This window comes from Arachis stenosperma, chromosome 4, assembly GCF_014773155.1.
Source record: "Arachis stenosperma cultivar V10309 chromosome 4, arast.V10309.gnm1.PFL2, whole genome shotgun sequence".
Lineage (NCBI taxonomy): Eukaryota > Viridiplantae > Streptophyta > Magnoliopsida > Fabales > Fabaceae > Arachis > Arachis stenosperma.
The window spans coordinates 147,222,116-147,285,265 of record NC_080380.1 but is presented as its reverse complement, the minus strand read 5'-3'; the positions used below and the strand labels follow the sequence as shown (position 1 = coordinate 147,285,265).

The 63,150-nt window shown below is 29.3% G+C and overlaps 3 protein-coding genes across 3 annotated transcripts; all 3 read right to left on the bottom strand.

Moving 5' to 3' along the window:
• Window positions 1-29,628: 29,628 nt before the first annotated feature.
• On the bottom strand, window positions 29,629-30,804 carry LOC130972920 (uncharacterized). The gene is made up of 2 exons (XM_057897261.1): window positions 30,573-30,804; window positions 29,629-30,459 (listed from the first exon to the last, which is right to left on the bottom strand). The coding sequence occupies exons 1-2, from the start codon at window positions 30,591-30,593 to the stop codon at window positions 29,959-29,961; spliced, it is 522 nt and encodes a 173-aa protein (XP_057753244.1). The 5' UTR covers window positions 30,594-30,804; the 3' UTR covers window positions 29,629-29,958.
• Window positions 30,805-40,455: 9,651 nt separating this feature from the next.
• Window positions 40,456-45,424, bottom strand: LOC130975874 (WAT1-related protein At1g68170-like). The gene is made up of 5 exons (XM_057900595.1): window positions 45,315-45,424; window positions 44,937-45,243; window positions 40,857-40,958; window positions 40,630-40,781; window positions 40,456-40,558 (listed from the first exon to the last, which is right to left on the bottom strand). The coding sequence occupies exons 1-5, from the start codon at window positions 45,404-45,406 to the stop codon at window positions 40,456-40,458; spliced, it is 756 nt and encodes a 251-aa protein (XP_057756578.1). The 5' UTR covers window positions 45,407-45,424.
• Window positions 45,425-45,447: 23 nt separating this feature from the next.
• LOC130975873 (WAT1-related protein At1g68170-like) lies at window positions 45,448-46,248 on the bottom strand. Its single transcript, XM_057900594.1, has 4 exons — window positions 46,039-46,248; window positions 45,885-45,944; window positions 45,735-45,775; window positions 45,448-45,481 (listed from the first exon to the last, which is right to left on the bottom strand). Exons 1-4 carry the CDS (start codon window positions 46,246-46,248, stop codon window positions 45,448-45,450), a joined length of 345 nt encoding a protein of 114 aa, XP_057756577.1.
• Window positions 46,249-63,150: the final 16,902 nt, after the last annotated feature.

Sequence of the window (63,150 nt, the reverse complement as noted above, 5' to 3'; positions counted from 1 at the left end):
TAACGATCTTGAATATTATGGGATAGATAACATTTTATTTATAAAATTAGTGAAGTCGTCGACATGTTGTAAAATGTAATTACATATTTCAAAATATATTTTCATCGGTAAAAGTTTCTCATAAATAATTTTATAAAATGTAATTTTTACTTTTTTTATTTTTTATTTATATGAGAATTTTCATCCCAACCTAGTTATTGGTAAATTCTTTTAACAATATAGTTGTCAAATTATTAATCTCAAGATGAACAATTAGACTTTGTAATTGGAAAGTAAGAAAATAAGGCTACATGTCTATCAAAATATAGACACAAAAATTGATAAATTGTAATTTAAATACACACTAATAAATTGAAAATGTTTGTATATTCAAGATTATATTAACATATCTATTTAAATTGAAAGTAGACATATTTAAAATGTGTAAGTTTAGATATTTTTTATTCATATATCTATTTTTTTACACTTAATTTTTTTCTCTGTATAATGAACATAAGAAATTGTTTTTTTTTTTTATGTGATATGACATAAAAAAGCTTCTTATCATCAGAAATAAATGTGTAAGGGATAATTTAAGTTTTTCATTAAACGAAAATATCTACATATGTTAATTTAATTTAATTAATAGTTGCATTATGTTATATGCATACATTATGTATTTTTTTATTCCCGTATTGAATATTTTTTGTGCAATTAATATATTTTTTGACCGCTGAACATTTTTCGTGCATCGTACATAACAAATTCCTTTTCTTTGGGTATGACACATTTCTTTTTCTAGTGGCCCAGTTTTTTATTCTTTTTAAATACTTTTTTAGCTTGCTTGTTTAAACTATTGTGTTTGTTCCATTATTTGTGACTAGTAAAATGTGAATAATTTATAACTTGTTAATTTTAGGTAGTTTATGTTACTAATATAAAATTTTTGAAATAAATTCATTACGATACTTTTGAATATTTTTAAGTTCTTTTCAAAAAAAATAATTTGATTAGTAATTCAACATGAACTTTAGAAAATAATTTTTTAAAATAACCAATGCTACGGATTTTATGAATTCATTGGTAACTTTTTATGAATATTTATTTTTCTATTTTGATATTATGGGTTATTGATGATAAGAAACTACATTTACATATAGTAAAAAAAACCACATTTAAATATATAAAGTCATATGTATTTTAACTTTTAATATTTATAATAATATATAATTAGTTTATTATCTCTTTAAGCATAACAATATCACCTATAGGGTTTATTAAACTTTTCAAAATATTAAATTATAACTATTTATTTGTTATATTAAGTTATATGTTTTATTTATGATTGTGTTTATATATGTATTTAATTACTCTATTGGTTCTTATAGTTTTATAAAATTTTTAATTAGGTCTCTATACTTTTTTTTCTTTTAATTAAGCACAAACTTTTTCTTAATTGAGTTCTTACACTTTTTTTTATTTAGGTCTCTGTACCAATTTTTTTTATTAGTTGGGTCCCTATAAAATTAAACTAATTACTACTAAAAAGGACCTAATTGAAAAAGAAAAAATTGGTGCAGAGACCCAATTAAAAAGGAAAAAAATATAAGAACTTAATTAAAATTTTCACGAAACTATAGAGACCAATAGAGTAATTAAACCTTATATATATGCTAATTGGAGTTAATGCAACATAATTTCGTAATAGTTTATTATTATTTTAATTCATATTTTAAAAAATATAAGTAAATATTATATATATTGACTCTTTCTAAGGCATATATTAGTTTAGACTACATCATCTTTTAATTAGAATAATATTACTTTACACGTGAGAACAAAATAAATTAAAAATTTATTACAAATATTTCTTAAATTGTATTAGTAAACACTATCACAACTATAATATTATCTTTTGAATTTTTAAACTTAAGAACATCAAAATATGAAAAAGTATCATAATAACTTTATTTCAAAATTTTTATATTTGTAATATCAACCAACTAAAAATAAATTATTCAAATGATATTAGTCACAAATAGTGAAACAAACACAAAAATTTAAGTTTAATTTAAGTAAGTTGTGAAAAATACTAAAAAAAATAAAAGTTGGGCCCAATATAAAAAAGAAATTATGCCATATTCAAAACAAGAGAAATACATTATAGAAAATTAAAATACTGATTACCAATTTATTAAACAAAATAAAATTGAATTCCGACAAAAAAAATAAAATGAGATTGAAATGAAAAAACAATTTAGAAAAGACAAAAAAAACATCACAATAGAGAGCTACGTGTTACTCTCATAAGTTTGATACTGAAATTTAGCATATTATGTTTTTTTTCTGTAAATACTGTAGAATTTTCCTAAAAAAAGAAAAAGTTGGCCCTCACTCCCTTCCTCCCTTCTTTGAAAAAGTTCAAACACCAATATCGATTCTCTTCATCTCTGACCTCTCCTTTTACCGTCGTTCGTCATCTTCTTCCCCCCACCGCCGCGTTCGCCTTTCTCACTAATTTTTCCTTTGGTCCTCTCACTTTCAAGGTCACCACACGGCCACCCCATTGTCCTTTAGCGCATGAGAAACCTGCCGGAGGAGAACCCATCGTCGGCGGATACGAGGTCTCTATTACCCGTCGTGGGGACGGAGATAGATTATGAAGGCGGCGAGAGGCTTTGCTCAACACCCCAAAAAAAAGAAGAAAAAAATCAGTGACATATCATGGTAAATATTTTGTTGTCTCTGGTTACTGTAATGTATCTTGGCTTAGTATTAACTATTAAGAGGTCTTATTTATAATGCATTTATGTTCTTTTTGTCGTTCAGAATAATGGTAGCACAATTAGAATTTATAGAACATGGATGATTTTAGATGTGAAATGTGACTTATTATATTAGAAAGTACTTCTTTCTAATGTCATGTGTGCTCGTCAAGATCATGCCTATAATTTTGTAGCTTATTAAGATCTGTATATATTATTTAGTAATAGCGTGATGGATCAAAATATTAATCTATGAAATCTAAGAAGGAAGTTATAATAAAACCAACAAATCATTCCATTTCAGGACATTCTTTGGTGTCAGCAATGAAAAATCAAAAGTCATCGCCAGATGCTTCTCAAACCAAACACGATGTGAATCGGTAAGCATTTCCTTTCACTTGAGCTTGTAACTGTAATGTTTAATTGTGTTTACCCTCTTCTTGGCTTTCGAAAATATGCCGATGATGTTGTGGCTGTACGTGTATATGAAGCGACGGCTCGGCCATGGAAATGGATACACCTTTAATGGCTGACTTTTTTTTTCTTTTGTTATCTTCTTTGTTGGACCACCATGGAAAGCTCTCAACCACCGAATCAGCTCTGATACCACTTGTTGGGCCACTGTGAAAATTTTTTTACCAACAAATCAGCTCTGATACCACTTGTTGAATAACCATGTGGAGCTCTCGACCACTAAATCGGTTCTGATAGACTTGTTGGGCCACTGTGGGAAACTTTTGACCACTGAATTGGCTATGATACCACTTGTTGGGCCAATGTGGAAAGCTCTCGACCACTGAATCGGACTCTGATACCACTTGTTGGGCCACCGAGCCTCCATTTTTAACCATCATTGCTTGAATATAGGACGACCCTTTTATGGTTAAAAGTTAACTAATTTTTTTAATAGTGTTGAGAGTTAAGGATATTGAATATAAATTTGAGTAATATCCGCCAAGTTTTACTTCTTTTTAGATAATGATAGGTATTTCTCTCTTTAATTAAAATTAGTAGAAAAAAATATAAGGATGATATTTATAAATTTATCAAGTAAATAGATGTTATCTAAATCACTTTGCTCCTTTGTGCTATGGTTGTACAAATAAAAAATATTTGTATTTTTATATATCTTTATATATAATTTCGATAGAAAAATTGGTTGTTGTAAAAGCACATGAGTTAGGGATTGAAAAGGTAAACCACAAGTTTTTGACCACCGAATCGGTTCTGATACCATATGTTGGGCTACTGTGGGAAGCTATCGTCCACCAAATTGACCTCTCGGCTCTGATACCACTTGTGGGGCTACCGTGAGAAGCTCTCGACTACCAAATCGGACTCTCTGCTATCACTTATTGGGCTACCGAATCTCCATTTTAAACATCATTACTTAATTATAGGACGACTTTTTTTTTGGATAGTGTTAGGAGTTGAGGATATTAAATATGAATTTGAATAATATCCATCAAGTTTTACTCATAGTTATTAAAATCGGACCGAATAGGTCGGTTCGAATCCCTCTCCTAAATAAGAGAGTTGTCATTCATCTCCATCAGACTATCATGCTTCTTGTTAATATATATGCAAATTATAATACATATAGATATCTTTCATCAAATAGTTTACTTCTATTTAATTTATTTTAATTTTAGTTATAAACTTACTCATTTTTAAATTAATTATATTTTATTTAGCAATAATTATAAACTCACTTATGTATATAATATCTATTAATATTTTTTTTCAATAAATACTTGTATATAATAGTATAATAGATATAAACTAATTAATAAATTATTAAAATTTGAAAATAATAGTTATTTTAATATAAAAATAAAATAAAAATATTTATGATAGAGTAAAATTAACAAATACTTATTGTTTCTGTTCTATATTGTTTTAAAATAGCTAGATATTTTTAAAATGTTAGTGAAAATATGTATTTTAAAATATGTATTTTTTTTAAAATATTTATATAGAGTAAAATTAATAAAATATTTATTGTTCCTATTCCGTACTGTTTTAAAATAGCTAAATATTCTTAAAATGTTAGTGAAAATATGTATTTTAAATCTTATTTTTAATTTTTTGATTATTTTTTATTTTTTATTTACATAGGACTGGGTCAACCGATTGAACTAGTGACCAAGTGACCCAATAGTCTGACTGATTCGATCACCGATTCGATTCTGACAACTATGGTTTTACTTCTTTTTAGATAGTAATAAGTATATCTCTAATTCTTTTTAGATAGTAATAAGTATATCTCTCTTTAATTGAAAGTAATATATATATATATAGTCTGAGCATTATGCTCTCAACTATCAGAGAGACTTTGGAGAGGATGAGAAGAACCAAATAAGAGAACATAAGATGAAAAGACAATACATCCAACTCAAAACTTTAAGGTGTCAAGTTAATGAGTCTCTCATCTTATAAATTCCTCACTCTTATAAATTATTGTCAATCACAATGCTACATTTCACCAACATTGTTTTCTTATTGCAATTTTTATCATCACATAAAAATCTTATATTTGGCTTAATCTTTTATATCCAGCGAGAACATCCGAATCTTCAATTTTTAATACTTGAAATCTTGCCGCATAAGATATCAGATATCTTAACATCAAAAGGAATTAAGGCTCATACTGTTCATTTTGGTAATTTTAGTCTAACTCTTTATTTGTATCTCTATTACCTCAAATTTATGTCCTTTTCATATCTTTTGTACTGTCAGAATTTCATTTCAATTGTTGGTACATATTAATTATTTATTCACAACTACTATTCTTATGCTGAAAATATAAATTCTTTGATTAAATTCATTTTTCTATATTGATATTTTTTTACAAAACAAACCTCAGTCAGTCACAATTATCAATATATGTGTCATCTATTTTATTCTATTCTTCATATTATCAAAAAATTCTCAAGGATAAAAGAATAATATCAACTTCCTCATCTACCCCTTTTTCTTTACATAAAATGGTTCTACGTATTTTAGAATTTACATATAGTTTTGTAAATCATAATGATGCTCTTCGATTTTTAATACCAACAAAAAAACTAAATACGCGTTAACTTCATCTCATCATACACTGCATTTGTGTTACCCGCACATCGCGTGGGATATTTCTATTAAAGTTATTATTTTTGTCAAATAAAAAAGAAAAACAAAATAATAATATCTCTTGTGATGTGTTCTAATTTTTTTCAAATTCACCAAAAAAAAAAAACATTAAAAACCATCACTTTTATTATTCCCCTGAAAATGAAAGCTCATATATGCTTTAATTTATTTCACAAACACCATTACAAACTGAAAAGTAACACAAAAACATAGATGGAAATTGTGATGGATGATAAAGCTAGCATTATTACTCCTAGCTAGTAACACACATAATCAGGCACGGACCTAAGTGCTAGAGTAGGGGCACTTGCCCCCACTCCCATTTCAATTTAAAAATATATATCTATATATATATAATATTTTTATTTTAAATTTTAAATAATTTTATTATAAATAAATTAAACTTAATTATTTAAAATTTTAAATTTATTTTATCTTTTTATTATTTTAACTATTAGTTAACCTAATTAAATTTAGTATTTTTTCATTCTCAAATTTCAGTCGTCACTATTCTTTTATTCTCTTAAACCGTCTTCTTAATTTGATATTTTTAACCTTCTTTTTTTATTTCTTTTTTAGTGGTCATCTTCTCTTTATCAAAAGATAAATTTTAAATATTTTTTATATAATTCTCTATGACTCTATGTATCTTTTAATTTTATTATTTTTCTTTTTGATATTTTCAATTATAAATTTTAATTCAAATCATTATAGTTTAGGTATTAATCTATTTTTTTTTCTTTTCATAAATTTATATATTTTATTTTATTCTCAATTTAGTGATCCTTATTATTTATTTGTTTATCTTTCGTTCTATTTTATTATATGTAATTATGTTGTATATAAATTTCTAAAGTCAATTGATCAATTTACTCATTTAGAATATATATTCTTTTATTTTTAGAAATAGCAATAAAAAAATATTTTTTGTCTTATTTTATTATATGTAATTTTATTTTTTTGTATTTGAATAATTAATGTGCACTTTAATTTTATATTTTTAAATTTAGATTAATATACCTTTTGATAATAATATATATTATTTTGCCCCCCTAACATAAATTTTTTGGGTTTTGTTCTTCTCTCATCACCTTCACCTGCATATAATAGTGATACATACATTGAATTTGTCATTCACAATTTTTTATTTTGACAAATTTACTTTTAAGATGAAAAAATGACAAATCGTTTCATTATATTTTTATGTCAGTATTGCATATTAGCCAATTAATTAAGGATTTTATCTGATATAATTTAAAAACATTTTATCTTTAACGATATTATTTTTAGAAAAAAATTAAGAATTTTATTAATTTTTTAAAACACAAAAGACTAATTCACTTTATATTCTAAACAAATCAAAGCCTAACTTATCAAAGTTTTTTAAGAAATAATTTATCCATAATAAAAATTAATAAAGAGTAGTCTATCTTACCTTTGATAAGTTGAACCTCCGGAACTGCTAAAGTAGTTGAAGAGAGTAAGGAGGCCATGGAAGCCAAAAGTAAGAATGCAATAAAAATGACCTTCATGATGCTGTGATGAATATATGATGTGATCATATCTCATTGTATCCCAAGCTGCTATGTATTTATATTGCCCTTAAACTGTGTATGACGTGTTTTTCAATTTAATGTTTATTTAGGTGTTATTAATATGTTTAAAAAAAATTATGAAAAAATATTTTTTTAGCGTATTTAATAAATTTTTAGTAGTAAAAATAAAAGTACTAAAAAATAAAAAAAATATTTTTTAGAAGTTATCATTTATATTTTAAATATTTTTTTAAAAAAAGATGTTTTCATGTAATAAATAAACAAAAAAAAAGTATTTTTATACCCAATTATAATTGATAAATAAAAATATATTTTTGTATGAGATATTGAAACATAAAATTACTTTTATTTTTTCATAAGATCTTTTAAAAAATATAACTCGAAAAAAGATATTTTTTTAAAAACTCATCCAAACAAGCCCTTAATTCTTTTAACTCATTAAAGTAAAAAATAATATATTCATAAATAAAAAAATTATTATTAAAAATTGAATATACAGATAAAAAAGTAAATTAAAATTTGCAAAAACTATCTCTAAAATTTATTACATAAATAATAAAAGTCATGTATCTATATAAATTAAATTATATTAAATTGTAAGATATTTTGATATATAATCTAATTAATTAATTAATTAATATAATTAAATTGATTTAATAATTTAAAAAATTAAATTTGCTATAAAGGCCAAAAGATGATTCTTATAACAAAAATATTAGGGCTCATGTAACAAAAAATATATCTATAATAAATTATTTTCATTTATTTTTATAGGGCATATTTTGGGTAAAACAATTTGCATTAATTGAGAAGATAAAAAGCATAGTGGTTACCATAAAAATTGGAAAGAAAAGTATAGAAAGCTAAATATTTATCAGTTAAGAATTAAACAATTCAATTAATATAGATTAATTTTAATTTTTTTAATTCAAAATCTAATTAATTAATATTAATAACATTTTTGAATCAAAACTTACTTTAATCAATCTCACTAAAAAATTAAGAAACGTCTAGCCAACAATAAGCTAACAAATATTTTTAAATTATATTGTATATTAATTAATGACATTAATTGTTATTAATAAGTGGTTATTTAAATTTAATTTTTTAAAAGATACAAAATTAATAATTATTAATTGTCTCTTCCTACTCTAATTCACTTTTTTCTTTGTCAATCCCACTTAAAAATTAAGAGGGGTCTAGCCAACAATAAACCAACAATTATTTTTTAATTATATTCTATATTAATTAATGACATTAATTGTTATTAACTAATGGTTATTTAAATTTTTTATTGAACTCAATTAATAATAATTAATTTTAATTATTTTTTTAAATTCAAAATTTAATTAATTGATATTAATAGCATTTTTGAATAAAAACTTATTTTAATTTGTTTTTCCTTCCACTCACCATTCACCATACAAAACCACAAATCCTAATTCCTCTTTCCAATACCCAACGTTGCCGCGGTTTCATCCTCGCACCGCTAGCGTCGTCGCTGCACCGTCTTCGCGCGCCATCGCTGGTCATCCTTGCTACCTTCTCCGCCACCTCATATGCTGTTCGCGCAGGAAAGACAACCACCTTCGCGCTTTTACTTCACCCTCCTCGCATCCCATCGCGACTCCCCATCACTCGCCCGACGCACTTTCGCCGCTCTCGACTCCCCATCGCTCGCCTCTCGCACCCAATAACTTTCCATCCGTTGCGACGCAGCCACCACCAGGTCCCATTTGCAACGCGCAATCAACTACTCTGATCCATGGCGACTCCTCCACTCGTCGCAATGCGCCACCGCGAGCGCCCTCACTGTCCACTCAACGCCGTCTAAGACTTCGTTACCAGCCACCCTATGGCTCTTCTTCTCCTCTTCCTATTTGGTTTTGAATGATTTTTTTAACTAATTTTTTATATTTATTTTTTCTACATTTTGGATTATTCTTTTTATTAGTTTTGGATGATTTTTTCCATATGTTTTGTATGTTTTTTTTCTTATAATTTAGATGATTCTTTGTCTTATATTTTGGTGTTTTGTTTTTGGACTTTCAAAGTTATTTTTTTTTTTTTGAAAGAAGAATTAGTGTTTGGGTGGTAAATGATAAAAAATGAATTAGAGTAAGAAGAGACAATTAATAATCACTAATTTTGTATCTTTTTAAAAATAATCCCGCTAGAGAACCAAGAAGGGTCTAACTAACAATAAGCCAACAAATATTTTTGAATTATATTCTATATTAATTAATGACATTAATTGTCATTAATTAGTGGTTATTTAAATTTCTTTTTTTAAAAGATACAAAATTAGTGATTATTAATTGTCTCTTCTTACTCTAATTCACCTTTTACCATTTATTACGCAAACATTAATTCTTCTTTCCAAAAAAAAACTTTGAAACTCCAACAAACAAAAACAACAAAACATAAGATAAAGAATCATCTAAATCCTAAAAAAAAAACATACAAAACATAGGAAAAAGAATAATTCAAAACAAATAAAAGGAATCATCCAAATCCTAAAAAAAATATACAAAATATAGAAAAAAGAATCATCCAAAACTAATAAAAAGAATCATCCTAAATGTATAAAAAAAAATATAAAAAACTAGTTAAAAAATCATTCAAAACCAAATAGGAGGAGGAGAAGAAGAGCCATAGGGTGGCCAGCGACGACGTCTTGGACGACGTTGCGTGCACAGTGGGGGCACTCGCGGTGGCGCGTTGCGACGAGTGGAGGAGTCGTCATGGATCGGAGTAGTTGATCGCGCGTTGCGAATGGGGATCTGATGGTGGCTGCGTCGCGACGGATTGAGAGTTGTTGGGTGCGAGTGGCAAGCGATGGGGAGTCGCGAGCGGCGAGGGTGCGTCGGGCGAGTGATAGAGAGTCGCGATGGAATGCGAGGAGGGTGAAGTAAAAGCGCGATGGTGGTTGTCTTTCTTGCGCGAACGACAGATGAGGTGGCGGAGAAGGACGTAAGGACGACCGGCGATCGTGTGCAAAGACGGTGCAGCGACGACGCTAGCGGCGCGAGGATGAAACCGCGGCAGCGTGGGGCAGTTGAAAGAGGGATTAGGATTTGTGGTTTTTTATGGACAAACTTTATGTCATGGTAGATTGTACTTGCACAAATTAATTTTTACACATAATTAACTATATGTAGCACTTTCAAGAGTTAAAAATAAAGAGCGGTTTAAAAATTTTACTCATGAAACACGCAAGAATGTCTACAAATTTAACCATCAATCTTATTTATAAAATAATTTTAAAAAGATAGAATCATAATATAAATATTTTAATTTTATTTTAAATTATGTATTGAAATTAATGAATAATTATTTTATTTCCAAAGAGTATAAAATAATAATTATTCACTATTCTCAAGTTAAACTTTATTTTTAATAATAATTTTGTAAAATTTTTGGGATAGTAATTTTTTTTAAAATATTTAAAAATATAAATATTTTTTCTATTTTTATGAATTTTTTCGTGTAGAAGACGGGTTCATAAATAAAAATCTTTAATAAAAATCTTGATCATTTTGATCCATTTTCCCCGATTGGTCTGGTCGATCTCAATTTTTTTATAAAAAAATTATTTCAAAATCATAAATATACTCTAAAATTAATTATTGTCTCTTTCTCTAATTTTTAAGAATATTAATTACTCCCTCTCTATTTTCAAACACATTAATTTCACACATTTTCTTTCTAATCTTTGTAGTTTAGTTTTAACTATTTATTTAGATTTAATGGTTATAACTTATAATTAAATATATTAGTGTTTAATCATTTTTTTTATCAATTATAATTAATTCATTATATGGACTATTTAATTTGATTAGTCCAAGTATTACACTTTTTAATTTAATTTATTTGGTCCTAATATGTAATTTAATAAAGTAAATAATAAATAAGTCAGATAAAAATTAGTAAATAAAACAATAAAATCATAGAAGGCTAATATAATTAGTTTTACTAAATTAGTGTATTTACATGAACGTAATTATATACATATATAAATCATATAAATGTGCATATTGCAGCTAATTTATTTAGCATTAAAATTTTAATTTTATATATCATATTACAATTATATTATATTTGTAGATATCAATTATTTTCTATTTGTGTTATTATTTTTATTTTATATTGTCTGCTATCCAAAAAAATGAATCAATTCGTAAATCTATAAATTGTTATGTTATAATTAAATTGAATTAATTAAAATATTTTTCTTTTTGTTGTTTGTTTTTTTTTTTTAGAAAAATATTTGAATAATTATTTTTTTATTGATAGTGTATCTTTACAGCTTTAAAAAAATAATAAAAGATTAGTTGTTCTATTTTGATGATCACTTTTTGATAAGATTTTATACTTACTTCATATTACAGTAGATAATAACTCTATGTTATAGTGATTTCTATAAATGTCATTTAGATATTTTTTTTGTAGAGTTAGTGTCATCTAACTTATTATGGATGAAATTGAAAATAGATTCGTTATTGGTATTAATTATTGAAACATATTGTACAAAATAGCTCCAGTTTAACTTAAAATAATAATATTAAGGAGAAGGGGGATAAGGAAGAAGAAGAAATATACATTTCTGTTTTGTAAAGCTAACATCAATAGAGTAATCACTTATGTTTCTTAGTTTCAACATGACATTGAAACATAAATAATTACAAAAATATTCTGTACATACTAAAATTTAATTACATAAAGTACAGAAAAATGAGAAAAAAAATAATTCGATTAAAAAGATGGCTAAGAATGAGAAAAAATGTGAGGTTCTTTATTCAATATGGATAATAATGTAAATAGTTGTGTTAAGTTATGAACTCTTTTAACAAGAGTTATTAAAAAGAAACTTTTTTTTTGTCAAATATAAGCAATAATATTGTTATTCTATTACAAAAAATATAACTAATTCAACTCAAATAAACATAAAAATTAGCCATCAATCAGTTATTGTATATAGAAAAACATATTTAGTATTTCATGAAAAAATATTATATTGTAATTTTTTAATGTATTTTCTCTATAATTTATTTATATTCAAGCTTAAAAAAAATTAAATAATTCCTTTTAATTTTTTTCTAGATGAAAGCTATAAGTTGTTAGATTTTTTTTTTTTTACATTTACTTTTATTTTTTAATTGAAAAAAAGAAAAAAAAAATGACAATACGTTTCTTGTAATATCTAGCTCAAGGTCAAGTTGAAGTTACTGGTTGACCCGGTTTAATGAAATTGTTGTTAGACTTGGAGAAACTTTGAGTGGTTAGAAGATCTTATAAAGAAATCAACTAAAAAATATAAACTAATAAATTAAAACACATGTTATTTAAGATCAAAAGAGAAAAATGAGTGTCATGGGCTCATGGCTATTGCTATGGTGGAAACCATACTAATCCAGTATACGTATTGCTTGCAATCAGATAAGATCAGAAGATTTTTTTCTGCACTTGTTAGAGAGTGTAGTGTTTCTCTATCTACAATTACTCAATTAGGGTTAAATCCATGCGATGCACAAATTTTTTTTTAATTTGACATATTAAATCGAAAAAATATTTTATAATTATAAATTTTTAAAATTTAGTATAATATTATTATTGTTATTATATAATAAAGTACTGAATATGCTATTTTATCTTTAATCAAAGTAAAATGCAAATAAAACAGTTTGAAATCTATAATATTTTTAAAGTATAAGAAAAGAGACTTAAAAAAATAAGAATATATATAACTGTAATAATACTATATTAGTTTTACACTAAATTTTATATAAAAAAATTAATGAAAATTTATCGACAACCTAATATTTTACTAATCTCGTTAACAAAGCAATTAGCATATGATGTTGTGCTTCCTATAACACATTTCATTTCAAATATGAAAATAGAATTATAGATAAATTAGTTATATCTACAATAAATATTTGTACAAAAGTGTAATCATAACATGTTATTAAAATGAAAATACTATTTTTCTTACCTAAATATTATTAAAAACTTCTTTGAACACGACCTTTGTTGTTAATGACTTTGAATTGTCGTTTTCGTCCATAATTAAAACTTTGAGGCCACTGCGACTTTTAACTCATGACAAAGCAACGTAAATTTGTTCATGAGTAAACACTGATTTTGGTAAGTAAAGTTTTATATGTGATAATGATTGACCATGACTCTTGTTCACGATCATTGCAAAGCACATTGTTAATAGAAATTGTCTCTGATAGAACTTAAATGGCGATTAACAGCAATATGGAAAGCGGATTGATTGTTACAGTACATAACAATAGGACAAGAGAGAGAGGTATTCTAAAGTCTTTCAACAAGTAAGAGATGCATCAGTTGTGAACAGTATTCACTAACATTCTAGAATCTGATTCAATGAGATGCATCATTTGTCTCTCTTGGTGAAGAAGTAGAAAAATTAAAAAACAGTATTCATATAACATAATATGGAAGCGCACACTAGCATATTGGTCATTTAAACCTCTAAGAAAATAAATCATATAAATCATATATTTATATGACACCAAGAAGAAGGTGATACTGAAAAACAAAATATCGGGGAAATCATTTTTAAATGGACCAATAAAACTCTATTCAAACATGTAGAATTAAGGGCGAGTTTGGCTAAACTTCTTAAATAAGTTCTTTTGAAAAAGGAGTTTAAAATATAAGGACTTTTATTAATAATAACTTTTAAATAAGTTATTTTGAGTTTGGATAGTTATTACAAAAGTCCTTATTTTAAAGTTGTGCATTAAATAAGAGTGATAAAATAACTTTTGAAAATAGGAGAAGTCACATTTTTTAACTTCTTCAAAATCTCTTAAATAACTTTTTAAAAAGTTAAAAGTTTATCTAAAAAATTGTACCAAACACATTAATATAACTTTCTATAAATCATAAGTTGAAAAAGTAACTTTTTGGTGTTTTCCAAACGGACCCTAAATGATAAAATAGTGGAGTAAATACTATATGAAAAGGAGGTTCTAAAAAGAGAAAAAAAAATAATGGAGAAATAAATAATTTTATTATTTTTGTCATTACTATTATTCATATATATACAAAAATATTAGGTACCTTAACCTTAATAAATATATTCTATCTAATCATTTATATATATGAGAGTACCTCAAAAGTACTTAATTAATAAAATAAAATATTATTTAATATATAACTTTAATTGCATAAATAGTAGAATTAGCAGAGGTTATACTTACTGAGATTTATCAGCAATTAAAACATGATCGACTAGAGCTTGAAGAAGGATCTTCTTCTGCTGCTGTTGCTTTCAAAAAAATCACTCTTGACCAATATTTGCAAAACCTCAATGAAAGAAGCAAACCATTTGAATTGACGTGTTCCGCTAAGATCTGGATAAGAGCTATTTATGCGGGATTTCAGCTTTCAAAGGTGCTAGCTCAATACCTCTTCATGTTGTGATGCTACTATAAAAAAAGGTAGTGACGAAGTAAGTTGAGTAAATTGGTAGAGATTTATTTTTAAAAGTTGAAGACAAAAATAATATTTTATTCATAAAAAATATAACATCTTTAAATAAAATATATTTATTTTATTTTTAAATTTTATTTTATTAAAAAATTTAAGTAATAAATTTTGTACAAAATACTATGTTAAATTAAAGACATCCTTCTCACATTTTATTTTAACTCAATAATCTTTTTTGAATAAAATAGTTATATAATTCCAAATTTTCTACGTCAAGTACAAACTAATTTGATAGAGAATGAGAGTACATAGGAGTACATATAGAACTTGAAAAAAGTGTTTGAAGAGACGAAAAATTTTAATAAAAAAATATATAATAGTATTTATATTAAAATAAAATTTATAAATATGATTATTTTATTTTTAAATTTATTATTAATATGTAAAAATATATATGGTTAAGATTAACAACAAAATAAATATGAGTTTGATTAATAAAAAATTGTTTAGGTTAATAAGCTAAATTAATTTTAAATAAAATATCAGTTTTAAAAAAGAATCCGATTTTACATGATAAAAATTAGTTTTTGTACATAAAAATCTATTTTTACTTAGAAAACTAATTTTTTATTTAAAAACTTATTTTTCTTTAAATTATATAAAATCAATTACAACTTATAAATTATTTTTTAGTATTTTAAAAGATCAATTTTACTTTTGATAATATTTATCTTTCAAAAGTTTTAAGACTAATTATTTTTTATATTATTTTTATTACAAATAAAATAATATAATACAAAGTTTTTTTTGGTGACTTAATACAAGGTTAAAATGGTATTGATGTAAGGAATTATACAGTCCAATAAAAAATTCTACAAAAAAAGAGAGAATATCTGAAAAAAGAGAGAAGGAGAATGCAAAAATAGAGAAAGAGAGAGCAAGGAGAAGAAATTACGTCTGAGAACAACGTAATAGAAAAAATAAGAAGGGTAACAGTGGAATAATAAAAAATATTTATGGACAAAAAGAAAAACAAAATTTATAAAAAAGTCCGTGTCCATTCTTCTAAATTCTGTATCCATCATTATTCTTCGTACTGCTTCCAACCACCTTTAAACATGTATTGTCTATGTCTCTGTGTTTTAAACCACAGTGTAGTTAACATCCTGAAATTATAATTAATTATTACCAATAACAAAAAAATTAAAAAATTAATTGATTTTTAATAAAATTTACAATTGTAACTACACCTATCATTTAAATAGGGTGAGCCTCTCTAAATTTATTTATGAAGTAACAATCTAAGCAAATAATAATTTATAATTTATAAATAAAATTTAAAAAATTCAAAAGAGTATATGCAAATAAATTAAAACTAAAAAGAAACAAGCTAAGCAAATAATTTAAACATTAAAAAATAACACAACCTAAACAAATAATAATTTACAATTTTAAAAAATTTCTAGTGACGACACCTAAACAAATAATTAGTTAACACTCTTTAAAAACTAAATACCTAACAACTTAAGAAAGCGTATTTAAAAATTTAAAAAGTAACAATCTAAACAAATAATAAATTATAATTTATAAATAAAAATTTTAAAATTTCTAATGACGACATGTAAGCAAATAAGCTCCCAAACTTAATATATGAGCGTCATGTCAACAAAAAGTCTTCCATTTGTATTATTATAAAGATTATAAAAATAAAGATAAAGATAAAGATTTTTGCAAATGAATTTTTCAAGTATTTGTATTAAATACTTTGATATTTATCTGAATCAAATCAAATAAATAAATAATGAATTAATTAACACATTTAAATGAATCAAATAAAATAAATCAAACAATACATTTAATTTTATTCATTAAAAATATTATTTATATATTAAAAATTTTAAATTAATCATTATATATTTGTGTAGAAATACATGTGATGTTTAACTTATTTTTAATACAATAGTATTAATAAACACAAATCAGAGCTCCATTATTAGTTGAGTTATTCATACATTCATAGTCCCTATTATGCTATTCCCATTGAAGTTTTGTTCTTTGAAAATTCAATCCTCTGCTTGATACAGCCTGGAAAAAAACCATCACAGGAATGCCATCAAACACGAAATCGGGGCCAGTTCAATGACACCTAAAGTAAAGAACCATATCATGAGCCTCTTATTTGAACTCAATTCTACAGTAATGCCAACTGCTCCCACTAACTCGATGAAATAATGCAGAAGCATGTTTATAGAAAAAGTAGTACAGGACTTTAATTAGATCGTGGGATAAAGTTGCAATAGTAGGATCAAGTTTAAAATGAAGCTCAAAGATTATAGCTATATACAATATAGCAGATACATGACTTAATTAAATTAGTCTAGTTTTCATTACACTATTCTAAATTTTTTTTATTCACAATATTCTTCGGTCTGACAGCCTAAAAACTATAAATTTTAGTTGTTTTCTATGTTGTCGTTATACTACTCATACGCCCACACACCCACATTTTGAGGTCTTTTAAACCTCATTCTAGTTGTTCATCATGAGATTAATTTAACAAGTGACAACTATTTAAAGGACAAATCCATTTTTGGGGGTAAGATTGTCATTAAGATTTAGGACTGATCCATCTTGGATATAAAGTAAGTCTTGGAGCATAAGTATAGTTCATTTTTAAACTATGTCTAATAATTTGAACAAACACGTACTTAGTCCAATTTAAAGTTGGGCTTAAACAAGTAGTTAATCCAGAAATAATTGAGAGGAAGCAGCTGCTGGGAGAAGCGTCGTCTCTCATGTGCAAGGAGTGACGATCCTGGGTGCTTTTTGGGTCGGATTGGGCAGAGAGAGTTGCTGTTTAGGATTTGGGTTAGATAATTGGCTTGGATTCTCAACAAAATTAAAAAAATCCAAAAAAATATAAAAATATAAATTATTAAAATCAAGATTGTCAAATTGCATGCATTATTAATTAAGAAAAAATTAGAAAACTTCATGTATTTGTTACAACAGAAAATTACTAACAAAATTAATCTATGAAACTAATAAAAATCCTGAGTAGACTTAAAATTGAAAAAAGATAAAGTAAGAGTAAAATTATCATTAAATTAAATTTGTAATTTTTATCACATTTAATTATTATTTTAATTTAAGGATTAATAAATTTTTACTTGTTCATCTTATCGATTTCTTTATTTTAGAGAGACTGAATATTATGTAACCTAGAGCTAATAATTGATTTCTTAATAGTTGGACTCATAATATTTAATACCCTTATCATTGTCGAATTAAATTATTGGTGCATAAATCTACATAAAGCTCTTGGTTCACCAATTTAAAAATAAATTTTTTGAACAAATCTTAAGTAATTTTGAGCTAATATTATTGTAGATTAATTAAACAGAAAAAGCCAACGTGTTTCGTTTGGCTCTTGTGATGTGTTCTAATTTTTTTTTTCAAATTCACCAAAAAAAAACATTAAAAACAATCACTTTTATTATTCCCCTGAAAATGAAAGCTCATATATATATGCTTTAATTTATTTCACAAACACCATTACAAACTGAAAAGTAAGACGCTTACAGTACTAGCTAGCTAGTAACCACAAAAACATAGATGGAAATTGTGATGGATGATATAGTAGCTACTAGCTAGCGTTATTACTCTAGCTAGTAACACACATAATAATATAAGCATTACATACTACTCTCTATTTAGAGATGAGAAGGAGGACGACGAGGTGGAGGTGGAGGTCGAGTTTTTATATATCTTTGCGGATCACTTCCAACATGTTCTCCTTTTGTTCCTCTATATCCTCTCTCATCACTTTCACCTGTATATAATAGAGATACATACATTATTCAGCTTGTCGTTCATAATTTTTTATTTTGACACATTTATTTTTAGATTATGTTATGTGTATACCAAAGTCAGCTACTAATATAAAATATGTGTTAAAATATACATACACTTTAAAAATAAATTAAACCACACATATATTTATACACAAATATATTGGTGACAAATTTTATTGATTGATTTTGGCGTATAAATATTAGGAAAAAAGATGACAAATTATTTCATTATATTTTTATGTCAGTACTACATATTAGCCAATTAATTAGGGATTTTATCTTTTATAATTTAAAAAAATGATCTTCAGCGATATTATTTTTAAAAAAAATTAAGGATTTATTAATTTTTTAAAACACAAAAAAACTAATTCATTTTATATTCTAAACGAATCAAAGCCTAACTTATCAAATTTTTTTAAGAACTAATGTATCATAATAAAAATTAACAAAGAGTACTCTATCTCACCTTTGATGAGTTGAACCTCTGGAACTGCTAGAGTAGTTGAAGAGAGTAGGGAGGCCATGGAAGCCAAAAGTAAGAATGCAATAAAAATGACCTTCATGCTGTGATCATATATCATTGTATCCCAAGCTGCTGTGCATTTATATTGTCCTTAAACAGTGTATGACGTATTTTTCAATTTAATGCTTTTTGGTCTCACTAAGTTGTTTAAAAAATATATTTTTCAATGAAAAAAGATTTTTTCTTTAAATTATTTTGTAATGTGTTTAATAAATTTTTAGTAGTAAAAATAAAAGTACTTAAAAAAATATTTTTAAAAGAAGTTACAATTTACATCTTTTTCTAAAAGATTTTTTTAAAAAATTCATATAATAAATAAACAAAAAAAGTATTTTTATATTGTTATACACAAATATAATTGTTAAATAAAAAAATCTTTTTGCATGAGATATCCAAACATAAAATTACTTTTATTTTTATTTTTAAATAAAAAAGATTTTTTAGCGTATTTAGTAAATTTCTGGTAATACAAATAAAAGTATTAGAAAAATAAAAAAATACTTCTTTTTTGAGAAATTACAATTTATATTTTTTTATAAAAAAAGATATTTTTTATATAATAATTAAAAAAAATACTTTTATATTATTATACTTAAATATAATTGATAAATAAAAAAATATTTTTGTATTCAATATGCAAATATAAAATTACTTTTACTTTTCCATAAAATCTTTTAAAAAAAAGATAACTCGAAAAACATCCTTATAATTATATAAAAATTAGCATTTAATAAATAATTATACTACTTATTAATTATTTTAATTATCAATTATTCCAAATATACTAATTATCAACCATTATAATTGACAATAATCATAATATAATTGTCATCATACATAATTAGTATTTAAATAATATTTACGTTAATAGCTTTAATAACTAATTATTATAATTATATAAAAATTAGTATTTAATAAATAATTATATTAATTATCAATTATTTTGATTATCAATAATGAAAATATAATTATTAATCATACATAATCAGTATTTATATGATGTAGAAAAAAATGTAAAATATGATGTAAAAAAAAATAAAGCGACATAACTTTTTTATTAAAAAAATATATTTTTTGTTTATCTTTTTAGACATCTGTTTATTTCTTTTAAGTCATAAATTTTCATTGATATAAACTAATGTCAGTTAAATGTACCAAAAAAATAATAACAATCAATAAAAAAATAAAATTTAAGTAGGAAAAATATGATCTGAAAATTTGAAATAATATAATGACCTCCAATTATGATCATTAAACATAATCATATATATTTATTTTAAGATTTATACTTCAAAAATTTGGAGTATCAATATTTTGCATTTTCAATATTCTCAATTTTAGATTATCACAAATATTAGTTATTCTCCAATAATGATATTTCTTTTAAAAAAATAAACATAATTAAATGATCTTAAAAATATATAATAATTAAAAAAAATACAATTACGTAAAATATAATATTTGCATAGTAATTAAAATTTAATTGCCAAAATAAAAATTATATTTAATATCATATCGTAATCAAATAACTATTTAATCAAAGAATTTAATATTTATATAATATAAAATAAACTAAAATTTGAGCTTAACCAAAATAAGTTCTCAAGTTTAAATTTTTTAAATCAAATTTTATTATTTTTTATCAAAGTAAATTATGCAATAAAAAAATTCATAAGGGCAATATTGAGAACAAGAGAAATAAGATCATATTAATTATATTTATACAATAATCTAAAATTATAAAGTAAAATATTCATCATATATATTAAAGTAAAAAAAAATTATTTATAAATAAAAAAATTATTATTAAATATTAAATACACAGACAAAAAAATAAATTATAACTTACAAAAATTATCTCTAAAATTTATTATATAAATAATAAAAGTCATGTATCTATGTAAATTAAATTATATTAAACTGTAAGATATTTAAATATCTAATAAATTAATTAATTAATATAATTGATTTGATTTAATAATTTAAAAAATTAAATTTGGTATATACAAGACCAAAAGATGATTCTTATAACAAAAAATATTAGGGCTCATATAACAAAAAATATATCTATAATAAATTATTTTCATTCCTTTTTATAGTGCATATTTTGGGTCAAATAAATGGCATGAATTGAGAAGATAAAAAGTATAGTAATTACCATAAAAATTGGAATGAAATGCGGGAGTATTTTGTGAAGCATGACCTACAAGTGCAGAAAATACCAAATGCCTTACCATCACAGTCTTCAATGCTTATTTGTTTTTTTGTCTTTTCCCCATACATTAAGGAATTCACACACAACCACCTATAAATGTGTCTTGCGTCTGCATCTTTGTAATTATTTGTTTGTGATGTGTCTGCCTCTTTGTAATTATGAAAATTCAATGGTGCTGTGCTGGTTGTGAAAATCACCATGTCATGCTCTCAATAGAGTTGCATTTGTTTTTAAGAACAGATAAGATAAGATATTAATAGATAGAAATATAAAATTTTATGTTTTTGTATTTTGTTTAGTGACAAATTAGAACAAATTATAAAAATTTAATTTATTTTTATTTTTTTTATTTAAAAAATTTGAGATGAAAAATATAATAATTAAAAATATAATTATAAAAAATTAACAAAAATAATGAAGAAAAATAAAAAATAAGTTGTGTTCCTTGTTAGTGTTTTCGTATCCTTCCTGTTAGATAAACACAAAATACACTAATTCAGTATCTTTTGACACATTGTTTCTGTCCATATCTTCTCTGTCAAACACGATTTTGTGTCTCTATGTCTGTCTCTGTAAACAAATGCAGCCTAAGTGTCGTAGCATGAGGCTGCCGCGTGTGGAGGAAGTGGAACTTACGTCATTATGACAGATGATGTATTAATGTATTTCAACGTTTATCTTTTCTCCAATTTAGTTATTTACATTTGTTTAATAAATTCCGTAATGAAAAATAATTGGGCCGCACAAATAGATGTAGAAGTTGGGCTTTTTCCTTTCTTGGTGGTAGAGGTGCAATGTGTTGGGTTTTTTCTCTCCTTTGTGAGGCCCAAGCCCAACATTTTGGGGGTGTATTCTTGCACCCTAGTGTCACAACCCTAATTCAGTTTTTGAGGTCTTTTGAGAGAAAGAGAGAATAGCCACCAAGTGAGAGAGAAGAGAAAAAAAAAAACAGAATTCCCGTTTTTGACCAAAGCAGTAAATTTCAAATGACAGTTTCTCAGTTGTTCACCATTGGATCGGCTTGAAATTTAAACTGCGTGTTCTTATCATCTTGTTCTTCATTCTGATCGGTGGAGATGTTGATTGAAGATTTGCAGTAGGAGAAATTGGTTTCGCAAGAGAGAAATTAGGTTTCCCGTTTTTACACAGAGCAGAAATTTTGGAATGGCAGTTTCTCATTCTTTCACCGTTGGATCGATGTGAAATTTGAACTGTAGATTCTTCACATCTTGTTCTTCATTCTGAACGGTGGAGATTTTAATTGGTGGTCTGCAGAGGGAGAAATTGGCTTCGACATCAGCTCTGTTTTTTGGGTATATTTCATCTTCTTGCCTATTATTTGTGAGCTTTGGTGCATTGATATTTTGACTGGTTATTTGCACATTTTTGTGCTTTGTTTGAGACTCTCTTGTACCTCATTTGATTATAGTGGAGCTATTTCATTGGTCTGGACGACCCGTGGTTTTTACCTCTTACATTGAGGGGGTTTTCCACGTTAAAATCTTGGTGTGTTCTTGTTATTGTTTTACTTGCTATATTTGCTTGTTATAGTTGCTGCCATATTGTGTTGTGAGTGCTTCCATATTGTTCTTGTATTGGACATTTGTGTCGTTTCCGCTGCTAGGCTCTTTCATACTGGCATCAGAGCTTGTTGGTATTTTTCTGGGCTTGTGATTCTGTGAACAATGGAAGCTAATACTAATACTAGTAGGATGATCACTCTTAATGGTCCTAATTATGATTTGTGGAAGTCAAAGATGGAAGATTTGCTTTATGTCAAAAATTTTCATCAACCAGTTTTTGGTACAGAGAAGCCTAATGATAAATCTGATGATGATTGGACTTTGTTGCATAGACAAGTCTGTGGATATATTAGGCAGTGGGTTGACGATAATGTGTTGAACCATATTATTGGAGAGACACATGCTCGGACCCTTTGGATTAAACTTGAACAGTTGTATGCTCGAAAAACTGGGAATAACAAGATGTTTTTGATCAAGCAGTTGTTGGCTTTGAAGTATACAGATGGGACATCAATGACAGATCACTTGAATAATTTCCAAGGAATTATGAATCAGTTATCTTCCATGGGCATCAAGTTTGATGAAGAGGTTCAAGGATTGTTACTTCTTGGCCTTACCAGACTCGTGGGAAATTCTCAGAATGTCATTGTCCAATTCTGCTCCTGATGGTGTAATCTCTATGGATCTTGCCAAGAGCAGTGTTTTGAATGAAGAGATGAGAAGAAAGTCACAAGGTACATCGACTACACATTCAGATGCTTTCTGAGTCTAGGGGGAGAAGCAAAAGTCGAGGTCCTAAAGGTAGAGATCAAAGCAGAAGCAAGTCTCGAGGAAAGTATAAGAATATTGAGTGTCATCATTGTGGTCAAAAGGGACATGTGAAGAGATTTTGTTGGCAGCTAAAGAAGGAGAAAGCCAAGGCAAGTAAAGACAAGAGCACAAATAAAGATGATGGTAGCAAGGAAGACAAGGTTAATGTAACTCATGATGATTTTCTTGTTGTTGAGGAGTTTGAATCTGTTAACCTTGTTGATAATAGCACTAGTTGGGTGATTGATAGCGGTGCTTCTATTCATGTTACATCTAGGAGGGATTTGTTTACGTCCTATACTCCTGGTGATTTTGGTGATGTGAAAATGGCTCATCAAGGTGTTGCAAAATGTGCTGGTGTTGGACAGGTTTGTTTAGAAACCTCCAACGGTACCAAGTTGACTTTGAAGCGTGTGAAGCATGTTCCAGATATTCGGTTGAACTTACTTTCTGTTGGTAAGTTGTGTGATGAAGACTTGAATAGCTCATTTTCTCGTGATAGCTGGAAGCTCACCAAGGGTTCCATGGTTGTTGCTAGAGGTACAAGACACTCTACTCTTTATTTAACTCAAGCAAAGATTATGAAAGATGTTGTTAATGCTGCTGAGTTTGTTGATGAAACTGATTTATGGCATAAGAGATTATGTCATATGAGTGAGAAGGGTATGAATATGTTATCCAAGAGGAATCTTTTATCTGGTTGTAAGGTTGCTTTGCAAAAGTGCAATCATTGTTTTGCTGGAAAACAAAACAGGGTCTCTTTTAAGAGCCATCCACCTTCAAGGAAGCCGGAGATACTTGACTTGGTGCATTCTGATGTATGTGGGCCGATGAAGACAAGAACACTTGGAGGGTCTATCTATTTTGTAACCTTTATTGATGATCATTCTAGAAAATTATGGGTTTACACTTTGAAGACCAAAGATCAAGTTTTGAATGTGTTCAAGCAATTTCAAGCTTCTGTTGAAAGAGAAACTGGGAAGAAGTTGAAATGCATTCGTACTGACAATGGTGGTGAGTAGGTCCATTTGATGCTTATTGTAAAGAGTATGGTATAAGACATCAGAAGACTCCTCCGAAGACTCCTCAGTTGAATGGTTTGGCTGAAAGGATGAACAGAACATTGGTTGAAAGAGTTAGGTGCTTGTTGTCACAATCTGGATTGGCAAAATCCTTTTGGGGTGAAGCTTTGAGCACTGTTGTTCATGTCTTGAACCGGACACCATGTGTTCCCTTGCAATTTGAAGTGCCAGAGAAGGTATGGTCAGGTAAAGATGTTTCTTATGATCATTTAAGAGTCTTTGGATGTAAAGCTTTTGTTCATATTCCCAAAGATGAGAGATCTAAGCTTGATGTAAAGACTAGGCAGTGTATTTTTATTGGCTATGGCATGGATGAGTTTGGTTACAGGTTTTATGATCCTATTAACAAGAAGGTGATTCGGAGTAGAGATGTTGTCTTTGTTGAAGACCAAACATTGAAGGATGTTGATCATGCGGAGAAGCCAATGGTTCAGCCTAGTGATGATTTTTCTGACTTGGATATTACTCCCTCTATGCCTATGGTAGAAGATGGTAGAGTTGAAGCTCAAAATAATGAGCATGATACAGGTGCAGGTGAAGATGGAACAGTTGATCCGATACTTGATGAAGTTGGTGATGATGATCAAGATGAAGAACCAACTTTGGAAATTCCTGCAAATGCTCTCAGAAGATCTACAAGAGAGAGGAAGCCTTCGTTAAGGTATTCTCCACATGAGTTTGTTTTGTTGACTGATGGGGGAGAACCTGAATGCTTTGGAGAGGCTATTGAAGATGAAAGCAAAGCTCAATGGCTTGAAGCTATGCAAGAAGAAATGAAGTCCTTACTTGAGAATGATACCTATGAGTTGGTGAAGCTACCGAAGGGTATGCGAGTTTTGAAGAACAAATGGGTATTCAGAATCAAGAATGAAGAACACAATTTTATGCCTCGATATAAGGCTAGATTGGTTGTTAGAGGCTTTAGCCAAAGAAAAGGTGTTGATTATGAGGAGATTTTTTCTCCTGTTGTGAGGATGTCATCCATTCGTGCTGTGCTTGGATTAGCAGCATCTCTTGATTTGGAGATCGAGCAAATGGATGTGAAGACAGCTTTTCTTCATGGTGATTTAGATAAGGAGATCTACATGGAGCAACCGGAGGGCTTTGTTGTTAAAGGAAAGGAAGATTTTGTGTGCAAGCTTAAGAAGAGTCTTTATGGGTTGAAGCAAGCTCCAAGACAGTGGTACAAGAAGTTTGAATCTGTTATGTGGGAGCATGGTTACTGTAAGACAATTTCAGATCATTGTGTATTTGTGCAAAAATTTTCTGATGATGATTTTATCATTCTTTTGCTTTATGTGGATGATATTTTGATTGTGGGCAAGAATGCTTTGAGGATTAATGAGTTGAAGAAACAGTTGAGCAGGTTCTTTGCTATGAAGGACTTGGTCCTGCCAAACAGATTTTGGGCATGACTATTACTCGTTATAGAGATTCCAAGAAGCTTATTTGTCACAGGAGAAGTACATAAAGAAGGTGCTTCAAAGGTTTGGCATGAATGATGCCAAATGTGTTGCTAGTTCTTTGCTCCTCATTTTAAGTTGAGTACCAAGCAGTGTCCAACCACTGATGAGGAGAAACAAGCAATGAATGAAATTCCTTATGCTTCAGCTGTTGGAAGCTTGATGTATGCTATGGTGTACTAGACCAGACATTGCTCATGCAGTTGGTACAGTGAGTCGTTTTCTCTCTAATCCAGGTAAAAAATTGGAATGCTGTTAAATGGATTATGAGATATCTCAAAGGTACAACTAACTTGAGTTTGAGTTTGGTGGTGAGAAACCTTTGCTAGTTGGCTTTACTGATGCAGACATGGCAGGAGATATTGATTCTCGAAAGTCTACTTCAGGTTATTTGGTCAAGTTTGCAGGGGGAGCTATTTCATGGCAGTCAAGATTACAGAAGTGTGTTGCACTTCTACCACAGAGGAGAGTTTATTGCAGCAACTGAAGCATGTAAAGAGTTGTTGTGGATGAAGAAGTTTCTTGCAGCACTTGGTTTAAGCAAGACCGTTATGTCTTGTTGTGTGATAGCCAAAGTGCTATTCATCTTGCCAAGAATTCTACTTTTCATCCAAGATCTAAACACATTGATGTTAGGTATCACTGGATACGGGATGTGTTAGATTCCAAGTTGTTGGAACTTGAGAAAGTTCACACTGATGACAATGGTGCTGATATGATGACAAAAGCATTGTCAAGAGAAAAGTTTGAAACATGTTGTTTGATCGCCGGAATGGCGAGGGCCTCCACCTAGTCGAGAAGGGGGAGATTTGTTGGGTTTTTTCTCTCCTTTGTGAGGCCCAAGCCCAACATTTTGGGGGTGTATTCTTGCACCCTAGTGTCACAACCCTAATTCAGTTTTTGAGGTCTTTTGAGAGAAAGAGAGAATAGCCACCAAGTGAGAGAGAAGAGAAAAAAAAAAAAAACAGAATTCCCGTTTTTGACCAAAGCAGTAAATTTCAAATGACAGTTTCTCAGTTGTTCACCATTGGATCGGCTTGAAATTTAAACTGCGTGTTCTTATCATCTTGTTCTTCATTCTGATCGGTGGAGATGTTGATTGAAGATTTGCAGTAGGAGAAATTGGTTTCGCAAGAGAGAAATTAGGTTTCCCGTTTTTACACAGAGCAGAAATTTTGGAATGGCAGTTTCTCATTCTTTCACCGTTGGATCGACGTGAAATTTGAACTGTAGATTCTTCACATCTTGTTCTTCATTCTGAACGGTGGAGATTTTAATTGGTGGTCTGCAGAGGGAGAAATTGGCTTCGACATCAGCTCTGTTTTTTGGGTATATTTCATCTTCTTGCCTATTTGTGAGCTTTGGTGCATTGATATTTGACTGGTTATTTGCACATTTTTGTGCTTTGTTTGAGACTCTCTTGTACCTCATTTGATTATAGTGGAGCTATTTCATTGGTCTGGACGACCCGTGGTTTTTACCTCTTACATTGAGGGGGTTTTCCACGTTAAAATCTTGGTGTGTTCTTGTTATTGTTTTACTTGCTATATTTGCTTGTTATAGTTGCTGCCATATTGTGTTGTGAGTGCTTCCATATTGTTCTTGTATTGGACATTTGTGTCGTTTCCGCTGCTAGGCTCTTTCACAATGGTATTTGGGTTTACGAAGGATACGATGATCTTGAAGTTTATTGGTTGAAATCAATGGAGGCAAAACTGAGGTACCAAAAAATTGGGTGGCAAATAATCTACCTTTGAGAAAGAAAGAAAAAAGAAAAGAAAAGGAAAATCCTTTTTGATATGTTTTTTTTTTTCAATGGAACGTGGATTTATTGACGAAATAGAAAAAATGAAATTCGATTTCAAATTTGAGACTTGGAATAAGCTGGAATGCTATCGCTGGTGAAAAATTCTTTAAACCTTATGGCCTTGGCTTACTGATTTGAATATGTACCACAACTAGAATTTGTTACAATTTATTGCATGAACTTGGAGGAGTTATTTTGTTATGGTTTGGGGAAATTAGATATAATTTTTTACAACGTGCATCAATATTGTTTGAGAGTAGAATTTAGGATGGTTTGGGACTTGTTTGAGTGAGCTTCTAAGAAAAAAATATTTTTCTAGTTATTTTTTTTTTAAAAATATTATGAAAAAATAAAAGTAATTTTATATTTGTATATCTCATACAAAAAATATTTTTATCTATCAATTATGTTTGGGTATAATAATATAAAAATATTTTTTATTTATTTATTATGTAAAAAATATTCTTTTTTTAAAGAGAAAAGATGTTTTAAAAAAAATATAAATTATAACTTTTCAAAAATTATATTTTTATATTTTTAAATATTTTTATTTTTACTACTAAAAATTTATCAAATACACTAAAAAATAAAAGTTATCAACTAAATAGTACCCAAACAAACACTTGAGATGAAACCATAGCATTTGTTAATTGTTTAAAGTGCACGTAGAAAAAGATTGGGCTGAACTTTTTTATCCGCGCTGCATTTGCATGGATTATTTTATGGGCCAGTCCCGTTGTATAGTTGGAAACCTTTTTTTTAATACCTTACAGATAATTATGCGTTTACAGTAAAAAAAGAAATAGATAAAAATAATCTGTTGTAAAGAAAGGAGATTATTGTCCCAACGTCTCAAACTGAGTTTCCAAAAAGTCAGATCCTCAAATGCTTTAATTAATGGTTTCTGATCTAGGAGTTTGATGCAGCCAATGCATGTATGGGAGAAGATAAACACAAAAACATTTCTAGTACTGAAGATCAGTTTCTAATGGTAAGAATGTTTTGTTGTTGTAGAGTGAATTAAAAAAGTGATGATGTTCTTAAATTATTCAAAGAATATTTATTTGGTAGTTGATGGTAGTTATTAAACCCGTGGAATTTAATGGAGCTAAGGCAGGATCCTTTATATTAGGTCTGTTTCTTGGGCTGGAAGTTCATTATATTAGTAATGGATCTTAAATATAATTTGCACGATTACACAATCTCTCTTATAATATTGGAATAAATAACATTAACTTCACTTAATCTAAACATAAATTTTTTTATGTTTTAATCATTTTTTAATTAACTCCTATCAATAACTAAATAAAATTAAACCAGATTTTATAATAAACTGCCTTTTTTTTTTGTCAAAAGTAAACTGTCATTTATTTCACTTAGTTTTTGGATCAATTCCAATATCAAATTCTATTTTAAAATCCAAACTAACCAATTATAACCACAAGAAAGCCCAACTCACAAGAAAACAAATATTTATAAATTTCTAATCACACATATAAAGTGTTTAGGCAGGATTGCAATTACAATACAACTTTCTACTTGTCTGGAGGTCAGAAATAAGTAATAGGCTAATTCTATGGTGCTTATGAATTGGTATCTAAATTTTGTCTAATTTACTTTTTAAAAATTATTTATTGTTATATCTTTTAAATTAAATATTATTTTTTAATCTTTTTTAATAAATAGACAACATCCTTTAGACACCATAGCATTCACTTAAGTAATAACACCTCATTCACGCACTCTGTCATTTCACCCACAGAACTTCGCTTTAGCAGATACAGCTCAAGCATGTAACTCGTGGATTCTTTCTCTGGCTACAGCTTTTCCCTCCCATTTGTTGCTTTTTTTTGGGGACGACCATGTCACTAATAATGCTAGTACAAGGTTGATGCCAAACATTACACCAAATGGTCCTTGGAGAATCAGAATGAACCAGATGAGGGTTAAAACTGCATGCGTGCGATTGAATTTCACACCCACCACAAGCATCACAGCAACAGTCAATATGATGCAGAATAATATGAAGAATCCAATGAGGGGATTGAGCTTGGACATGCTCACATGTTGATTTATAAAGTTCATGAGAGGGCATAGAAGATTAGTGAGTACCTCCTTATGTTTCCCTACACTTACTTCTTCCTTGACCATACACATGGTGGATTGATTCACACTGTGCAAAATATGGCACGCTATCAAAAGGACAAGTGTGACGCATAACCAACGTTGTGCCGCTCCTCTGAGCCTGTATTCTGGAACGACGCCTTCTTCATCGTGCTGCTGGGCCTATCCAGAGATAAAGAATCAAGATGAATTGAAAAATGAGTAAATAATCAAAATATTCTTTTTCATATTTAAATACCAAAAGAAATTTCACTGAAGAATCAAAATTGGCGCACCTGATTATGATTGAAAGCCATTTGAGCAACAGAAGAATGAACAAGAGAGGAAGAAATGAGGGAGAGAGTAGAGAGAGAATCAGGAAGAGGAAATGAAAAGCAGAATAAAAGAAAAGTCTTTTAGCCGGGCTTGAAGAAAAATCAAAACTTTGCACCAGATCACCCCTTGAATGACTCAAGAAAAGTAGCAACCATGAAAGCAAAGACAAAAGGAGATTGGCATTGAAGAACACAGAACACGAGGAATTCAGAGAGAGAGATGGAGAATGTGAAGGATGAAGAGATGAGAGAATGGAGTGAGAGTATATAAAGATGGTATGGGAAGGAGTGATTCTTCTTCACTTAGGTTCTATTTTTTTTAATAATCAATATTATTAGTTTGATTGTCTGGTGGGCTTTCCAAATCGATGCACCAATCTAATTCTCCCTCTTTCTTCAATTTCTCCTAATTCCCAATTTATCATGTCCATGCAAATACTAATATTTAATAGGAGCCAGTATTTGTGTAAATAGTTAATTTTCTAGTGTAGTAATAAAACTAAAAATGGTTAATGATACTCATCATAAGAAACTTGATCCTTTTTCTTCTGATCTTTTATGTATTCAATTGATGTTGACATCTACTTTGTTTTATCACCCTTTCTTTCTTTGTTATTTAACTTGTATCATACTCTAGTCTTCAGCTCCCATTGCTTTTTGCTTTGCTTGAGAAAAAACAAGATCATTCATGACAATAAGAAAAGTGTAGTTTCTGTTCACATTTATGTCTTACGGTATGGGTTTTGTTGATCACCTAATTATTACAATAATTTTCATCACCTAATTGATATGTATTTGTTGATCATCTCTTTGTTATTTGCATGAAATCCTTGAAAGAAGAAGAGAGAGAAAAAGTGCTATGAAGGGGGGGGGGGGGGACCAAAGCATGCTTGAGACTGTAAAAGGAAGATAGAGAGAGAAGGAAAAGAAGAATAGCATAGCACTGATGTGATCATGCCCATGCCATTAGAGCAACTCCAATGCTAACAAATAGAGTTTCTCTTTTAATATATGGGGACTCAATTACCATTGAAGTGAAAAGGGAAGGAGGGCTCTTCACATGGATCAAAATTGATAGTCCCTCTAAACAGGGACTTACAACAACCAATAAAATCATGCCATATGGTAAATTAATTAAAAAATATATATTAAATATATATATTAAATATATATATTAAATAATTAAATTATAATTAATTTATTAATAATTATAATAATTTATTATATTAAATACTTATATCTCTATTTAATTAATTATTTATATTAATTATTTAATAATTAGTTATATTAAATTATAATTAATATAAATAATTATGTTAAAAATAATAATTATATTAATTTTAATTACTTTAATTAATTAATTAAGTGGGACCACAATAGGAATTAAAGTTAGTTCCTTCTAATGAAGAAGAGAGAGATTCTTTGAGTTCCTATTTACTGGTAATGATGCAAAAGCTGATGTGGAGTTATTTTTTATAACAGATGGGCCATAAATAGGGACTAGAATGAGTTCCGTACTGGAGATGGTCTTAAACTCGATATAGTAAAAGCTTTCATCTTCTTTCTTTAATGTGTGTGTATATATATGGTGATGATTTTGATGGCTTTGACATTTTTACTCTACCAATTCACAACATTGTAATATATTTTAATATAAGATTTAAATTAATGTTGCTTAAATTCAAAATATGAGAATGTTAAATTAAATTATCAGATAGAATATAATAAGGTAACCTTTAAACTATTTGTCTAGTTCTTAATGTTAGTGATCATCTCCACCTAACAAGGCCAAAAGTTGCATATCTACACCAAGCACTAATTAAAGAAAGACAAACTTGTTCAATCTAAACTTGAATACTACTGTATGTTTAGAAAAAAAAATGAATGATATTTAGGTATTTAAATTAGTGCATGTCTTATTTTTGTACACTCAATATTAAGTCATTATCTTAATTAGGTGTCTATACAAATAATATTACGTATCTGTTTTTTTAAGTGTTTTTATTTAACTATTGGATGATTGGATCTAAATGGTTGATAGAATAAAGTTATTTAATTAAGCTAATAATATAATATATAATTATATATACCTTGAAAATAACCTCTTAATTTGAAATTATAAGTCTCTTTCATGCATTTTCAATGGTAAATTTTTACTGTGAACTTGTGGTCTTGTGAAGCTTCCTATATGTTGGAAGAAAAGGACTAAAATGGGTCAAATCAAATATAAATATCAAAGGGAAAGTCCAAAAGTTTGGCATTCTCTAAGGTTGGTTATGACTCTCAGGGGAAAAGTGACTCTTATTAATTTGGCCATGTGGTTTTTAACTTTTTATAGCGCATAGATCCTGTTTTGGCCATGTGCAAGCTACTCTACCCTAATTAATCACAAGAATAATTAGGATAATTTCTGTAAATGTTAACTTAAATTAGAGCCTATCACTAGTAGTGCTTATAAAATTTGTAATTTATAATTTTTATTTTAGTTCTTATAAAAAGAGAAAAAGAAAGTATGTTAGCCCTGGTAAAGCAAAAGGTGATAGGTAAACCCATTAGTGCGTTTATGTTTATTTGGGGATTGGTAATTGACAATGGCTTTGAATACGGTGTCAAATCTTTTGCAAAGATGAGTTGAACAATGCATAATTTTGATATTGAAAACCTAGATTTCCATGCACACAATTCAATAATAATTAGGGGTACCCTATTTCTATTTCTACGGGAATTAAATGTAAATAATCTTCTAATATTTTTCTGTTTTCTTTCGTCATTTCCAAAACAATAATACGCATTATTTCGATCCAATATTAGCAATTTAGCATATCAAAGCATTTATTTATACCAGCTGTAATGGTGAGTTTGATCAAGTATATCGGAGAGGTTTTTGAACTTTGTAAAATTTATAAATTAAGATTCTAGTAGGATTTTTTTTAAATAAATAATTTAAATATTTTAAAAATTATTATTTTTATATTTACAAATACACAATAATATATATATGTATTTTTTTTTCAAATTCCATATATTGATTTATTCACAAATATGTTAATAAAATAAAAATTAATAAATATGTTATAAATTATTTATATCTAAAAATAAAATATTTAAATTATTTATTTAAAAAAATATTATATTAAGTGAATTAAAATTAGCTATCAATACTAATCACTAATATAAAATATATATTAAAATATAAAATATACATTAAAAATAAGTTAAACAATACATATATTTATACATAAATATATAATGGCTTATTTAATATACAAATAGTATATTCGATAAATAATATACTCTTTTAAGCCATGTATGTTTAATTAAAAAATAAATAATATAAATAATTAGTTTGATATATATATATATATATATATATATATATATATATATTGTTTTTAATATATTAAATAATAAAATAAGATTTTTCCAAAAAAGAAGAAAGAGTGTAAGAGATAGGGTTAATTATAATAAAGGAAGATATAGATAAGGTCTCCTATTATATATTTTGAGTTAACATTATGCTTGTAGTTATTTTGATTTTGCTATCATATGATGTATAGTGGTGATCATGACCTAGTTGTACCTCATATATCAACCGAAGGGTAATTTGGTCTTTCTATATAATTCTCATACATTGCTAATTTGCTTATGTTATAGGACTTTAACCACTGGGCTTGTAGGTATAAATGTTGCATATTCTAATACACCAAAATCAGCCATGATAAGCGAACCCGTGGTGTTAGTTTTATTTTTTGGGCTTAATTTGCTTTGTCGGGTCTAGGCGTCTACCCATGTTTTTGTTAAGGTGAAAATTTAGGTGAAGCTGACTTTACGTGAAATTGATACCTGAGAGTTGTTAGATAAAAATTTAGTCAAATTAATCAAATTATCTAATAGTTCTCAGATATCAACTTCACATGAAATCGATTTCACCTGAGTTTTTACCTTTTGCTAATTATGAAAAAAAAGCTATTTGGGGTAATTGGGATGGGATCATAATGAAATATAATAGGTGTTGTTGAGGTTTCACTACGTTGCTGAAGTAAAATTTTTTCAACACCTGCTGAATCGAGGTGGAGGTAAGCAAATCTCGACACGTGTTATAGTTGTTGGTACGGTAGTAGATATAGACTGAAAGATAACAATGATTGCAGAAATTTAGATAGGTTAATTACGGTATAAAATCCCATAATATGAAAACATTAAGAGGTTGTTACTTGTTAATGTGACACATGTTTTTGTTGGTTTTTGTTATTATTAGGTATGGGCTATTTGGTTTTTGATGGAGCTGGATTGGGAAGACGAATTTTGGTCAGAAAACAATTATGGGCCACGATAATATGACAAGAATAAAAACAGAATTTGAGTGTCTATGTTTTTTTTTTTATATATATGTAGTGTATTGAAAACATAAAAAAATTAATTTTTATAATAAATTTTATAAAACATTTTTTTTATAGTATGTTTAATATAGCACAAGTTAGCAAAATCCTTTAAAAAAATATCGTTTAAAAACAAAATATTTCATAAAAACTAATTCAAAGTGATCATCCTTCTCAGGCTTTCGAAGTGATCATATAAATGAGTTTTGTAAATGCTTTTATAAAATATTTAAGAACAATGGCCAATTTTTTTTTGTAAAAATACAAATATATCCTTAAATTATTTTTTTATTTATTTATTTCTTGTAGATATAATTATGTATATAAATTGTTCTAAAATGCATAATATAAGATTGAGAATTGAGAACAATTTTATTTAATAAAAAAATACTACTAATAATATCGAAAAATTATTCTTTTACAAAGAGCTACCTAACTATACATCAACGAGCTCGAAAAAAAATTCAATTCCAATAATATTGAAAAAGAAAAAATTAAATACACTCAAACAAATCACATATTCCTAGCATGAAAAAAAAAAAAAACTCGAGACATGGAGAGAACAAAAGTTAAGGAACTAGTAATGAACTCTAATTATAAAAATAAAAGCAGACAAGAATACAGAGAAATAGAATAACTATATATTACTTGCTATAAATCAAAGTACAACGATAATTATTCTCTGATTCATACGATAATCATTTTGTGATTTACTTATCTCTATCATTTTTATAATGATGTTGTGTTGGTTTTTGAGAGTGTAGTAAAAGAACAAAATTATTTATTAATGGTAAATTAGTAATTTATAGTAACAAATTTATGTTATATATAAATGTAAATTAATAAAGATTTGAGTATAATAGGTAATAAAAATAGATATATTTATAGAAAAGGAATAAAAAAATAATTTAACGATATATTTGTTTTTCTATAAAAAATTGATTTTTTTAAATATTATAAAAATTAATATTTTTTAATAATTTTGGTACTAATTTTTTTAAATAATTATTATATATCTCTAACGATTTTTTAGAATAATTTTCTCTTCGGCAAATTGTATGTAACTTCCTAGACAATATTTTTCGAGAGCAAATTATAAGTTTATTCTATACAATCAAAAATTTATCTTTGAAATATAGTAAGGTTTTATTTAGAATTTATTACAACATCATTTAGCAGAATATATATAGATGATTAGATATATAAAATAAATAATAAAAAAATAAAACAAATTTGAATTGCATTATGCAAAGCACATGAATAATTAAGTTGAATACGAACCAAATAAAAGTACTTAGTTGTATTGGTTGTATCTAAAAGGCACACCAAAAATAAATATGCTTCACTTTGAAAAATCCTTCAAAGTACTACTCAACCACGGGATACTAATTTATTTGACAGTGTTTTTGATGTTACAACTTTCAAGACAATGTAGGTTATCCAAGTTCAAGTTCAGATACACTGGACTCCATCATGCATGTTTCTTAGACCGTTTTTCAAATGGGTGATGCGTGATGTTAGGTAGTCAAAGAATAATTATAATATAAAAATATTATGTAAAAATTTTTATTTTTTTGATAAGTAAGTGACATACATCTCCTTATCACTTATTCTCCTTATCACCTATTATTTTACTGCATGTTTGGAATCATTAATGTTCTTTCCAAAATCAATTTCAGTTTCTCTCAAATCAAATCCCTAACATCTCTCAATAACATTATTATCCATTAAATGCAATAATTCTCTACAAAAATTATGAAAGTTAAATAATTAAAAAATTTTAACAATTTCTACTATACAACTTATATTTTACATATAGACTATTAAAAAATAAAAAATAAAATATAAAATATAAACAAAAATTTAAAAATAATTTTTTTAAAATAATTATTAACTCGTCATATTAAAATCAATAAATAAGCATACATATGTATATTAAAAAATATTAAAATAATTAAAATCACGACCTACTAATGTACATATGAGATAATTTGAAGAATACAATAAGACGTATAGTTTAAAATTTGATAATATTAATTGTAAAATTTATTAATTATAGACATCATAGGTATGAAATTATGAATATTATGAGTATAAATTATGGATGTTATTAATATGAAATTATAGATGTTATGCGGATAAATTTATGGATGTTATGAATAAATTTATCAATTGAATAAATTAATTTAAGAATTTGACATTTTTTTAAATTCAATTATGATAAAATTTAAAAATATTTGTGTTAACTTAATAGTTACTTATGCAATAACTAAAAAATGATACGTGTATGGTTGTAATATCTAATAAACATGAATTTAATTTTTAGATGTTAGTTGTATTTAATTATGGATGTTATGTATATAAACGTATGAATGTTATGTGTATGAATATAGTAGTACAATATACTTATATTCTATTTTGAGCGCGGGTTTTTCTAGCCCAGGTGTATCTTATTTTTATCACGAATTATTTTTCTTAGTTAACAATAGTTGTACTTTTACTAATAGCCGGGGGTTCCTTACCATGCCTCATCAAAACTATTGTGATTTTTCATATTCTCAAAAATTGGTTGACTGACAATAACCTCGTCGGGTGAGTCTGTCTATTGTTCAAATTATTCATCAACACTTTCTACCATATGTACTATATTAAGGTCGAATTCAATTGACATACTATTTATAATGATAAAGATGACTCATTGTAAAATTTCTTGGCCTATTCTAAATTTCTAATTGTGCTTGCAATAGTATTAGAGTTGTGAATTTTGAACAAAAATAATTGAATTAACGGAAACAAAATTATATTAGGTAGCTTTCAGGTTTTATATTTTCATTGAATGATGATAAATAACTTAACAAAAAAAAAATCAATTACAATTAATTAACTTAATACAAATTATCATTACCGTTCTTTATAATTATTATTATTAGTCTTTATTGTATTTTTATAAAAATCAAGTCATAAAAGAAAATATTAAGTATTGATTACAAGAATGTCTAATAATAAAAAATATGATATTATAATTAATGTAATTAATAAATAGGACTGATAAAAATATGATAAGTGAATTAATAAAAAAAAATAAAAAATAAAATTATTGTTAAATTATATAAATAAAGTAAATTATAAAAAATTTTAGCTAATTATGACCGAAATCGGTTACCAAACTTTTTCCTTTTCAAATACCATAATCCGTCTAATTAGATTGAAAATGAATTGAAGGGTGTGATATATACTTAGTTTGCATCACACCATCACTTGGTACTCATTTCCATTCTTCACATGGCTTACAACTTTATTATTATATTCTCCATAATGTTTTGCTTACTTCCTATTTAATTTGTTTATTATTAATTGGTGGTTTGAATGAAAATAATGGGTCACATTTAATGACATGATCACATCATAGCTTTTATTTTAACAATGCTACTACATATAATGATGCTATCAAATACGATTTTAATGGCATGATCACATTATATCTTTCATTTTGGCAATGCTACTAAAATTGTACAACTATTCTTGTTTTTACATTGTAAATATTAAATTTTTTTAAAAAAATAAATTGAAATAAAAACTAGATCATATATGCTTATGGTCTTGTTTTGAAGAAAAATATAATGCGATTAAAATAACTATTTATACAGAAATTATTGTCATCAAAACGAAAGTATATAATTGTTCTATTTAATATCTTTGTCAAAATCACTGTTAAATTTGTAGATAGTAGCAGTTAAATTTGCAGCTAATCGCAATAGTTGCGACAATACTGCTAGTAGACTGCTTGAAATATTTTTAACAAATGTCACCACCTATCTTATTATCATTGCTAAAATGCCGAATGCCTAATATTATTTTAATATATTCTATGTACCATATTTATGTTTACCTTTGATTATTTTAATAAATGAAATAAAATATCTCATTGATTGCTTATTGTTGGATTGTTTTATTTATTTCTCCTATCATTTTATTTTTTATTACCTTTTCCATAAACGATGTTATAGTCCTCTAAATGGTACAAGAAAAAACTATACATCTTAGCTTGTTGGATAAAGATTACAGAAATCTTATGTGTTCATTGAAACATTATTAGGAATGGATAATATTACAACATTTGTATTTCTGAAACCACTAATATTTACAGAAATCTTCTTTATGTTCATCTCTGTATTATTATTACAGAAACCATGCACTACTATTATTACAACCTTTTTTTAACAAAAACATTATGCAACCTTTTTTGTTTAAAATACAAAAGACCTCTTAAAGAAAGACGGTCTACATATGTTCCAATTGAATTATAGGTAGCTAGGTACATTTAATTTAGGTTTTAATAAGAGCAGGAACATAATAGTAATACGCTAATGATTGAAAGATAAAAAAATAGTTAAAATTTTATTTTATTTAATATTCATTAATAAATATTAAATATGATAAATTTTTATTATTTTTAACCATTTTTTTTATTATCAAACATTTTTTATAGTAATAATAGTACAGATATAAAGAAATGCGACATAAATAAAATGAGTAAGAGAACATAAGAAATTAAAGTAGTGATTTTTTTTTGGCTAAAAAATTTAGATATGGAAGTAAGATGAGTGTTATACTTTAACATGGTAATTTATGGTATTTTTTAAAACTATAGGAGGTATACAGATGGGAGGGTCCGAGTTTAAAAAATTTTAAAAATTTGGGGTACACAAATCGGACAGTCCGAAAAGAAAAATTGAACGGTCCAATTTCTGTACCTCTTAAAAATCGGACGGTCTAATTTGTACTTCGTAAATTAAATTATCCCACATTTTAGAAAAATACCACATCATATCACAATTCAAAAAAAATATCATTGTTAACCCAATATTAAAAATAAAAATGTGGTTTCCCTTTTCCATAAAGTAAAGTAAAAGATGGCAAAATAAAGGTGCATATAATGCCTTCATTTGTTCTGTACGAGAAGACATATAATTAATATTATTATCCTTGTGGGGTGGTGGTGCATGATCTTCATTGGCAACGCCATGGTTATCTTCATGCTTTGCTGCCTGTAATTGATTCAACAAGGATCCAACTTTGCTGTAGTTAACACTCATGATTATATGGTTTCATATGAGCCCAATGCGCTAGGAAAATTAGTTACATCATAAGATGTTGGCACGATTCGAAAAGGATGGCAAAGCAATTAATTTATCAAGTGGCACACTTTAATACTATGTGTATAATTATAATAAAACAAGATATAGATAAGGGCTCCTACTATAATACTATGTATGCATCTATGTGCAGAACCTGTAAAAGTTATACATGTTACATAATGCCTTAATTTGGGAGGTGCTATGTGAGGCACATAATTAAGAGTATTAATTAATTATTTTATGTTTGTTCTCCTCCTTTTTTCCTATTGTGGTTTTTGAATGAATCTTGATCATTCCCATGGATATCATGTACTGGAAGCTTGACCACTATTGATGGCATATTGGCACTAGTTGATTTTTCATAATCTCTTTGTTTTTACCCCACAGAACCAGGTATAAGCCACACACAATCAACAACGATCCAATTATGCTGTAATTAACACGTATCATTAGTGAAGTGTACGTGCAATTGGGGTGCAGTAATAATATATATGTACGTACCTTCCAAGATATAGCTTCTCATCAAGAATGGTGGATCCAGCAAAAGCAACAACCACTAGCATGAGAGGACTAAAAACAGAGACAAACAATGGACCTTTCATGCGTAGGCACCACGATGTCACAGCCACCATCACTCCCGAAACCACTATACCCTACACCAATTAATATAATTAATCAACGTTAATTACAAAAAATGAAAATAATAATGCAACGAGAAGAAGACATACAGCGTAAGCTACAGTGAGTAGCCTGACATTCCAACCTAACTTCCATTGACTCAAATCCCTCTCAACACAAAATGTGAAGATAACAGATAGAAGTGCGGCCATTAAACATGTTAGAGAATCATTAGCATCAATTAGGATCAATTAGTATCGTTTGTATTTATGTAGTATATCTGTATGTTAATTATAGGATTCTATGCCTTTATTACTCTGATTTATTTAGCACCTATAAATACCTCTTGTATACTGTACCTTGGACACAACTGAATAATACACTTCTCATATTATTCTCTCAGTCTCTTGTTTCTAACATGGTATCAGAGCCATGGTATCCTCCATGGGACCCTCCCTAAGGTTTTTTGGTGAGTTCTTTCCGATTTTGCACTCCGATTTCTCATTCTCGGCTTTGAAATTGCAGTTTCTCTCCTCTCTTTGATTTGTGTGACTACTGTTATGAAAAAGTCGGATGTTTTTGTTGCCACAGACAGAAAGGATACATTCTGTCGAAACTGCAACCATTTTGGGCACCTTTTCTCCGTATGCCCCTCTGTTGAATGTCGCACATGCCACCAGAAAGGGCATATTAGCTACCATTGTTCACAGTTGTTCTGCCGTTATTGCAAGCTCTCGGGACATTTGATTACTACCTGTCCTACTCGTCCACCACGTCCTGCGCCTGCTTCTGCTGTTGCTGCTACTACTGAACCTACCACTGTCTCTCTATCTGATATTGCATCTCTTCTACAGCGTCTTCTCTCTGTTTCTGGTAATACCCCTGCTACTTTATCGACTCCTCCAGGTACTTCTAAATGGTACTTTGACTCGGGTTGTTTTAATCACATGTCTCCGTTGCGTAATATTTTCTCGTCCATGTCTGCAACTCCAAATGGACCTTCTGTCAATACTGCAAATGGCTCCCTCTTGCATGCAACACACAAGGGTTCTATATCTCAGTCATCTCTTAATCTTCCTGATACTTACTACATTCCCAAATTAAACTTCAATCTTATTTCTGTTGGTCAACTTGTTGATCTGGGTTTTGACGTCACCTTTTCTGTTTCTGGTTGTCGTGTACAGGATCCTCGGACGGGACAGATCATCGGGACTGGACGTAAGGTCGGAAGGTTGTTTGAACTCGAAAGTCTTCATATTCCTCCTGTACCAAATCTCTGTGCTGCTTCTTCTCCCTCTACCCTTCACTTATGGCATCAACGTCTTGCCCACACCTCCTTAGGAAAACTGCGTCCTCTTGTATCTCAGGGTATTTTAGGTCAGGTTCCGAATGAATCTTTTGACTGCATTTCTTGCCAAACTGCTAAACAACCTGCTTTATCTTTTCACAATAATTCATCTCTTGCTTGCTCTCCTTTTGATCTCATTCACTCTGATGTTTGGGGCCCCGCTCCCACTGCCTCTATGGGCGGAGCTCGATATTTTGTCGTTTTCATTGATGATTATTCCCGTTTTACTTGGGTTTATTTGATGACTAATCGCCATGAGTTACCTCAGATCTATATCAACTTTGCTACTATGATTAAAACTCAATTTTCCAAGGCCATTAAGGTTTTCCGACGTGATAATGCTATGGAATACCGTAATTCCAAACTCTTAGCCTTTCTTGCAGAACAGGGTACTCTGTCTGAGTTTTCTTGTCCTGGTACGTCTCAACAAAATGGTAGAGCTGAACGCAAACACCGTCACATTCTTGACTCCGTCCGTGCAATGCTCCTTTCTTCTTCGTGTCCTGAGCGTACTTGGGGTGAAGCTGTTCTTACTGCTGTTCATGTTATCAATAGACTCCCTTCTTCTGTTCTTGGTAATGTTACTCCCTTTGAGCGTCTTTATCATACCCCCCCAGATTACAGTTCTCTTCGAGTTTTCGGTTGTGTATGTTTTGTTCTTCTTCAGCCTCATGAACATAGTAAACTTGAACCTCGGGCTCGTATGTGTTGTTTTCTTGGTTATGGCACTGAACACAAGGGTTATCGTTGTTGAGATCCTCTTTCTAACCGTATTCGTATATCTCGTCATGTTGTCTTTTGGGAGCACCACATGTTTTCTCGGTTCTCATCCTTTGAGTCGATTCCTACTACTCAGTCACCTTTGTTTACTAACCCCAATGTTGATCTTTTTCCTAGTGATGATTCTACAGGTTCTATCTCGAGTGACCCTCCACAGCCTCCTGTTCCTCCGCCTTCTCCATCTCCCGATGATTCCAGACCGGACGATGATCCTGCTCCTACCGTCATGCCTCCTCCTCCCGCTCGTTCTTCTAGGGTAAGGAATCCACCTCCTCATCTTCTTGATTACCATTGCTTTTCTACTATTCTTCATCAACATGAACCTAAGACATTCAGAAAAGCCTCCTCAAACCCAAATTGGCAACAAGCAATGCAAGAAGAATTACAGGCCCTTGAAAAAGCACACACTTGGGATCTGGTTGATCCTCCTTCTGATCAGGAAGTTGTGGGCAGTAGATGGGTATACAAGATCAAGACTCGCTCTGATGGCTCTATTGACCGTTATAAGGCCCGCTTGGTTGCTCAAGGTTGTACGCAAGAGTATGGTATTGATTATGAAGAGACTTTTGCCCCTGTCGCTCGCCTTACGTCTGTTCGAGCTCTTCTTGCCATTGCCGCGGTTAAAAAATGGTCTCTCAGTCAGATGGATGTGAAGAATGCATTTCTTAATGGGGATTTGAAGAAGACAGTCTATATGAAACCACCTCCAGGGTATCCTTGTCCTTCTGATAAGGTTTGTCTCCTTCGCAAGGCACTTTATGGACTTAAGCAAGCTCCTCGTGAATGGTTTGACAAGTTCAGCACTACCATATGCAGTCTTGGTTTTACTTCTAGCCCTCATGAGAATGCGCTCTTCATTCGTAAAAGCGAACGTGGAGTTGTTCTTCTACTTTTGTATGTTGATGACATGATAATCACTGGGGATGATGTTGTTGGTATCTCTGCTCTCAAGGCCTCACTTCACCGTACCTTTGAGATGAAAGATCTTGGTTCTCTCAGCTATTTTCTTGGTCTCGAGGTCATCTCCACCGATGATGGAATCTATCTCTCTCAGGCTAAGTATGCTTCAGATCTTCTTGCTCGTGCTGGGATTACAGATAGTCGCACTGAGTCTACTCCTCTTGAGCCTAATGTTCGATTTACCCCTATGGATGGCACTGTTTTGGATAATCCGACTCTCTATCGACAGTTAGTTGGCGGTCTGGTCTACTTGACTGTCACCCGACCAGACATCGCCTATCCGGTTCATGTACTTAGCCAGTTCTTGTCAGCTCCTCGTACTACTCACTATGCGGCAGTTCTACGCATTCTTCGCTACATCAAAGGCACTCTCTTTCATGGTCTTTATTTCTCTGCCCATTCCTCTTTGTCTCTTCAAGCTTACTCCGATGCTGATTGGGCTGGTGATCCCACTGATCGTCGTTCTACTACTGGTTACTGTTTGTTTCTTGGCGACGCTCTCATTTCTTGGCGTGCTAAGAAGCAAACGTTCACTGCTCGCTCAAGCACAGAAGCTGAGTACCGTGCCCTCGCTGACACCACTGCTGAAGTTGTCTCGGTTCGTTGGCTTCTCGAAGATTTGGGTGCTCCTCAGTCGTCCCCTACTGATGTTTTTTGTGATAACCGCAGTGCTATTCAGATCGCCCATAATGATGTCTTTCATGAACGCACCAAACACATTGAGCTTGATTGTCACTTTGTTCGGCAACGTATCCTTATTGATGCTATTCGTCTCATTGCTGTTGGAACACTAGATCAGACTGCTGATATTTTCACGAAAGCTCATCACCCGACTCGTTTCCGGACTTTGTTATCCAAACTCAAGTTGGTATCCTTAGCTCCCACTTGAGTTTGAGGGGGGATGTTAGAGAATCATTAGCATCAATTAGGATCAATTAGTATCGTTTGTATTTATGTAGTATATCTGTATATTAATTATAGGATTCTATGCCTTTATTACTCTGATTTATTTAGCACCTATAAATACCTCTTGTATACTGTACCTTGGACACAACTGAATAATACACTTCTCATATTATTCTCTCAGTCTCTTGTTTCTAACAAAACACATGAGTGCAGTGCTTGAATAGGGATACGGATATGCGCTACTCATCTTCGCCTGAATTATCAGCCACAACGCATAAGACGCGTTGAAGAAGAACGACGACACAGCACCCACCAAGAATAACCCTCCGCCACCATGTGACGAGCCGCCGCCATTTCGCTGATTGAAGAGGTTAATGTGAAAGGATAGCATCTTAACTTCTACGCCTTTATAGAATGTCATCAACATTGCCCCGCTAATTCCAGTCATTGTTCCTATTATCTTTGCCTTTCCTGCTGCTTTTCTCAGATTCAATCTCTCCATTCTAATCAACAAACGCATTTTATAAGCAAACATACAGACGTATAATATAATCTTAGTAGATCAATTAATTACCCAAACAAGAAGGACAAGATGAAGGTGATGGCCGGAATCAGGTTGGATATGGCGGTTGCAAATGTTACAGAAGTTAAAGCAAGCGCTTCCATTTGTAAGTTCTGAGCCAATGCTCCCCTGAAATCAAATTAATTTAGTACCTCTTGCATGGACAAAACACTTCTAGCCTACTACATATACAAATACATAATCTCTTTTATTATTGGTCGTGGAGAAATACTAGTTGCTCGTCAGAATTTATTATTTTTTATTATTATTTAATTATTAATTTAATTTTTTTAGTGCAATTTTTTTATCTAATAATTCAACAACATATTTTATCTCATTATTTTAAATATTTTAAACATTTAATAATCAAAAACAATAAATTTTAATAATTCTCTTACGATTTTTTTATTTATATTTTCATATAGAAGAAACCACGATATCACAGCCACCATCACTCCTGAAACCACTATACCCTACACCAACTAATATAATTTATCAATGTTAATTAAAAAAAGTAAAAACAATAATGCAACGGGAAGAGGAGTACATTATTGCTAATGAAAAATGATCTAGGTAACATACAGCGTAAGCTATAATGAGTAACCTGACATTCCAACCCAACTTCCACTGACTGAAATCCCTCTCAACACAAAATGTGAAGATAATAGGCAGAAGTGCAGCCATTATATACATGAGTGCAGTGCTTGAATAGGGGATACAGATATGCTCTACTCACCTTCGCCTGAATGATCGGCCACAACACATAAGACGCGTTGTTGAAGAACGCCAACATAGCACCCATCAAGAACAACCTTCCGCCACTATGTGATGAGTGTACGGTGCCGCCGCCATTTCGCTGATTGAAGAGGTTAATGTGGAAGGATAGCATCTTAACTTTCACGCCTCTATAGAATGTTATCAACATTGCCCCACCAATTCCAGTCATTATTCATATTGTCTTTGCCTTCCCTGCTGCTTTTCCACTACAAGAAAATGGAGCATTTGTAACAAAAATTTTGTAACAAATTTAAAATTGTTACAAAAAATTATTCTTTTGTAACAAAAATTAGTAACTGTTGCATAATAATAATGTTTTGTAACAACAATACAGTTTGTTACAAAACGTTTTGATATTTTGTAACGACTTGATTTTTTTTGTTACAAAATTTATATGTTGAAGATTTATAAAACAATCTTAGTTAAATGAAAGATATCTGAACTATCTATATTATTATATATTATATAAATGTTGACTTGCTGAGTAAATTAGTTAATTTATTAATTAATTAAAAAATAATATAATTTGGCAAATTATGCGTGTACTTTGTATTAAAAAAATTTATTACAAAATAAATAGTGTTTTGTAACTAAAGAAAAAAATGTTGAAAAATCAAGTTACATTTTGTAACAAAATTTTATGATAGAAAAAAATATATTGTCACAAAATATTTTGAAGATCAAAATTTGTTATCATTTTTGTAACGATTTTTGGTCTTTTGTATAAAAAAATTTGTTACAAAATATTACTTTAAATTGTAACAGTTTCATTTTTTGTTACAAAAACGTTTTTTAACGGGACATACTGCATCGACTCCTTTTTTGTTACAAAATCCTATTGTTTCAAATTTTCAATTTTTTGTAACAAATTTTTTTGGTACAAATATAATTTTTTCTTGTATTGTTCTTAGATTCAATCTCTCCATTCTAATCAACAAATGCATTTTATAAGCAAACATACAGAGGTATAATATAATCTTAGTAGATTAATTAATTACCTAAAGGAGAGGGACAAGATGAAGGTGATGGCCGGAATCAGGTAAGATATGGTGGCTGCAAATATTTCAGACGTTAAGGCAAGCGCTTCCATATGTAAGTTCTGAGGCAATGCTGCCCTGAAATCAAATTAATTGAGAAAACACTTCTAGCCTACTACATATACAAATGCATAATCTCTTTAAAGTTGAAGCTACCTATACACTTTAACATTACTTACATGTCAACAAAATATATCGTGTTACATTATGTTAAGCAATTTAGTTAAATATATAAATTATTTTTAACTATCATACCCATAAAAATTTCATATGAATAGTCATCTAGATTTAATGTGCTTAGATGGAATGCACAGGTAATGCACGAAAAGTGCACAACAGAAAATATGAATTTAATGGAATTATAGTGTATAAATAATTAGAGGTATATTTTTATCTTAATGGATAACCAATTGTTATTTCGAGAAAAAAATTATTTTATAACTTTTTTTTCTTTTTTATATATGATTGAAAAGAAATAAAATTTTAATTTTTAAAAAATTTGAAAAGTAATTGTTTTAATATATCCATTATACACATTTGTTTAGTATTTTGATTGTCTACCTATACTTTTTATAGTATATATGTATGTACCTTCCAAGATATAGCTTTTCATGAAGAATGGTGGATCCAGCAAAAGCAACAACCACTAGCATGAGAGGACTAAAAACAGAGACAAACAAGAGACCTCTCATGCGTATGCACCACAATATCATAGCCACCATCACTTCCGAAACCACTATACCCTACACCAATTAAAATAATTAATCAATGTTAATTAAAAAAAGTGAAAACAATAATACAACGGAAAGAAGAGTACATGATTGCTAATGAAAAATGATCTAGGTAATATACAGCGTAAGCTACAGTGAGTAGTCTGACATTCCAATCCAACTTCTACTGACTGAAATCCCTCTCAACACAAAATGTGAAGGTAACAGACAGGAGTGCGGCCATTACACACATGAGTGCAGTGCTTGAATAGGGATACAGACATGCTCTACGCATCTTCACCTATAATGATCAGCCACAATGCATAAGACGCGTTGCTGAAGAATGCCGACACAGCACCCACCAAGAACAACCCTCCACCACCATGTGACGAGTGTACGACGCCGCCGCCATTTCGCTGATTGAAGAGGTTAATGTGGAAGGATAGCATCTTACTTCCACGCCTCTATAAAATGTTATCAACATTGACTCGCCAATTCCAGTCATTATACGCATCTTCACTTATAATGATCAGCCACAATGCATAAGACGCGTTGCTGAAGAATGCCGGCACAACACCCACCAAGAACAACCCTCCACCACCATGTGATGATTGTACGATGCCGCCGCTATTTTACTGATTGAAGAGGTTAATGTGGAAGGATAGCATCTTAATTTCCACGCCTCTATAAAATGTTATCAACATTGACTCGCCAATTCCAGTCATTGTTCATATTATCTTTGCCTTCCCTAGCTAGGCCTGTTGCTTTTCTCAGATTCAATCTCTCCATTTTGATCAAAAAATACATTTTATAAGCAAATATATAGACGTATAATATAATCTTTATAGATCAATTAATTACCCAAAGGAGAGGGACAAGATGAAGATGATTGCCAGAATCAGGTTAGATATGGTGGCTGCAAATGTTACAGACGTTAAAGCAAGCGCTTCCATATGTAAGTTCTGACACAATGTTTCCCTAAAATCAAATTAATTGAAAAAACACTTCTAGCCTACTACATATACAAATGCATAATCTCTTTCGAATTGAAACTACCTCCACTTTAACATTACTTACATGTTAACATAATATATCGTGTTACATTATGTTAGCAATTTAGTTAAATATATAAATTATTTTTAACTATCATGCACATAAAAATTTCATATAAATAGTCATCTAGATTTAATGTGCTTACATGTAATGCATAGATAATGCACGGAAAATGCACGAAATAAAATATGAATTTAATAGAATTATAGTGTATAAATAATGAGAGGTATATTTTTATCTTAATAGATAACCATTGCTATTTCGAAAAAAAAAATATTTTATAACTTTTTTTTCTTTTTTATATATGATGAAAAGAAATAAAATATTAATTTTTAAAAATATTTGAAAAGTAATTATTTTAATAAAGAGATTAAAAATATCAATTGTTTTAATAAAAACACACAACACCCCAAATTACTCACCTAAATCTTAATATTAGGATAACCATCCACACACCTAGTGAATTGAACATCTGATATATCAATTGTTCGCATTGTTTAATATGTTTATTGTCTACCTATACTTTTTCTAGTATATATGTACGTACCTTCCAAGATATAGCTTCTCATCAAGAATGGTGGATCCAACAAAACAAGGGACTAAAACTTAATAGTGTTTTTAAATTTGTAAAGGTGTAATATTAGTTTTTGTGTATAATTATAAAGCGTTGGTAGTATATCTTTTTTATGGTGGTTATATATATGTTGATTTTGGACTTGTTCCAAGAAAAAAATTGACTTTGGAAAAAAAAAACTAGCTTAATTTGAATCAATCCGAAACTCAAGAAACAAGTGTGCCTATAAATTGTTAGTTTCGAAAAAAATAATTGTTATAAGTTATATTATGAAGTTAATTTAGAGGATTTAACATTATAGTTAGTAATTGATGTATGTTTATGAAATGGACATTATTGTTTATAGTATTGGAATGAATTATTGGTTTGGTGGCTGTGGAATGAAAAAGGAAGAGTTGACACATTGATAATTATGTTTACATTTTATTTTTTGTTGATAAACTTTTGGGCCTGTATTAAAAGTTGTAAAACAAATTGGATTTGGCCAATGCATTTTGCAGTCTGGTCCTAATTATTTTGATAGAATAAATATTGTTACTTTTATTAAAGTGAAAAAATTGGTAAGATGAACAAATAAAAATTTATTAATCCTTAAATTAAAATAATAATCAAACATAATAAAAATTACAAATTCAATGATAGTTTAATTCTCATTTTATCTTTTTCCAACTTTAAGTATGCTCAGGATTTTCATTTAGTTTCATTTGTTTTTTTTTTGTTAGTAGTTTTCTGTTGTAACAAATACGTCGTGTTTACTATTTTTTTTCCCAATTAATAATGGACAATCTTGATTCTAATCATTTATATTCATATTTATTTATTTTTGGAGATCAACCAATCACCTTTTTTTTTGTCATGAACCAATGAACTTTTATTAAGAGTCTTATTTTCTAGGCCTATTATTTATTTAGAGGTATCAACTTAAGCCCAACTACAAATTGGACTAAGTACATTTTAGTCCAAATTATTAGCTGTAGTTATTACAAAAAAAAACTATTAGCTATAGTTTAAAAATGAACTATATTAGGTTTGGGTATGATTGAAGGGCTTAGTCCAAGACAAAAAAAGGAACTATATTTATAGCTTGAGATTTAATTTAAAAATTGTCCAATCTATTTGACAAAAAAAAAAAGAACTATACTTATGCTATAAGACCCATTTTGAACCGAAGATAGATCACCAGAAATGTTTGAGCATTAGCAACTTTTAGTATTTTTTGTCATCATTTAGTCCGGACAAACACTAAATTGTGTTTAACAAATAAATTTCACTTATTTATATGTGTACACTTTTAAAAATATAAGTGCAAACTATATTGATTCATGCGTACAAAATTTTAGTAAATATATGTGCAAATTATATGCTTCTTTTATGTGTAAAACGTCTATAAATATAGATGAAAATTATTATTGGCTAAACAAAAAAATAATAGCATTTGTTGGTTATGTTGCATTGTTCGATGGATCAATCCGAAATCCCACAATCTAACACCCTAAAAATGGATTTGTCCTTTATATAGTTGCCACTTGTCAAATTAATCTCATGATAAACAACTAGAGTCTAGAATAGTGTAAGGGAACCTAGACTGGTTTAATTAAGTCATGTATCTGCTATGATGCATATCACCATTATCTTTGAGCTTCATTTTAAAATTTAGGTATCCCACGCCGGCCACCATCTACTTTTAAATTGAGATAGTTAATTGCTTGTTGCAATTTATGTTATTTGATATTAATTTTTTTGTCTATTTCATCGAGTTGTTTAACAATAATTGGATTATATGTAACAATGCTCGAAATTTAAGTATGAAAGAAACTAGATATAAAAGCCTATACAAAATCTTGTCACTCAATCAAACTATATAGAACTAACTCAATACAACCTTATATATGATCTGTTGTTGTTCTGATATATTGTTGATGGTTTATAATCCTTTCTATATATGGAAGGATGCCCATCTTTTCTGTAATCAGTGAGTCTATTATTGGCTAGTTTCATTGCCCTCCCCTGAAAAAATGTCTTAGAATTTTGAATCAAAGTCATGCATGCAAGTTTAAAATCTTAATTAAGGTTGTCAAACTCTTAAATGAGCCAGTAAATTCTCGTAATTAAGAATTTACAAACTGAGTTTTGATTTGTGGTTGATGGTTAGAAGAATAGATCAATACCCTTATCAATTACAAAGATTTTTTTTCATTCAATAGTAAAAATAGGGTGACCAGGCATGAAAACTTCTCAAAAAATTTCGGACCTTTTTCATTCATTACCTTAATACAGATTCTACAGTTCTATACTGCATTCTTTTTTCACCAACAACCAAGGAATTAACCATTATGTTTAATAGTGGATATGCTTGAAAAAAAATGCACATGTAAATGTTTTTTTTTGCGACAAAATGCCCATAAGCATTTCTTTTTAATCCTTCATTATTTCATTGCTCCACGCTGCATGCATTGTGCAATAACAAGGCTACTTCACAAAACTTATGATGAATTCGTTGCTTTGCATCCAAGTAAAAAATTTTTCATTTGAACATAAACAAGCAAGCAAACAACTCTTAATAAATAATATCGTATATCAAACATATTATACATGGATTGAAAATATATACTTGAGTGTCAAATAAAAAATTAAACTAATCTTATGAACAGAGTTTTGGCAAGTAACAAATAGCAGCATTGTTCAAATTCAAAGTATGATTCCCTGTGTTGTTTAAACTTGCCAATGGGGTTCCACTACTACGTATTTCTTCATCACCATCATACAACATTGTTCTCTTTTAGCATCCTCTTTCACATCAACAATAATGTCCTTGAAGCTTTTGAGAAACATGGAATCAAAGAAGCTTTTCAAGTGATCATTTTTCTGCAGTAAATTTTTCATTCGGCTTTGTTTATTTACATTTAATTTTGGTTTTGTTTCTGAAGGCAATGCCACATTTCTAACTTTTCATGCTTCAATGTGGAAGATATTCTCATTTTTTCATGATCACTTATTCCTGCATGAATCGATGGATTGTATCTGCAAAAAACCTTTAGTACAGTTAAGCATCAAAGTGAATTCATCATAAACACTAAAAACCAAGAACAACATCTTAATGAACACAATTCAAGCAAAAACTAAAGTACCTTTAGATAAATGTCCATGACAATTTATAATTGATCATGAGATTCCCTTGCAGTATCTAAAACTACTCTAATCAATGCTTCAAATTCACAAGGTTTGAAATGGGGATCAGAAGCAACTTCTAGTAGGAACAAATGCAACATTTTCGCAATTCGTTTTCATTTTTCTATTACAAAAGCTTAAAGATAGGAATGCTAAAAATTTAATTGAGAATGCTATCATTTGTATAATAGTTAACATCTCTTTTTATTCTTTGCTGTCCTATTTATATTTTTCCATTAGTTTGAAAAGCAAAATGGTCAAATTTGTATAATTTTACTATTTTAAATTAATTATTGAGAAACAAAAGTGGCTACCAACGAAAATATGCTTAGATTACCATGCATGTATCAAGCTGCCATATTGATGACAATATTCACAATTACAAACCCTTCGAAACCCCTTATTTTCTGGATATAGTTTTCAACAAATATTTTTATAAACACATTTCTAATCCAGTTCACAATATCATAAATTGCATGGCATGACTCTTTTTCGCACATATCAATTCATTCAGTCCATATCAATCTATATTTTGGGTAGAAAAGATAATCTCTAGAAGACATTTTTTAGAAAAAAAATTTAGTAGATAATCATATATGCATACAAATTTGGGTATGTAATATGTACAAATTACAAAATATTATCTATGCCCAAAAAAATTATATTGCGTGTCCATCTTATATTTTATTTTTGTTTCTTCTTTTTGAAAAATTAGTGTTTTAGTTTTATAAAAATGGGGATGGAAATTGGGAAGATGATGATTTTATTCATGGGAAAAAGGATCAAATTACAGTTGTGTAAAATTTAATTATGTTATTATATATATGTGTGTGTTAAGAAAAAAATAATATAGACTTTAATTTAACAAATAGGAAAATAGATCGCATGTAAAAATCATTTTAATTATTAGACGACATATGATAATGATATTATTACTATTATTTTTTAAGATGTCATTTTATATATAATTTTTTGTATTATATATTTATATGATTTTGTAAAATAAAATATTATTAAAAAAGAAATGAAATTAAATATCCATATATGAACACCCAAACTATCATATGCATTCATATTATTATATGCTATGCATGTTATATCTATGATAGTATATATACCATTTAAATATATACGATATAAATTAATTGATTGAAAGTGACATTTTTCCAATGGTGTTATTAAAGTGATGAATAATATTGTGGTAGCTTCTTTCAACGAAGTGTACAAATAGTATATTTGATAAATATTACAAACTGACAAAAATATCCTCAAATTAAGGACCAATTGCTAATCAGCTAGCTAGCATTATGATATGGTGTTGTCTATAATGTCTAATTGTGTTATGTGGTTAGGGTGGCTATTCTAGGTTAACCTGTAGTGATGCAACATGTGGTGAATTGACTAACAAATTTGACCACATATAGCTAGTATTGAGGTATGATATCTCTGCTAAATAAGAATAGTAATTTTGATTGTGCGTATAAATAAAAAATTAGATGAAAGAAGAAAATGAGAAAATTGAAAATAAAAATATCATCAATAAAAATTAAACAACACAGAGATATCTTCTTAAACAGCGTCTTCCATTTCCGATCATGTCCGGCGTAGGCAACCTTGCTCTGGACAGTTTAGACAAATACCTCATCAATCACAAACTATAAGTCAAAATCCAAACCTATTTTGACAGAAAAAAACTTAATCCATTTGGACCAACAAAGATCCATCTTCCATGTCCAGGAAAAAAGGAGGCATTCTTTTTCAACCTGGAAACAACTCATCAGAGCTCCAACCACGATCACCTTCAACAGTTACTCCCTTCTACTTCGGATATTTAAACAGACCGGAAAAATTCGATGACGCCAATCCTACAACACAGGGAACTATCAAACGCTTTTTACAGACGGACCAGTGCCACTTTCTTCCACTTCTTCAACCATTAACACACCACTGAGTATAAAATCAACTTCCACCTTCGGACATGGCTACGGTGAATAAGGCCACAACATTCGACACATAACCAGCATGGCCTTCCTCCACTTCGAGCTAATTTTGTCCAACGATGTCTGCTGTGCATCTTGTCAATTTTTGGCGGACGCTGACCACGCATTTCTTTCCCAAAACCATTTTACAAATTGACATTCTTGTCCTTTGAAATATCACCTATTTACAAAAATATCCTTATAGTAAATAAAAAATAGTTACTATACTTAGACACTTAAATACCAGTTAAAGACATCGCTGCATACTCCACCTGTCACCATCTTATTGGTTAGTCAACCAATAGTCACCGCTAGTCACCACTACTGCGGCTACCAGAATCGTCGCCATGATATGTATTGACATAATATTTTGGAGCTTTATTATAAATTTAATTTTATTAAAACGAGTTTATCCTGAGTTCCAATGAATTGTGGTAATATTTTGGATATTAGGACCGTCGTGTTTTTTTTTTTTTTTTGATTTAGTAGGAAGAACAACGGGTAGTAGTAATAGTATATTCGTATACTATATCAATGTTATGGTTTGTAATTTTAGGGGTATTGGGGTAGCTCTAGTTAAAGGTTTTATAATAATTTTACTCTCGTTTTTACTTTGGCTATATAGGAAAAAGAAGGGATTAGAATTTCAAACTATTTTTATCTAATTGTAAGTATCCAAATATATGTAATAAGTACCATTAGTTTCAAGTGCTTAATCTTTTAAATTTAATAGCTTTAATGTATATTATTTGTCCTATGCCATACCTAAATTATTTGCTTAATCTTTATTTTTCGGTTTCTTTTCCTTTTTATTGTTTTCGGACTCTAATTAACTATTTAATTTACAATATGTGAAATCAGATTTTATATACTACAATTTTCAGTTGGATCAAATTCATGGCCTAATGTAATAAATTCATATATAAATACCACTTATTCTGCCATGACCAACATTTTGATGAAAACAAAAGATATGGGCAGGTCCACCACAACAGCTGAAAATAACAATATGGGTACTTAATTACTTATAATGATGGGACTGAAAGATTAATTTTAACAAAAACACATAATTACCCTTATCAAAAGCTTCGCGGATCCAAAATATCACAAAATAATTGTTGAAATAGTAAGCATTAATGTGCAATTAGCAATTCTTTTTGTTTTTTTTTTTTTTGGTGAACCATCGGGGCCAAGGCCCAAAGAAAGAAACAAATTCTATTTCTGGTAACTAGCAAGAAATGGACAACCAAAAAAAAAACTAGCAAGAAATGGATAATCATTAATGTGCAAACACGTTTTCTAAACCACCACTGGGTAGGGGCATCCAACACTTCTTAGGATGAAATTAATGATGTGAGGTTAACACTGAAAATGGTCTAATATTTTATTACGGTTTAGGGTTAATGCTCAAACTTTAGGTGTGCTTCAATTCCACAAAAAAATTAGATATTTCAAATTTATTTTTAAAAGAAATAATTGTGAATTGAATTAGTCTTTTTATGTCACATAATATATTCGCATTAAGTGTCACAATAATTTGCTAACCAAATTATATAAAATCAAATCAGCCTTTCAAAATATAAATAAACCATTTTAATTTCTAAAATTTTAAATAATGGTTCAAATTTATAGGGCTGCACATGGACTTGATAATATCCGCATATCCGCGGTAATTATCTGCATTCGATCTGAATTTTGCGGATATTATCCGATCCGCAAAGCCATTGGATCGGATCCGATTCGATCCGCACTATGGTAGGATCGGATTGCGGCTGCACATGGATTGGATAATATCCGCATATCCGCGGTAATTATCTGCATTCGATCCGAATTTTGCGGATATTATCCGATTCGATCCGCACTATGGTAAGATCGGATTGCGGATTCAGCAGTGATATCCGCGGATCCGATCCGCAAATCCGCATATCCGCACATCACATATAAATAGCATAGTTTAAGAAAGTAAACCTTAATGTGATATGAATTTTAGTGTGTTATTTTATGATATTTTGTTTTTAATTTTTTTATATTGTACTTCAACTTAGAATAATTAAACTTAAATCTTGTGTTATTATTTTGTTTTTGTTATTCAAGAGAACTATTATTGATAATATTTTAGAAATAAATAGGCTTAAATAAATAAAAAAATGAATTTTCTGGACATTTTTTGTAAAAATAGCCAAACAGAATCTTAAAATAAAATTTTTTTGAATTATGCAGATATACCCGATATCCGATCCGATCTGAACCACAAGTATGCGGATCGGATTGAATCGGATCCGGCCTAAAAAAATGTGAATATTGTATCCGATCCGATCCGATGAGTGCAGTTCAGATCGGATAAAATTTTAGACTATATCCAATTCGATCCGTGTGCAACCCTACAAATTCATTCTTAAATAATGTTTTTGCTCTTTTTATAAATCTTTAATTTTAAATCTTTCTTAATCCCTCTAAATTTTCTCCTATTCATTATATCCTATCCAAGTAAAATCTACTTTACAAGTTTTTATTGTATTTTATAACTCCATGTATGTATATAAATTATCGAAATCAATCATCATATCTTTGTATATATTCATATATTTTCACTAATTTTTTGTTTGTAGAAGAATTTTTAACAGATCAATAATAAAATCGGACATAGGTTTAAAGATGTTATTTAACAATGCAAGCCCATTTTAGAATACTATCTATCTGATTTTGTACTTCAGGTGAGGCCTTACACTTTACGATGTGAGATTTCACATTCTCTAATGGTCTAATAATATTTTTATTGGCACATTGAGCTAGATATTATTTTTTTTTGGTTTCTCACGGTATCTCCCAACCCGACAGCTCAAGGACTAATCCGTCGCGGTACTAAGCTCCATTTAATTCTAATATTATCTGTAACAATTCAGTGTCCTCGTTTGAAAATTTTTTTTATTTTTTGGTAATTTGATAATATTTTTTACTTTAGCTTTTTTCTAGGTCAGAAAACCGTATATATGATACCGGGCCTTTGGAGAATTAGCAATCTTTATTTTTGTTTCTTGGGTCTTTAGTCCTCATGTCCACCAAAAAAGAGAAAAACTAATCAAATAAAAGATAGAACCATTCCCCAAACTGAAAATAAAGATTTATTAAAAACAATCTACCGGTAACTTGTTTATTGTTGAATTTAGCGACAGAATAAATTCGATGATATAAACTTTGTTAGTAATTATTTATCGACGATTTTTTTGTGTGGTGGATATAAACTTTAAATTGACGCAATTTTGGAGTTTGTTACCGTTATTTTTTTTGATAAATCCGACGATAATATATTATATTATTAATAGCTAAATTAATAGTTACTGACAAATTTAACCGACAATAAACTTAAATTTTAATATTTAAAAAAATTATTTAAAAATCTAATATATAAATATCACTTATTTTACCATGATGGACATTTTCATTACATAATGATAATATTTTAGATCATATTAAAATTATTCATACACAATAAAATTATACTTTTAGCGTAAAATCACCAATGTTTTTTCAAAATATTTATATTAAATATTTTGATATTTATTTCAATCAAATTAAATAAATAATTAATTGATTACACATTTAAATAAATCAAATAAAATAAATAAAAAAATACATTTAATTTTATTGGTAAAAAATATTAATTATATATTAAAATTAAATATTATATATTTATATATAAATATATGTACTGTTTAACTCATTTTTAATATATTAATATTGTTAAACACAATTCATAACTCCATTAGGTGAAGTATTCATAGTCCCTATTATGCTATCTGCATTGAAATTTATTCTTTGAAAATCCAATCTTCTGCTTCTAATATACAGTCAGAAAAAAATACAATGACAGAAATGCCACCTAAAGTAAAGAATCATATCATGAGCATTTTATATGAACGCAATTCTATAGTAATGTTAGCTGCTTTATGTACTAACTCAGTAAAATAATGCAGAAGCATATATATTGAAAAAAATATCCCAATATATTTTTGGGCTGTGAGATTGTTATTGGGATTTTGGACTGGTCCATCGAGTAATGCAATATAAACAACAAATATTATTATTTTTTATTAGTATTTAACTAATAATAATTTATACTTATATTTATAAATATTTTATATATAAAAAATATATAATTTACATTTATATTTACTAAAATTTTATATACATGAATCAATATTTTACACCTATATTTTTTAGAACTTATATATAAAAATTAGTGAAATTTATTTATTAAAAATAATTTAATATTTATGGTGACTAAAAAAAGTTGTTGGTGCCAAAAAATTACTGTTAATCCGTCTTCGATTCAAAATGGGCCTTACAGCATAAATATCGTTTTTTTTAATTATGGGCCACATAAATTTGGACAACTCCCAACACTTGAACTAAGTCTCAACTACAAGTATGGTTCATTTTTAAACTATAGATAATATTTCTTTTTTGTAATAACTACAGTTAATAATTTGAACGAAAAGAACTTAGTTCAATTTGTAGTTGGACTTAACTGATACCTCTAAATAAATAATAGGCCCAGAAAATAGGACTCTTAATAAAAGGTCATTGGTTCAGTGAAATCAGGCTATCGTGCTGCGAAAGAGGAGAAAGATGCAAAGGAAGAGACAAAATTCAACAAAACCTCGTCGAGTCAGAACTTCAGGGAGGTTTGGGTGACTATATGGAGATTGCCAGTGCCACAAAAGATTAAAATGTTCTTATGGAAAGCAGTGGAAAGAATTCTGCCAGTTAATATAAATTTGTATAAGCGTAAATGTACAGATAAGCCTTCATGTAGCATTTGCCAGGATGAGAATGAAACTGTCGAACATGCTTTACTTTTATGTCCATGGACGAGAGCAGTTTGGTTCGGATCTAGCATTCAAATAGCACCTACAGCCTATAATGTGACCTCGTTCGAAAAATGGATGATGGAAACAGTTCAGAAAATAAAAAGCTGGACAGGAAAGGATCAGGAGAAAATTTTATGTAATCTGGGTTGTGTATGTTGGTGTATATGGAAAGCAAGGAACCAATACATATTCCAGCAAACAAAAATCAATCCAGAACAGGTAATAATTAATGCAGAACATCTAGCAGCAGAATTTTACAATGCAACAAAGGGAAACAGCACAAACCAAAATCCAAGAACAGACAGGATTGGTGATAGGAAGAGAATTACCTGGAGGCCCCCGCCACAAAATAGGTTGAAGGTTAACACGGACGCGGCTTTTCATAGGGATACAGGCAAGGCAGCCTCAGCAGTCGTTATCAGGAACTGGCAGGGAAAGATCATCACTGGGACAACATCAAAATTCACCACAAATTCAGCACTAGCAGCAGAAGCTTAGGCATATAGAGAAGCTCTCATTCTCATAAAGAATTTACAAATAGAAAACTGTACAATTGAGACAGATTGTTTACCTCTGGTTCAAGCCATGAAAGCTAGAATGCCTATGGCGGAAGCAGACGCAATCCTAAGAGACATTCTGCAACTGCTGGAAGAGGCGCCAGATGTGGGAGCTACCTGGACTCCAAGGGAAGGCAACATAGTAGCTCACCAACTGGCAGCTATGGCAGTGAAGAATGATCTAAGAAGCCAGTGGACTTTCAATACTCCTAATCCTGTCAGGAACACAATCAGAACAGAAGCTAGGATCGCAATGCTACAGCATAATCAAAGGGCACAAAATCAAGCCAAAGGGGTTCCAATTCCAACCAACCAGCAAAGAAATCAAACAGAAGAGGAGCTACCTGAGGGGGTGGACATGGAAGATCGGGACATGCAAGAAGCTGAAGGGAGAGCGCAGCATCGACCCATGGCATCGCATAGGCCAACTGAAGAGAGGAGCAATCCAATTGGCGAAGCTTGGAGATTGGATCGAGGAGGGAGCGCCGAGGGGCCTAGTTCTATGCGGACTGCTTCAAGGCAGACGATCACTCCGGCCGAGACAGACCAAATGGATGCTCCAAGGCAGACCGGAGCATCAGAGGACAACGGCGGTTGCGGGAGAACTCAGAAAGATACATTGCTGATTGGACCGGAGGACACCAAAAGGGAAGGATGCTTCAAGCGTCAAATCCATGCAACAAGGCGGTCTGGTAAGGGAGCTTCCGGCGGCAACATAAAGCGCTAACAGAGAGCATTGCGAGAAAGATGAGATTAGATTTAGGGTCGGGCACTAACAGGATCGGGTTAGGGGCAAATCGGATTCTGGTTGTGTAGCCGGGTCGGATCTCTGGCCCATGGCCCCAGTCCAAAAAAAAAAAAAAGGTCATTGGTTCGTGACAAAAAAGCAAAAGATGATTGGTTGACCCTAAAAAAATAAATAAATATAAATATAAATGGTTAGAATCAAGATTGCCAAGTTGCATTATTAATTAGGAAAAAAATAATAAACTTGATATATTTGTTACAACAGAAAACTACTAATAAAAAAACCAATAAAACTAAATGAAAATCCTGAGTATACTTTAAAGTTGGAAAAAGATAAAATGAGAATTAAATTATCATTGAATTTATAATTTTTATTATATTTGATTTTTATTTTAATTTAAGGATTAATACATTTTTACTTGTTCATTTTACCGATTTCTTCATTTTAATAGAATTTAATGTTATAAAATTATACTTATTCACAAGATGAACATTGAAAAGAATTACTCAAAAAAAAACCTTTTTGTTTTGACTTGTATCAAAGTATGTCTTTTTTTTTTAATTGTTAATTTTCTATTAAGAAGGAATAATTGAAGTCGAAAAGATGGGACAGAATAGTGTATTATCAATCACTTAAACTAAGTAGTATTAACACAATTCTTCCTTCATTTGAAAGCACAATGAGTTGAGAAATAAGAACTTTCCTTCTTTCACTACGCCAAATTTAACATATAGCTACATTTAATTTGTGACCCTTATTTTAAGGGTCTTTATGCATTTATATAGTGACATTTATATTTATAAATTTGTAACCGTCACTGTAGTACTAGTATCTTTCTGTCTGAGTCTCACTCTTTTTCCTTATTTTGTTTTTTCAAAACCCCATTCACAAATCCATTCTGCTATAATCATGGAGATGAGAGGAGAAGAGATGAGAAAGTAACAATCATTCCCGTTCGAGTTCACTGTTGCGGTTCGAGTCCGCCGTTCACTGTTCTCGCATCGCGGTTCGAGTTCGTCGTCGTTCACAATTGCGGTTTGAGTTCGTTGTTCCTTGTTCTCCCATCGCAGTTCTAGTTTGCCGTTCGCCGTTCATCATCGTCGCGGTTCGAGTTCGCCGTTCACCGTGGCGGTTCGAGTTTGCCGTCTCCGTCTCCGTCTCCGTCTCCTACGCTGTCCTTTCTCTTTCCCTCTTTTGTTAGTGTAAACCCTAATCCCCTCTTTTCGGTAACCATTTCTTCTCTTTTAACCACAATATTCAACATGTTCGATGAAATGCTTCAATCAAATTTGTTTATTTATTTTTTTTGCATTCTCTTATTTCTATTGCTATTACAGTACAATTTGACATTAAAAATATTCTTATCATTAGCTCTTTAATTGAGTATTTAACAATGCTTTTAGTTGGCTCTGAGTTTATATTGTGGATTACTCATAGGTAGAATTTGTGGTATCTATTAGACTGCTACCAATACTTCAAATCAAAACACCTTTATAGACATAAGACACCAAATCTACTTTACTTTCTCTTATTTTAATTTAATTATCTACTCCATGCTGCATGTGATTTGCAGAACTTGAAATTGAATACTATCCTAATGGCTAGTTGTTCACAGTCAAAATGAAGTTATATATTGAGTCAATCAAATACTTGATCATTTTTTATTTTCACCCAATATATACTTAGATATTCTCTTGTTAACCAATAATCAAGAATCAAATCGTTGTATAAGAGACATGATGGAGGCTATGCAAGAGGCAATCACCTTTTCTAACTATATATACCATATTTAGGACTTTATTTTGTGATGGATGCATGCTTATCCATACCGTAATCTCTGTGTGTTGGGTCTATTTGCTTGGGCATAGCTATGTAGTGTACTTGTTTTGCTTGGGTATACCGTAATCTCATCTTCAAGTGCTGCTAGTTATCAATTTAAGTAAATTTAGGGGAGTCGCATCTTTTATTAATCCTTAGCTACACGTAGCACACTCCAGATATATTAAACCAGAGTCTTATTTCATAATTAACTTATTCTACTATTTCTTTATTTTGTTAAGTAATAGTTATTACATTATATCACTGATTGTGTAACTATGTCGCTAAAATTTATTATTCTATAGTAAATAATCATCCAGGCTTTCCTCATTTTATTTCTTTGATAAAATGAACTTAATTAAACAAAACAAGACATTGCTATCAATCTTGATATATGAATTATATTTTTTCTATATTAGAGTTTTAATTTATTTTCTTTGTGCTTTGTATTTTTTTTTTTCCAATTTAGGAACTTAGTGCCATTGTTCCATTTTGAGAAAAGTAAAAGATTGTAAGAACTGCTATCAGCAAGGTACAAAAGTTGTAGGAAGATACC

Coding starts and splice junctions, on each gene's coding strand:
- LOC130972920 (XM_057897261.1), bottom strand. CDS start 30,593: ATGGCTTTCAATCATAATCAG. Junction 30,460..30,572: donor TGGCTTTCAATCATAATCAG/GTGCGCCAATTT, acceptor ATCTCTGGATAG/GCCCAGCAGCACGATGAAGA.
- LOC130975874 (XM_057900595.1), bottom strand. CDS start 45,406: ATGGAAGCGCTTGCTTTAACTTCTGTAACATTTGCAACCGCCATATCC. Junction 40,782..40,856: donor TACTCACTGTAGCTTACGCT/GTATGTCTTCTT, acceptor TAATTGGTGTAG/GGTATAGTGGTTTCGGGAGT. Junction 40,559..40,629: donor GAGAAGCTATATCTTGGAAG/GTACGTACATAT, acceptor TGTTAATTACAG/CATAATTGGATCGTTGTTGA.
- LOC130975873 (XM_057900594.1), bottom strand. CDS start 46,248: ATGACTGGAATTGGTGGGGCAATGTTGATAACATTCTATAGAGGCGTG. Junction 45,776..45,884: donor TACTCATTATAGCTTACGCT/GTATGTTACCTA, acceptor TAGTTGGTGTAG/GGTATAGTGGTTTCAGGAGT. Junction 45,482..45,734: donor ATGGTGGCTGTGATATCGTG/GTTTCTTCTATA, acceptor TATATGTAGTAG/GCTAGAAGTGTTTTGTCCAT.